The sequence below is a fragment of the Meles meles genome, chromosome 8 (assembly GCF_922984935.1).
Source record: "Meles meles chromosome 8, mMelMel3.1 paternal haplotype, whole genome shotgun sequence".
Classification (NCBI taxonomy): domain Eukaryota; kingdom Metazoa; phylum Chordata; class Mammalia; order Carnivora; family Mustelidae; genus Meles; species Meles meles.
Window position 1 is genome coordinate 39,307,121 of NC_060073.1, and position 72,089 is coordinate 39,379,209.

The 72,089-nt window shown below is 35.6% G+C and overlaps 2 pseudogenes; both read right to left on the minus strand.

Moving 5' to 3' along the window:
- Positions 1–7,314: 7,314 nt before the first annotated feature.
- On the minus strand, positions 7,315–28,305 carry LOC123948681 (annotated as a pseudogene).
- Positions 24,897–25,095, minus strand: LOC123950086 (annotated as a pseudogene).
- Positions 28,306–72,089: the final 43,784 nt, after the last annotated feature.

Below are 72,089 nucleotides of genomic sequence, written 5' to 3' on the forward strand. Positions count from 1 at the left end.
GAAAGATGAGATATATATAAATGGTTGGAAGTAGAGAACCAAAACCAAGTAAAGAGACAGAAACAATTGTCCTATATATACTAGAAGAAAATTATACAGTATATGTATTAGTCTATTTTTTGACAGAGTGAATCCAATGAATAGTGAAACAAAGATATACATAGTGAAATTATCAAATTTAAAATTTAAAAAATACAATAAGCATTAAGACAGAAGTGGGCAAGCCACTATTTCTCCTTCAAAGGAGAAAACACATACCTATGTCACTTATATATACATAAAATACTGAGGGGGAACAAAAGAGTTTGTGACACTAGAATTCTAAATATAACTCCCAAGATGTTTTCTACATTTAAAAGGCACAAAAATATTTCTTAAATTGTGATACAATTCATATAACACAGATTTTATAACCTTAACCATTTCGAGGTATACAGCTCTATGGTATTAAGTATATTCCTATTGTTATGCAAAAATGTTTTTAAAATATCTAGGGGCTCATAAATTTCAGTGCACAACTAATCTTCCTAAAAAAATCTTTTTTATTTAAATAAAGCATAAATTAGGATAAAATATTAGGTGCTTAGAACTCATTAATGGCAAGAAAATCTGGTCAACTCTATTTAAATAATCAATCTAAACAAAAAATTATATGTAAGTAAAAGATAAAAATTTAATCTTAACTCTCTAGGATTAAAAATTTTATTGCATATCAATTAAAGCTGGAGTGGAGGTGGGTAATGAGGTGGAGAAAGGGAAAAGTAGTATTTATTTTTCATCTTGATTAAGAAACAATATATTATTTCTGAATGTTCTGAATTAAAGTCTTATAACTTATTTATACTTATTTAAATATATATCATTATACTTATACTTATTTAAATATATATCATTTTATTTAATGATATATACTTATTTATTATACTTATACTTATTTAAATATATATCATTATTTATTTATACTTATTTAAATATATATCATTATATACTTATATACTTATTTAAATATATATCATTTATACTTATTTAAATATATATCATTAGAAGCACTTAAAATAGTTATAAGGTATTATAACTTATTTATACTTATTTAAATATATATCATTATATATATTTATATACTTATACTTATTTATACTTATTTAAATATATACTTATATTTATACTTATTTAATAGTATATTAAATACTTATTTATTTAAGGTTATACTTATTTAAATATATATCATTAGAAGCACTTAAAATAGTTATAAGGTATTAATCAGGGGATCCTAGGTGTTTCATTTGTTAAGAGTCTGCCTTTGGCTCAGGTCATGATTCCAGGGTCCTGGGATTTAGTCCCACATGGGCTCCCTGTTCAGTGGGATGTCCGCTTCATCCTCTCCCTCTCTGCCTGCTTGTGTTCTCTAGCTGTCTCTTTCTCTGTCAAATAAATAAATAAATAAATCTTAAAAAGAAAAAAAAAGGTATCAATCATATAGATTGAAGACCCAAAGAAAAAATACATGTATAACAGCATATACATACATAGAAACATACATAGGAAATAAAGTAGTAAAAACTATAACATGTAAAATAAAATAACATCAACCAATCTGTTATGACATGAAGTAAAATGAGATAAATCTACCTATAAGATTTAACTAAAAAATATGCACTTTATGAGAGATATGCCAGATATAACATCACTGAAATAAAAAGATTGAGGTTTCTACTGCAGGGTAAAAGGCCTACCTTCACTCATAAGAACAATGGCAATGTGAAAAGAACCAAGATGTCCTTCAACAGACGGATGGATAAAGAAGATATGGTCCATATATACAATGGAGTATTATGCCTCCATCAGAAAGGATGAATACCCAACTTTTGTATCAGCATGGACAGGACTGGAAGAGATTATGCTGAGTGAAATAAGTCAAGCAGAGAGAGTCAATTATATGGTTTCACTTACTTGTGGGGCATAAGGAATAACACAGAAGACATTGAGAGACGGAGAAGAGAAGTGAGTTGGGGGAAATCGGAGGGGTAGACAAACCATGACGGACTGTGGACTCTGAGAAACAAACTGAGGGTTTTAGGGGTGGGGTAGGGGGTGGTGAGCCTGGTGGTGGGTATTATGGAGAGCACATATTGCATGGAGCACTGGGTGTGGTGCATAAACAATGAATTTTGGGTTCCCCTTTCTCCACATCCTCTCCAATACATGTTGTTTACTGTCTTGTTGATTTTGGCCATTCTAACTGGTGTAAGGTGGTATCTCAATGTGGTTGTGGGAATGCAAATTGGTGCAACCACTTTGGAAAACAGTGTGGAGACTCCTTAAGAAATTAAAAATAGAGTTTCCCTATGACCCTGCAATTGCAGTACTGGGTATTTACCCTGAAGATACAGATGTAATGAAAAGAAGGGCCATCTGTACCCCAATGTTCATAGCAGCAATGGCCACAGTAGCCAAACTGGAAAGAACCAAGATGCCCGTCAACAGACGAATGCATAAAGAAGATGTGGTCCATATACACAATGGAATATTACTCAGCCATCAGATAGGATGAATACCCAACTTTTGTATCAACATGAACAGGACTGGAGGAGATTTTGCTGAGTGAAATAAGTCAAGCAGAGAGAGTCAAGTATCATATGGTTTCACTTATTTGTGGAGCATAACGAATAACATGGAGGACAATGGGAGATGGAGCAGAGAAGTGAGTTGGGGGAAATTAGAAGGGGAGACAAACCATGAGAGATTGTGGACTCTGAGAAACAAACTGAGGGTTTTGGAGGGGATGGGGGTGGGAGGTTGGGTGAGCCTGGTGGTGGGTATTATGGAAGGCATGCATTGCATGGAGCATTGGGTGTGATGCGTAAACCGTGAATGCTGGAACACTAAAAAGAAATAAAATTTAAAAAAAAATGGAAAAGAAAAGACCAATGAATTTTGAAACACTGAAAAAAATAAAATTTAATTAAAAAAAAAGAACACTGGCAATGACAATAAAGGGAACTACAAAAGGAAATAGATTGATGACTGATGGAGAAAGTGTTCCACAGTTTCTTAAAGATAGAACCAACTGTGTTCATACTCGTGGATAAATCCAGACTGAGTGATCTAGAGTTTAGGATACCCCAAAGTGTAGAAGGCAGAAGACATAGGAGCAATTTTGTCACAACTGGATACCAGTGAGGTGGAAGATACAATATATAATAGTGATAAGCTGTTATCTATTTTACGGAAAATAATTTTAAGGCTGGAAAAATCTGCAGGATAAATGTAAATCAAACAAGAAGAAAGCAGATACAAATATTAATGCCTGACAAGTAGATTTCAAAATAAAATTAATTAAAAGGATTGTGTAGGGGCACCTGAGTGCCTCAGTGGGTTAAACCTCTGCCTTCGGCTCAGGTCATGATCTCAGGGTTCTGAGATCGAGCCCCACATGGGGCTCTCTGCTCAGCAGGGAGCCTGCTTCCCCCTCTCTCTCTGTCTGCCTCTCTGCCTACTTGTGATCTGTCAAATAAATAAATAAAATCTTCAAAAATAAAAAAAGGAATTGTGTGACCTTTATTGGTTAAGCTATTTTGCCCTTATAGTATAAGCCCCATATCATTCCATAATAAATAAAAATCATTTTGTAGATGCATATATATGTATAAGATAGACTTTAAGTAGATATAGATAGAAAGATAAGGGAGGGATGGATAGATAGATAGATAACAGAAATAACTGAAAGGAGATAATAATGATTTTTCCCTTATGAATGTTTACAACATACCTAATATAGATTTATATAACCATTTATTTATCTATCTTGCATAGGGTTTTTAAAGTGTCCTCTAGAAGCTCTATTTATAAGGAAAATACAGAAAGAATTCATATTCCTCTCTGCGTAGTTAAGGTATGGCATAAGTGCAGTTAAAGTTATGCACAGCAGTGAGTTCCAGTGTAAATATAAGTCCACTTTAAGCTCAAACTTTTCTTGCTTAGTAAGTGGCTCATTAATGGTAAGTGGCTCATTTAAAAAATTGTCCTGAAGAAAACCCCCAGAAAATCATCTTCCATTTCATTAATGCTGGGTGTTTCCTTTTGCCTGTTTCCCTGAGCTGACAGTGCCTGGCGTTAATCACTCTGTCAAGCTGAGATTGTACCTGCAATCCTAGATGGAAAGCCAGTCAAGTATTCAGTCTTGTTCCACATCACCCCCTTGACAGTCTCACTCTCTCTTTGAAAGTTAATTAATTTGAGAACTGTTTCTGCTCTGAGTTTTTTCTTTTCCTTAGGATTAATCTAAACATAGACTTGCTTTCTTTTTATCTGCTCAGCCAAATCATGAAAGTTGGAGTATCTCTTGTTGGTGTGTTGTAAGACTTCTATTCCCCACAATTAAACACATTACTTACTGGTGGAAAACATGACATTTGGAAACTCAAAGACAAAATTAAATTTGCCTTTCCCCTATCTTTGTGTGTACAATCATTAAATTTTTATATAAAGTATATCTGGAAGTTAGAAGTAAGAACTATCAGGGGTTTTGTTTTTAAATACGTGTACAGAGGGTAAAGAAATCTTCCAAGCCCCTTTACAATATGTGGCTCTCCATTTCCACAGCAGCTCTATGAGGCAGGTAGTAACATTCAGACTTTTCAGATGAAAAAATACAGAATCTATGATATGAAATAACTTGTACAAGGTCCCAAAACTTGTGATCAAGGAACTTGAGTTTTAAACCCAGGCTTTCTGTCTTGGAAACCTATTTTTTTTCTGATTGCACTCTATTTTTGTTTCATCTTAAATACACATTGCAACAAGAATGAAAAATTAAAGACCGGCTCCTCTTCAAACCCGATTGTTCATGGCAGAGTGTGCTGAGAAAAGCTTTCATAAATGCTAAGCCTGACGATTCGGAGAGGTGCATCTTACTTGCCAGGCAAAGGTAAGTGCTTTGAGTCACCTCTGGTGTTTTGTTTTGTTCTTTAATGTCATTATTATGGACTACAAAGCTTTGAAGTTGGAACACTTAACCCCTAACCACCATGCTTCTATGGATTTGATGAAGTAATACTACTTGTTTCTCTCTCCATGCTGGAAGCAGTGACTTAACCCTGATTGGTGAATTTTCAAAACTAAAATCTTCCTCTTTCCCCTTCATCCTGCTGCGTTCTACCTGACTGTAGTTAAAATGCATTTTAGTCGTTCTCTGCTGTGTGTTAGAAGAGGTCTGCCCCAGCTCTGGAGAACTAACTCAGCACTAAGGTGAGTTATCAAGCCCATTTTGCTACAAGGCTTATTCCACCCGTCTTCCATTTACTAGTACAAAAGTTGATACATTTTCCCCCATCTGTATAACTCTTGTGTCTACTCTTTTTTTGTTTTTGTTTTTCCTATCTAGGGAAATTATTGATTGAATCCTTTAATGACCTGATCTATGCTACTTCCTAGACGTAACAATTAACCCATCTTGCCTCAGTTACTCATCCTGCTGTACCTGTTTCCTGGTGTTCTTAGAAGACAATCTCTTCTTCCTCAGAATTTTTTACTTGATATGCTCATTTCTCTTTCCTTTATATGGTTATCTAAATTCAGATCCCCCCTCAAATGTCACTGACAAATGAATACTGTGTCTGATTTTTTAACGTAAAAATAGAAAAACACCTATAATTACTATATTTCATTACCTTTCGTGCTTGACAAAATTGAAATTGCATTATATTTGTTTATTTGTTTGCTTGTTTGTCTCTGCCACTAGTATAGAAACTTAATGAGGGCAAAAACTTAAGAAAACTTAGGACTTTTTTCTTTCTTGCTAGATATCCCAATGCTTGTGTGTGTGTGTGTGTGTGTGTGTGTGTATACATATATATATATGTGTGTGCATACTCAAAACATCTCTCTTCCTCTTGTTTCAGCCAATTCAAACCTAATTCATTCAATTTTGGCTATTCTTTTCCTATTTATTTTGCCAGTAATAAACTCTATTTTACATCCATTGGCAATGCATAAATTCCCGAGATAGAAGAGAATGCTAGGGCCCATATGAAACAGATACCCTGTTACTTTATATGACTATATCATTATTTACTTAACTATTTCTTCAGTACCGTGTGGGGATATATATGTATATATGTATGTATTTTTCAGTTATAAATATCCTGCAATAAGTATTTGTATGAATTTATGTTTGCCCATATTTCTGATTATTTGTTTGGAAGAATTGCTGTGAAAAAAAAAATCAACATCTGACAGTTCTTTGTCAACTTGATTTCTTTAGGATTATAACAGTTTGCATATCTACTGATAAGAATGTGCCTCTGGGGGCGCCTGGGTGCAGTGGGTTGAAGCCTCTGCCTTCAGCTTGGGTCATGATCTCAGGGTCCCGGGCGTGGGGCTCTCTGCTCAGCGGGGAGCCTGCTTCCCCCTCTCTCTCTGCATGCCTCTGTGCCTACTTGTGATCTCTGTCTGTAAATAAATAAACAAAATATTTAACAACAACAACAAAAAAGAATATGCCTCTGTGTGCACATCTTATAATTTTACCTTGCCATTCATTTAGTCTGTTAGCTCATAGATGAAAAATGATATTTCAATATAATTTAATTACCGAAGAGGTGAAATATGTGTGTGTATGTATGTGTGTATTCATTGGTCACTTCCATTTGTTCCCTGGAAAATTGCCTGTCCATGTCCATTTAAAAGCAATCAATACACCAGACAGGTAAATAACTAGGTATGTGTGTGTGAGATTGTGAATAAGAGCTCTTCCAGTTACTAAAATATTTACTTTGACTCCTGTGCCTCAGGCACTATGACTGCTTTTGAAAATAACTCTACATTTAGATTTTTATAAATATAGTTCAGACTCATGCCTCCATAGACAAAATTCTCCCTGCCAATCATTCTTACCCTGATACTTCATTTGTATTCTTTGGAATATGAGATAAAAGTCTACACATTTCTTTGTTCTGTTGCAACATACTCCTGACTGCATTTTCATAGTTTGTGGAAGTCCTTAGAGAATAATATGTCCTTCTTATAATCTCCCTCTATGGAGGTCATAAATTTATCTGCCTAAAAATAAAAAACAAAAGCAAAATAATTAAAAACATTACCAAACCTTATAAATGGTGAAGATTAGTTCTGTTCATTGACATTTATTCACTTATGAGAAAAATCTAAGGTGATTAAGGTGACAACATGTGATTTTATGTTTTTGTTTTTGTTTTATTTTTGCTCTCAATTCCCTTTTTTTTTTTTTTAAGAAACTATTTTCCACCAACCTAATTTCCATTTTGTTTGCCTTTGTGGAAGAGCAGCTTAAGGCCACTAAGTGGTTGTTCCTACCCATTCAGTGGCCTGAGCAATGGGAAATACGGACCAGTGGGCCGGCTGAGCACTCCAGGCTTTAGTAGGGAACTGCTGACTAGGCACAGAGGGCCCCTGCTCATCTTCAGACCAGTCTGTGACCTCAGGCTGAGTAACAGCAAACTCAGGAGCCGGAGTCATCGAATCACCCTGAAATTCCTTCTTGGTCACAGCCTTTTCATCAGTGGCCTGCTTTTCCTTTTCAGTCTTTTCAGGATCTCTGGAGAAGTAGAGATCAGGCATGACCTCCCATGAGTGTTCATGGGAAATGGTGCCAGGCAAGCTCAGAACTTCCTGGGCCGGCATCTACCACTTTAGACCCACTGAGTGAGTTCATTTGTTGTTGCAAGGGATGGCGTTGTCCACGTGCACAGAGGAGAGTCTGTGTTACATAGAATAATAAGGTTAATATAAGACGCTTCTCTGAGAGCCTTTGTTAGAGGATGAGAGCCATGCAGAGGCTGGTGGTCAGCCCTGGGATCAGCAACCACCAGAAATCTTGGCTCCTGGAAGGCTGTCTAGATCTGATTAGTGAAGGTTCCAGGAGTGAAGCAGCCAGGAACAGGAGTGGTTCCAGTAGCATCAGCAAATGTCAGCACAGCTTGCTGGCCAGTATTCCTGGAGGATACTACATTGATATCATCAGAGTTTTATATGGCAGCAATAGCATGAGCTATTAGGTTATTATTAATTAGCTATTAGCGTTCCCAGGTTTTCTTCTGACTTATGATGTAGATACCATCACTTTTCCTTTGGGAAAGGATGTACTGTTCCATTGGGAAGTCAAGGTTGGTACCACCTAAATGGGGTCCTGCTGCAAGGAATTTGAAGACATCCTCCTCCTGATCATTTGCAGGCTGTCAAGGTCTTTGAACATTGTGAAAGTTTCCTTTTAAGTTATGATAGGAACACAGAACAATGCTGTATGGATTTTCCCTGGGTTGTGCAGAAAGACTTTACTCTTACCTTTTTAAATCAGGCCGTGACTACTGCAGTCTTGACGTTATCACCCCAAGTCTCAGACCTAGGTTCTCTTTTTATCACTCTGTGTCAAGGATACATCTTATCAAACATTGTCTTGTACTTGATTTTCTAGAACTAGTAATGTTTTCTAGTCCTGCCAATACCGTGTCCCTCATATTTCCCCCCGGGATTTTATTTCTGTCCCTTATTTCCAAATCACTGTCTTCCTATGTACTGACTGCTGACAATTATCTGTGATTCTACTCTTTGTTTTCCTCTTTTAGGATTAAGCTGACTTCAGTCTGCCTGGTGTCTGGTCTTTTTCCAGCCATGTCATCAAGAGTTTCTTTCAGTACTCCAATTGGGTGTGTTCCTGCTAGGACCTACTCCACCACAGAGTGGGGTTCCAGTACGAATTATGACCTTGTAATTCAGCCCAGTTCTACTGTAGTTATGCAACATTTTTGAGGAGTAAAGAAGCATACTGAATCTGCCAGGGCTAAGTTAAGTTTTTATTAGAGATATACTTATTTCTCTTTTAAGTGACTATTGTCATATGTGTTATATATTTTAAGTCACCTCTCTCTTGACATTGACAAATCCAAGATTATCAAAAACTGTTCATCCTTTACTAATTGATAAATACATTTTGATCCCAGAAGTGCATGGTCATTGAAATGAAATGCATGGCAGCCCTGCAGAGCCAACAGCCCACTAAATGGTGATAATTATTTGTCCATAGGACTTAGATTAAGTCAAAGTCATTTGGAATACCTATTCCTTCTCCTGTGTTTTGTGGTTTCTAAGCTTTTCTTATAATGTCAGTAACAAATAACCTAGAAACTCAAACACATTTAACTGCCATTAATATAAGGAAATTATTCTTGATTTAGAAGGAACTTAGTTATGCACATGGCTTGAAGGATCTCCTTTTGTTTTGTTAAGGCACGGAGTGCCATTTAATTATATTTATAGCAACCACATAAGTTTCCAGAAAATTATTAGGTAAAAGAGGACTTTTGAAATGGAATTTAATTTATTTTATGTCCTGTATAAATATTATATTTCTTGTACTTAGTAGATTGTTTTAAAAATGCATAGAGCAAATACAAATTCTATTTCTAACTCTTAAGAGTTCTGTTGCACAGAAATTATGACTGAGTTTGAGGTGAATCAAGGAGAATTTTAAGTGGCTTATGACATTTCAATTTGAGGACTAACATGCATCAATAACGTCAGAGATCTGTTGAAAAGTGAGGACTGAGATTGGGGGAGATGGAAAAGAAGGTTAATGAAAAGGGTCAGAACTCCTTATGGAGCAAATTTTGAAGTGATTTCTTTCTCATGAATAATGGAGCGAGGTTTCAAAATATATTTGAATATATCCACCATGCTCAAAAATGGAAGTGTTTTTCTTTTCAAGTAAATTAATTTTGGTTTATTTTATGTCTTTTAAATATTTTTTTCCTCTTTGAGTCAAAGAAATTACATAGTCATTTTCACAGGCTCCCTAGAAGTCTCTTTAATCAAATGAATTATAAAATTATTTCTATTACCCTAAAAATGTAACAATTTTTTAGATGAATACTTATAAATATTTGACATCATCTGTGAATAAAAGGGTTGGTACCTTGCTCTGTTGATTAGAAATTTAATTTCACTTTATGTTAAGTTTAGCAGCACCCATTTCTTTCTGTACGTTTTTCTGAATAATTGCAAAGGATTATACATTCATCCTCTTTTATTTGCAGAGAGTTAGTTAATAGCATAGCTACTAAAGGAAATTTTAGAAGTTTTTTTAGAAAGTGAATAAAACAGATGAAAAGGAATGGAGAAAAAAGAGAAAAGATAAGTATATAGAATAAGGTAAAAAATACATGCTGACTATATTTATAATGTCTTGTATGGTTGAAAGTAGAAATAGAATTAAAATACATGATAATTAACTTGAAAGCAGCATGATAATTTGTTGTGGGCCAGTCCATTCACTGAGAATAACTAACTAAGCTGGGGGGGGGGGACAAAAATTAAATTTGAGAGCATATCACAATAAATACTTACTAAGTTATAATTTTGAGAGAGAAAGGAAGCTAAGCAAGATGAGCCAGACATTTGGAAACACTTTTCCTATTGAAGTTATTTTCCAGTTTGATATGGGAGTTGGTGGAGAGTTGGTTATTGAGCTGAGAACCTAAGCAGAAATCTGAGGCTGAACATCTGGGTGTCCAAACTGTACCTTCATTATATCAGGCAACTGGTAGAATAAATATTAGAGTTGAGTTCCTGTCATAATAGACATTCTCTATAAACATCCATGATTTTCTACTAGAATCCAAAAGAGTAAAACTAATCCAAGGAGTAAAACTAGACTGGAGATAAATCAGTTATTACTGAAAATAAATTTGAAGCACCTAATTTCTGAGAAGATTAAGGTAATCTACTCCTAACTAAGCTGCCTGATAGAAGAAACTTAAACCCTATCTGGAAGATATATATATAGATATGAATGAGCTATATAGTTTTTACCTACAAATCAGTCAAACATCTCCACAGAAACATTTCCAGGTAAGGTGCAGCAGTTTGCAACAGACTAATGCTCCCGTTACACCTAATAAAGCCAAATAAGTTACAAAATCATATTTAAAGGCATCAGAGGACTTAGGGGCAACAAGACCTGAATGAGCTAAAATTCACAGAAAAAAAGTGTGTTGTGATGACTTAAGGATGACCAGATGTTTTTGCTTTCCTTATAACACTGACTGGTTTCTGCATGTGGGCTGATGGTCAGGCTTATCACAGACAAGATACTCTCCACAGGTAGAAAGATACTCCAGTAGTTATTTTGCAGAAACTTGGGGCTAGAGTGGCATATGAACCTTTCAGTGGTCTCAGATTTGAAGCTAGTTCTGAGTTCTGAGGTTTCATACAAGGCTGGAAAACTAAGCCAAAAACATATATAAAGGAGTTCACTATCTTGCATGCTTAGGGCAAAATAGAAACTCATGGGAAGAGGTCCAGCTTCATGATAAATATAGTCTCTCTTAGACATATTTATAAAATTTGAAATTGCATGGGCTGGGAAGTTGAAGAGCTAACTTGGAAATTTCATGGAGCACTGGGTGTTGTGCAAAAACAATGAATACTGTTACGCTGAAAAAATAAATAAATTTTAAAATTACAGTAATATTTTTAAATACCATCTTTATTTGTTTTTCTGGGTTTTTTTGGGTAAAGAAATATTTTCTAGTACAGACACCATCTTTAAATGAAAATTTTTATCATTTGTATGTCTTTTAAAGATGTGGGAGGTTTTTGTTTTGTCTTGTGTTGTTTTGTTTTGTTTTACAATTGATTGGCATTGTACTATGTATTTTATTTCATGTATTAAACTTATTTTCTATAAATAATGAAGAGACAAAAAATATAATGGCTAAAACAAAATAGAAATTAGTGATCTCCCATGTATCAGTCTGGTAGTAGGTAGGTTATAAGAAGAAAAAAAAAAAAAGAATAGCTGAGATATATTATTACAAGACTGAGAGACAAGAACCCTTAGCCCTGAAAGAATCATGCAGGGAAAATAGGGATAAACTTGCTGTAGACTGAACCTTTTTAAAAATTAAAAAATACAGCATGAGATAATAAAATAGGACTAATAATAAGGGGGGAAAAGGCAGTAAAGGCAGACCTACCAAAGAACTGGATATTGGAATTCAGATGTAAACACTCAACTTGGAATATAAAAAGAAAACTGAAAAAATATAAAAGTGTAAGAGACATATAGGACACAGTCAAGTGTGTTAACATACATGCAAATCAAGTTCCATGGAGAGAATGGAGAAAATGCAGTACTTGAAAATACAATGTCTGAGCAATAAAACAAGTGAAATACATGAATACACAGACTCAAAAAGGGCAACAAACTCAGAGCAGTATAAACGCAGACACAGACACACAAATAAACACCTCCCTTCTACACATCATAGTAAAACTGCTAAAAACGGAAAGAAAGTGGAAATCTTGAAAGTATACAAGGAAGAAAAATATGTTACTATCAAAGAAAGAAATATTTGTTCATGCTGACCTCTTAGTAGAAACAATGGAAACCTGTAGCAAGAGTATGGCATATTTAAAGTACTAAGACAAATAATAGCCAATCTAATAATCTCTACTCAGGAAAAAAAAAAATCCACAAAAATAAAGGTAAGATAGAAGAAGGACACTGGAAGCAAGTAGGCTTGTGTGTAAAGAAAGGAATTTTTCAGATTATAGTTAAGAGATAGTAATGAAAATAAGGATATGTAGGAGAAAATGAAGAGAACTAAAAAGGATAAATAAATGGGCAAGTATAAGTAAATTTTGGTTAAAAATGAGCAACAATAACTGAATAAAATGAACAATATTTAATACTTCGATGAGTTTAGCCCTATATAGAACTAAAATTCATGGCAACATAGATGTGTATGGTGCATATAATTTAATAGATGTAGGGCTTTAACAGTGTTAGGGAAGATGCAAATATTGTTTTTATTAGTCTGTAATAAGATAATGGTTGATATTGCAACCCTCTGAGTAACAATTTAAAAAAGAATTAAAAAATCTGTAAACAACTTAAGCAATGTGTAAATAATTTAAAGACGAATTAAACAATGTGGAAACATGTTTAATAGAGTTAATAAAAGAGATAAATGCATAATTAAATCAAAAGAGAAGGGGAAAAAAGAAACATAAACCAAATCACACAAAAGGGAATAAATAATAGGAAGATAGAAAACAAAATTACATCGTTGATTATAATAAATGTAAATATATATTATGCTCCAGGTAATTGACCCAATTTGGGTACTACATAAAAGTACAAATTCCTCTTACATACTGCTTACATGAGATGCATTTTAAATACAAGAATGAGACCTTTTTTAAAAATGCTATATAGACAACTATATTATTATCACAAAATGTAGATTTTGATGCAAAAAAATTATTAGAGATAAAAAAGGAATTCCGTAATTTTTAAGGAATCTAAGAAGTGTCATAATTCTAAGTCTATGCTGTAAATTAAACACATATAAAGCAAGAATTAAGTGAAGAAAAAGGATAATGGGCTCATAATCATGTTGACACTGTTTTTTAATAAACATCTAAAAACTAGTAGAAAAAGCAAACAATTTCTGTAACGTTAGAAGGCTTAAACAATCTAAATAATTGATTTAACATAATTAATTTCATATAAAACTAATATAAACCGTAAATGACAAATATTATAGAATTTATTTTTTTTTATTTAAAAAAATTTTTTTAAGTATGCTCCGCACCCAGGATGGAGCACATTCCAGGGTTTAAACTCATGACCTTGAGATCAAGACCTGAACTGAAACCAAGAGTTGGCTGCTTAACTGACTGAGTCACCCAGGTGCCCCACAAATATCATAATATTAAATTTATATTGAATATTTACTAAATTAACCAGATTCTTACCATAAAGTTTCAATAAATTTTAATGGTTGGGAATATTCATCGTAATTTCTCTAACCACAGTGGATCTTTTTTTTTTTTTTAAAGATTTTATTTATTTATTTGTCAGAGAGAGACAGAGAGAGAAAGATCACAAGTAGGCAAAGAGGTAGGCAGAGGCAGAGGGAGAAGCAGGCTCCATGCCGAGCAAGGAGCCTGATATGGGACTCGATCCCAGGATGCTAGGATCATGACCTGAGCCGAAGGCAGCCGCTTAACCAACTGAGTCACCCAGGCGTCCCTAACCACAGTGGATCTAAACTAAATAAAAATCAATAAAAAATAATAAATATAAAAATATCAACTAAATGGAAATTAAACAACATATTTCTAAATAATGTGAGGCAAAGAAGATATTAACAGATATCTTAAATGAATGATATAATTAAGATACAGGTAAAAATATGTAAGTCAGCTAATATATAGACTTAAAAGCATACAGTATAAGAGAAGAAAAAGTATATGTAAGTGATGAATCACTAAATTCTACCCCTGAAACTAATATTATACCGTATGTTAACTAGCTGGAATTTAAATAGAAACTTGAAAAAAGAAAAAAAGAAAATGATTTGTATTTTTATATCAAAGCCTAGAGAAATCAGCAAGTAAAAATGAAATACATTAGAAGGAACAGGGATGCCTGGGTGGCTCAGCTGGTTAAGTGGCTGCCTTCAGCTCAGGTCATGATCCAGGGTCCTGGGATTGAGTCCTGTATCAGGCTCCCCGTTCAGCGGGGCACCCACTTCTCTCTCTCACTGCTGCTCCCCCTGCTTGTGCTCTCTCTCTCTTGTTCTCTCTCTTTCTCTGGCAAATGAATAAATAAAATCTTTTAAAAAAATTAGAAGGAACAACATAATATAAGAAATTGTGCAAAAACAATAAATACTGTTACGCTGAAAAAAAAAGAAATAAAATTTTAAAGAAATAACAGAAAATCATCAAAACAAATAATGAATTCTTTGAAAAAGTAAAAAAATAAGTATTTGAAAGAGCATTTAACAGTAATAAGAGAAAAAAATCAGTATCAAAAATTAAAAATTAAAGAATCACTAAAAATTGTATATAGATGGTCCTTGACTTACAAGGGCTTGACTTAAAATGTTTCAAATTTATAAGAGAGTAAAAGCAATATGCATTTAGCAGAAATCATATTTTGAATTTTGATCTTTTCCCAAGCTGCAGATATGATAAGATCCTCTGCATTGATTTTGGGCAGATGAAATGAGCCATAGGTCCCAGTCAGCCCCATGATCACAAGGATAAACAACTGATAGAACTGTTCTGTACCCATTCAACCATTCTGCTTTTCACTTTCAGTACAGTATTCAGTAAATTACATGAGATATTCAACAGCATATTACAAAATAGTTTTCGTGTTTTGCCCCACTGTAAGCTATTTCAGGTGTTATGAGCATGTCAAAGTTAGGCCAGGCTAAGCTTATGATATTCAGTAGGTTAGGTTCATTAAATACATTTACAACTTCATGATATTTTCAACTTACAATGGGTTTATTGGCTTGTAACTCTATCATAACGTGAAGAAAATATATAGAGAAGTAAAGTTAACAAATAGGTATTATGAATATATATTTTTAAAGATTTTATTTATTTATTTGACAGACAGAGAACACAAGTAGGCAGAGAGGCAGGCAGAGAGAGAGGAGGAAGCAGGCTCCCCGCTGAGCAGAGAGCCTGATGCGGGACTCGATCTCAGGACCCTGGGATCATGACCTGAGCCAAAGGCAGAGGCTTTAACCCACTGAGCCACCCAGGCGCCCCAGGTATTATGAATATTTATATTTCATTATATTTGACAATCTGAAGAAAGCGAACCAGTTTCTTGATAAATACAACTTTACAAAGATGAAATTAGAAAAAAATAGAAAATCTGAATTATCTGATGTCAGCTGAGTAAATTAAATCATCATTGAAAAGTTTTCCATAAAGACAGATCAGATGATTTTACCAGTTATTTATTCCGAATATTTTAACAGAGGAATATAACTCTTTAACAAACTATACTAGAAAATTCAAAAGAGCAAAATTTCAAAGTCTTTTTAATAATACCAACACAAACTTACTTCTAAAACTTGGAAAAGATACAGCAAGTAAGGAAAAATTTTCTCTTGAATATAGATGAAAAATTCCCTAATAAAATATTAGCTAATCAAATATAGTGATAAAAGCGAACATTATAACAAATAAGGTTTATAATGATGTACTATATGGTTACTAACATAACATAATAAAAAATGGAGTTTACAAGTAAGCAAAGACAATTTATCACTAGAAAAATCAAACAGTATAATTCGCCACAATTGAAGGAAAAAATCATGTGATTATTTTAATAAATATAGATAAAGCATATGGAAACATTTCTCATAAAATTCAGCAAAAAAAAAAGAGACTATCACTGTCACTTTTGCTTCCAGTCTTTTTTTTAACCATTTAGTTTTTCTTCTAAACAGTAAAAACACTAACAAAACTAAGTATCTAATAAAATAAAAAACTAATAAAAATAAAATTAATTCAGCAAAATTGAAATGAAGGGAAACATCTTTATTTTACATACATGCACACACATAAATTCTTACATAATACCAAATAAAAATTCAGTGAACTCGATGGAGAAATATTCAATGTAACCTCTAAGGCTAGAAACAACACAAATGCTCTTTAGTACCAGTTCTGTTCAGCCAGTGTTATAAAACAGAGAGGGAAAAATAGAAAGAATATGACCTGGAATAGGAATAATAAAAGAAATTCCCAGATAAAAAGTTATAAATGTTGAAGATTTTTCAGAAAAGAAATACTTAAATTAGTAAGTTAACATACAAGATCCTTCAATACAAGTTCTCTTTATAATAACCAATTTTATTTTTATGTGAATAAAAAGAATAAGCTGGAAAAAATGTAAATACTATCTATACAGTAGCAAAAAATTTAACAATTACCTGAAAACAAAGTTAACAAAAAATGAACAAGACACTATACTAAAAGTCAAAGAAATGAGAAAAATTCAAGGTTTAATAAATGAAGCAATAAACAACTATGAATTTAAAGACTAATTTTTATAATGATGAAGTACCCTTTAAATTGATCTAGAGATTGCAAGCAATCTCAATTAAAATACTAACAGATTTGTTTGTTAATTTTTGTAGCAATTAACACATTTACTTCAGGAATTTATACATAAATGCAAAGGGCAAAGTTCAGACAACATTCTGAAGCTAAATGAAATTTATTAACTCTCCGGTAACCAGTATAAAACCCATTATAAACATACAATAATAAAGGCAGTGTACTATTGGCACAAAAGCAGACAAACCTGCCAATGGAAGCATTTAGAATCATTGAAAATGATTCCATTCGCTTATGGTCATCTGTTTTATGACTACGTGATAGTGCAGTAAAGAAAGGATGATCTTTGCATAAATGGATGGATTGGACATTCATAGAGGAAAAAAGATATGTGTATTACTATTTTATACCATTCATAAAAACTAATCCCAGAATTGCTTGTCAAAAAGTAACACAGCAACTTTAGAAAATTACCTCACAGAATCTTCTTGGAGTAGACATTTTTTTTCTTGTGAAAGTAGGTTCTAATAGAAATAACCATATAGGCAAAAAATCACTTGTACTGTTTTAAGGTAAAAAAAATTTCAGATTAGGGGTGCCTCTGCCTGGGTGGCTCAGTGGGTAAAGCCTCTGTCTTCAGCTCAGGTCATGATCTCAGGGTCCTGGGATCAAGCCCTGCTTCAGGCTCTGCTCAGTGGGGAGCCTGCTTCCCTCTCACTCTCTGCCTGCCTCTCTGCCTACTTGTGATCTCTGTCAAATAAATAAATAAACTCTTAAAAAAAAATCAAATCATCAAATGGCATAATTAAATGAATGATAATCAAGCTGCAGAATTGAATAAGAAATTTGTAATGCATATACTGAACAAAGGATTTATATTCAAATCCATAAAAAACTTCTATAAATTAAAAAGAAAATGACAGACAACTAAAAGAAAAATGTACAAAAACATGAATTGGCACTTCACAAAATGGTGATATGAACATGTAATAAAAATAGAAAAATTACTTAAGCATATTAGCCTTTGGAATATGCAATTTAAAGCTCAACTGAATATCATTACACACTTACTAAAATAGTTAAATTGAAAATTTTAAAAATGCTACCAAATGTCAATAGGGCTATGGAACAATTGGAGCTTTCCTAAATTAAATGTCAAAGTATAAATTGGTACAAATATTTTGGAAAATTGTTTCCTAGTATCTACTAATGCTGAATATATGATCCACTCTTGCATACATACACAAAAGGTATGTCTGCATATGGTCTTAAATGAATGCACATGCATACATAACACACACACACAGAGATGCTCTCAGAATCATTTGTAATAGTCAAAACTGGAAATACTCTAATGCCTATCCAGAACAGAATGAATGAAAAATTGTGGCATATTCATACAATTATATAATACACATCACAAGAATAAATGAATTTCAACTATACAGAACAAAATGGAGATCTTAAAAGGATAATATTGAGCAAAAGTAGCCAGACAATTAGGTCACACTGTATGGTTCCATTTGTAAAAAATTCACATAAGGCAAAACTAATATACAAACTTATATATTTATGATAGTATTGCCCTTGGGGTGAGCAGTTGTTACTAAGAGAAGCACAGAGACTTCTGATGTGCTATTATATAATGTTTCTTTATATATTGGTGCTGTCTACATGAATGGGTTGCCTATGACCAAAATATTTTAGCCCTACCATAATGATTTCTTCATTTTTTGGCATATAAGCTTAAGTTAAATTTACTAAACAAAGCAAATGAACAAAAGCCTTATAGAATGCAGCTGACACCATCCTTAGACCGAAATTAATATAGCTATACGTGCATATTTTAGAAAAGACTAAATGTCAATGATCTAAGGAGCTATCTAAAAAGTGAGAAAAGAAATAGCAAACTAAACATTGTTTGTTTAGTTTTGAATTATTTACAATACCAGAGTTTTGTCATGTTTGGGATTAAGCAGGAAATAATGAAAATAAGAATGGAAAATAATTAAAACAGAACAGAGAAGATGTATAATATAATTTGTTTCAGAATTTTGTTTTAAAATATGCCTTTTATAAAAGATAATATGTGCTTATTTTGGAATAATTTTCAGATCCACTCTAATCAAATTAATTTAATAAAGACCTCTTCTACCTGAATTCCCTGAATTCTCTCAGTTGCACTTAGAGAAGAGACTGTTAAACATTCCTGTGTTTTCTTGTAGATAAGTGTATATACAGGTGAATATATGATACAATATATGACATAATTATTTTCAAGAATGGGATTATATTTATTATGCAATTTATTTTCTTATTTTTTGTAGATAGTATATATCTTGTCTGCATAAATAATCTATTTATGTCTATATCTATATGTCTATATCTATATCTATATGAAAATGTACTAATACATAACTAATATATAATATATAACTATATCATGGGTACACAAAAATCCACACATCATAAATGTACAAATGAATGCTGTCACAAAATAACCAAACCTTTGGGATTAATTCCGGTTCAAAAAACTTAAAACAGAAGCCACGACAAGGATATATAAAATTCGTTTTTCTTTGTTTTTGTTTTTATCTTGTAAAGAGAAGAAGAATAAGTTTTCAGGAAAACAATGTATTTGCCCAATCTGTTTTATTTACTTATCTTTAAGTTTCCTCTAGCATTTTCTCAGGGAGCCAATATTGTCTTTCTTCTCTTCCCAATAGTCTAGACATTCTGGCAGAAAATGCCAGCTCAGTTCCACATTAGGAGAGCTGAACTGTTACTGATGCTGGAAGTATTAGAATTCAAAATCCTCTGAAATATAAGGTTCAAATCTTGTCACCTTGGGCTTGAATTGCTTATTATTTCAAGAGGACTTGAAAGCACCTTGAAGCAGTTGGTGAGAATGTCTTTGATTTCAGGGTAATCTTTGAATGATTAAAAATTTCTCACCTTCCAGAGCAAGGGGAGCAGTCTAGGAAGGAGCCCTATGATTCAAGGATTAAATCAGCATAGATTGAGTCAGCTAGAGTTGAATGTTGGGCTCATCTTTTGGGGCAGCGTCAGGATAGTCTTCTGATCACAAAGAACCTTAGGTTTCAAAAACTAGAAGAGAGAAGTAATTGGCCTTGGGGACTTTCTCAGTTCATCTTTGTTAGGAGATCCAGCCCTCTTATCCCTCCATTGGAATTTCTCAGTCCCTTTTTAGTTTCCCTGGTCTCCGTTGCCACGGTAACAATTCAGAGCCCCTACTGTCTAGTTCATCACTGAAAAGGCAACATTTCAACATTTTCTAACACAAATTGGCAAGATATGTAGCTGTTGGCAGTACTGTCTCAGTGGGACTCCTGGTAATCTAGAAGGAAATGTGTGGTAAGGCAATTAGAAAACACCAGTAGGTAACTGAACAGTCCATGTATGAGAAAACGCCTTTGGGAGGTTTGTTACAGTACTTCTTGTGTTTGGAATGCACTGCAGTTTAGTAGCAGTATTCAATTCACAGAGCCTTTTGATGTGCATACAGACATCACACTGACTGCACACTGCATACAGACGAGTTGACATGATCTCTCACCTCAAGGTGCTTGCACTCTACTGGTACAAATAACATATGTCCAGTCACAAGTCTTAGTGCAAGAACACAGAGGGGGAATATCTGTTCTGAGCGAACAATTCTAGGAAGGCTTCAAATGGGCAACCTCTCTTGACCCTTTCATAGTAAGGTTATGGGGAGGGTACTGGAGACGGAAAACTACAAGAGTGAAATAAAAGCATGGGCATCCTTGGGCCAGATTTGCTAAAGAAGGGCAGAAAGTCCACTAAGAATTCAGAGTATGTGTAAATAGAATGGCAGAAGATGAAACTGGAAAGTAAATATTCACTTACATATATTTTACACCTATCTTTCAAATGACTCTGACAAAAGCTAATGTTTTTCCTAATGAATAACCACAGGACTGACAAAAAAGAAATACATTTTCCCTTATTCAAGTTGAAAAAAAAATCCAAATACTGTTAATACTACTGTTACTACTAATGATAATATTAATATAGCATCAGCTTGATGCTTTAATAAAATACAACATTAGTATGACCTTTTAAAATGACTAGTTTGGAAAAGATAAAATCTTGATGTCAAAGTTTTACATCAATTTAATACATGATACATAATACATAAGCATTTCATATGCTTGGGCATAATTAATTCACTAATTTATAATTTTGCAGAGATTTTTAACATTCAAAGACATTTACAAAATTATTTTTTCCTCTAAGTAAGTGGGTCCTGGAACCACATACATATACATTTACACATGCACTAGTTGTGTGAGGAAGTAGTTCTCAAACAGCACTGGGATATTTAATGTGTATTGTTCGTGAATATGAAGGGAGATATCTTTTGAGAGTAAGAATATCAGTTCATGCTCATCCAGGCTACACATTTTCAAATGATGGAAACAGTGGACTAGAAGACCTTGTGATTCTGAGATGGTTTCTAACTCAATAAAATTAGAAGTTCTACAAAGCATGGTTTTTCTTTACCTCTCTAAGGACATGTTTCTTGCCATATTAATAGGGCTCTAAATTAAGCTGAATCATGCTGTTGGTTTTGGTTTTGTTTGGCTTAGACCTAATATGTCAAATAATCGTTTTCCACTTTGAAGCCCAAGATAACTCGTATTACTGATTGATGCCTAGAATGAAAGTAGAAAATAACATTTCGCTCATGAAAAGGGATTTTTTTTTGGTCCTTATTTAGAGGAAAATTATTGCCCTTAGACTGATTTCCTGGTAGAATTTCAGAAATTTTGAGTTATTTAAAATCCAGAGTTTTGTCATGTTTGGGATTAAGTATGTGTACTCTTCACATTGCAAACTGTTTTACAATAAAAATGAAATTTTCCAGAGAAGAGGTGTATGTAGGTTCAAGGGATCTTTGGAATATTCACATTAATACTCAGTAATTATAGTTACTTTTCTTCTATTCCATTTGTTTTTGTAGATGAATAGAACTACAACAAATGGCAGACCTAGTGAAGGACTATTTGAAAACTACATAACTTTATAAGTAAGAAACACCCCTGAATTGTTTTCATTAATAATGTATAAAGACATTTCTAGAGGCAAACTGCAGATAAGATTTTCACCTTGAGATCAGAGATCCAGCAGAGCCTGGCAACATGGTTCTATAATGGGGGTGGTAGTAGGTGTAATATACTACATTCCCAACAGGGGATCATTTGCGGAATGTCACTCTCAGAAGTGCCTCTTAACTTTCAGATCCTTGTGCCTCCCAGGGAAACATCTGGACAGATTTCTAAACCTCAGCATAGCAGTGATTGTCTATGCAGTTAGTGGTAGCTGTGTACTAACATATCTCTTAAGTGTTCATATTATAATTTGTTAGTAGAAAATATTACTGTAATAGGAAAGATAGTGTACGTCTTTAACATCAGGAGGATTTGAGTGGTATTCTAGGCAGAATTCTAAGCTGATCCTTAATACCCATGGCCTTCTGTAATCCTCCTCCCTTGAGTAACTATGAATGTGATAGGATATTTGTCCTTTGATTATGTTACATTATATGGCACATGTGAAGTGATATGGCCATACTGATACTTTATTTCCTCATTAATAATAGAAATACAAAGAAATACTGTGTGAAATGTTCCTTGCATGGTGTCCATGACAAATAATACCGAATAATAGCTGTCATCGTTAGTATTAACATAAAAAATTCTATCATTCCATGACTCTTTGTTAAATCTTTGCATGTAAATATTACCAAGCTACCCTCTGTAAGAAGGCTTTCTTGATCTCTGAGACATATATAATTTTGAAAGCTTTTTTATGTGTTCTCAATGCAATATTTGTCATCTTCCAGTTTATATTCTGGTACTAATTCCGGTTTCTCCCTTCTTCATTGTACTCCATTGTCTACCAAATTTAGCAATTAATCAAGTACTACTGATGCCACCCCTGAAAACTATGTGTATGTATGTATGTATGTATGTATGTATGTATGTATATATATACATATATATATATATACATATATATATACATATATATATATATGTAATTTTGATCACCTTTTTTTCCTTTCATTTCTTATCTGGGTTACTATAATGGTGTAAGGACTAGAAAGAACTAATCTTTCTGTTACGAGTTGAATTTATAAAGTGAAGCATAGAAAATTAATATGTAAAACAGAAAACAAAAAAACAGGGCTTTCCACTTGAAGTGCCAATGGAGGCTCACATCACTGAATGCCCAGCTCTTCCTTGCTCTATACCATGACATTTGAGAAGTCTCTAAGTTATATCTGAGGATCTGTGGAGACTATTTTGAAAACCCCAAGTTTATAGTGTAAAGACTAAATAAACCTCTGACATCCCAGTAAATTTTGAAGTTACCTGGGGCTACTGAGGTTGAGACATAAAAAATTTCAAACATTACATCATAAGATACAATTTTACGACACATCATTAAGATACATCACTATGATACATATTTTAAAATACATCATTAGCCAGATGCGAAGACGGATAGTAACATAGTAAGTTCTGTACCATCAGAGATCTGAGGTCTCTTTGAACATTCCATAACAAAAAGATATTGACATTTTGTACTTACAACTTACCCAGATACTTGAAGAAAATTTTCAGTAGATCACAAATAAAATCGATACATAAAGTCCTTAAAACTCTGGAAAATACAGTTTTCATGTGGAACTATTTTTTTCCTTCCTAGAAATTCTCTTACACTCAAAAGCCAAGAAAGACTGAAATTTAAGAACCCCAGAGCATATATTGTTTCTCAAAATCATCAGAACTTGGGGCGCCTGGGTGGCTCAGTGGGTTGAAGCTTCTGCCTTCGGCTCAGGTCATGGTCTCATGGTCCTGGGATTGAGCCCCGCATCGGGCTCTCTGCTCAGTGGGGAGCCTGCTTCCTCCTCTCTCTCTGCCTGCCTCTCTGCCTTCTTGTGATCTCTGTCTATCAAATAAATAAATAAAATCTTAAAAAAAAAAGAAAGAAAAAAATCATCGGAACTTAATGATGAACTTCAGATTCTAAAAACGTAAGTGGCAGTTTTGCTTTTTCTTTTGGTAAAATTGTGGATTGAACAGAGGAAAAATGAAAATGGAGATGTAATATATCCATAAATAGTAATACTGAATTTAAGTAATACATTTCTCGTATGTGCCAAGCATTATGCCTGGTGGCAGAGATTCAGTGGAGACTAACATAGATGTGGCTTCCACCCACTCCACGTTTATTAAAAAGCCAAAATACTCTTCTGTGTGTACTTGCTTCAAACTACCAGTTGGTTCTTACTGTTGGTGTTTGTTTTTACTTTTCCTACTTGATTTGATGTACACTGTGTTCACTGGGCTCCAGGTATAAACTGCATTGCTTTAGAGCCCAATATCAATACTGTTTTTTATTCTGGAATGTTTATTCCCAAATAATGAGTCTTCATTGAGCTGCAGAGATATGCGATAAAATCATCTGCACAGGATTAAGATATATTTTTAGTATGGTTTTTCAAATAAGCTAGAATATTGTATGAGTTTAGAGTCAAATATTATATTAAGTATATTTTAATTTACTTTTTGAAAATATTTATTTTATCTCAGCCTCCTTGTTTTTAATTTGTATTTCTTACTACCAGTATCCTATGCAAATTTATTATAGAGAAGATCCTGGAATCAATCTATCCTCTCAAATACAGTACTGTTTCATGCGAATTAATAACTCTGAAACTGCAGTAGCTGTATTCTGACCTCACTTTCATATTGTGATGATTAGGTTGTTATTTAATTTATAGTATCAGGTTCCATCCTATACACCATTTTCAGGAACAGGAGACTTACTCCTTGTTTTCATGTTGCTCTCCAGATAGCCTCCAAGTAACAGGATTTTTGAAAATAAGTTTTATTATAAAGCAAACTCCGTGAGGACACAGATTTTGTTTCAATTATTATGATAGACAATGCCAACAAGTGTTTCTCAAATGTGTGTGCACACTGAAATGTATTTGGTCAATGGAGGTGGCATGAATTCCTTCTAGAGTAGGTTCTATCATTCTCAGTCTTCCCAGTTTTGGAATTTTTCAATTAGCAATAATCGTGCCTCGGATAAACCTCATTGGCTACAATACTGCCACTGCACAAAGCTCAGTTTTGGAATTTTTAAAGCAACCTATTGACAGACCTTCCGGATGCCATCTATTCTGAAAGGGCAGGACTATGAACTCGATTGATTTTATAAATATTTACTATATTAAAGTTCTTGACATGAACTTCCCTGGGAATAATCTTCCCATAGGCAGGAATACCATCTTGTCAACCTGTTAATTTAACTCTATATTTTCACCTCATGCTTTCCTGTTTACACATCTTTCCATTCATGGCAACTATATGGCCTTTTGAGAATTTATTTCAGTATAACAGGTAATTTTATTTTCTATGTTCCAGTCTCTCTTACTAATGCTAATAAAGGCCTTTGCTTCCTGTGCCTCTGTTTTCAGCTTCCTAAATGGTGTGGGTATAACTGTCTACCTTGCTTATCAATACCCTTTGGTTACTGTGCCCTGGGGCATCAGGTTAGATGCCCTGATAGATACATGGACCTGTTAGGCCCATGAAGGAGAAGCTGTATCTGTTTCTATCTTTGCAATGTGGATTAGAAATCAGGGCTTTGGGGTATTTCTTCTAATTTCCTTTCCATAAAGCAGAGTTTGTCTTTTCTCGCCATCTTTTGATGTATACTTAAATAACTTCCAGTTTTGTAAATTTTACTTTGGTAAAGCTAGAAAATATTCTACCACTATACTGTTGGCCCTCAACCAATGTTGAAATACATTTCCAGTGAATTTGGTTAGTTTACAGTTTGGGCTAATATAAATTCTATTGCTATTATCAATTGTGTATATGTCATGTGGTGTACATATGTGGACACGTAGAGGTGGAAGTACTGGGTGCTAAAGCAACATACTCTTACTTTGGTAGCTATTACTACTGGCTGTATCAATTTAAACTCCCACTAGCCATGTGAATGTTCCTGTTGCTGAACAGTTTGCAAACACTTGGTGTTATTGTTTTTTGGGTTTTTTTGGGGGGGTTCAGTTAATTTTAGCCATTCTTTAGGAATTGAGGTAGTATCTCACTGATAGCTAAATACACTGAACATCTTTTTATATAAGATGTTTTCTTATTCAGATGTTTTTATCAATTTGAACGTTTATGCTTTTATTTTTCTCGACATTTTATTACAGATTTTTCAAAAATAGATTAATGTTTTATTTTCATGATGATTTTCATGATTTTCATGGTGAAAAGAAGTATAAATATCTACCCCCTAGATACAACCATCAATATTTTACTGTATTTGCTTTATCACGTTATCTCGCAATTCATTTAACCTCTATCCAGTCATTAATCCATTCTATTTTGGTGTATTTCAAAGTACACTAGAGTAAATTTCAAAGTAAATTAAAGAGATCAGTATCATTTTCACTTTTGAAGGTTATTTTTGAAGATTGTACAATTTTATATTAGAAGTTTACTCTTTTACCATTTGACAAATGCTTTCTGTTTTCAGTCATTTCTTTTGATCATTCACTTATCAATCTTATGTTGCTCTTTGAAGGTAATGTGTCTTTTTTTTTAGCTGCATTGAAAATTTTATCTTTGGGGTTTATCTTTAACAGATTTATTATAGTGGATCTGAATAATGATTTATTTTAATATGTATCACTTGAGTTTGTTGTAGCTTTATAAATACCTAGCTTAATGTATTACAGATGTTTTGGAAAATTACTGTTCTGCATCTCTTCAACTATTGCTTCTTCTTCATTTTTTCCTTCCTCTATGGCACTATAACTACACTTGGTCAGGCCTTTTGCCCAAAAGATCATAGACCTTTTATGAATTTTTCCCATTTCCCATTTCATATATTGACCTGGATATGTTCTTCTGACCCTGTCCTCTGCTGTGTCTAGTTTATGTGTAAACTCACCCATTTTAAGTCTTTTATTTCAACTATTATGTTCAGGTTTTTTTTTTATAAAAACTTAATTTAGAAAATAACTGCTCTTCTTTGGAAATATACTCAACTGTTATCTGTTTTCTTGAAACAGGTAACCATAGATTTTTTTTTTTTTAAACTGCAATACCTAGCTCATCTGGGTGTGTATTGTTTTTGTTTTTCTCTCTCTTGGTTCAACTTGTTGTGATATGTGGAAGATGTTTATAAAGATCGTGGAGGTCTGTATGATAATATACTCTTTCTGCAGAGGTCTGTCCTATTCTCTGGTAAGTTGCATAAGTGAAGTCATGTCACTCTACGCCAATTAAAAAACAGAAACAAAAATAATCTGTGGTTGGCCACAGTTATTATAAAGTCAGTGATCATCTCCAGCTGAGAACTCATTTTACTTAGTAGGGACTCTCATTCTTGGTGAACCGTCTATCTCTCCTCCCTCTGCAATATTAAAATTCACTCTGTTTTTTTAGCAGTCTTTTGCTGAATATCTTGGCCTCTTCCTAGTGCAGCTTAAGTCTTCAGCAAATGCTTCAATTAGAAGAATATACAGCATTCAGCTTATTTACTTGCACTTCTCTTGGGCATCTTGGTCCTTCAGATCTGCTCTCTTGATAGCTTCTCACTCTAATTTTTCTTTTGCCAATCTGTGAGATAGCCCAAAGCTATGCTAGCTTCTCTGCTTCTTAGCTGAAATTCTTCCACTGAAATCTTATCATCCCTCCTCTTCCTAAGTTTGGGCCAAATTCTGAGCTTTTAAAATGTCATTTTCATCTCCCCCAGGTGCCTTTTCTCTGTGATCTTCTATCCTCAATTCTTATTGTCTCCAAAGCCCCTGTTACCTTAAAACATGGTGTTTCTGTTTTGTTTTCTTTTGTATTCAGCTTTTTCTTCTCAGAAATATTGTCTTTCTGCAAGGATATCTATCATAGTTAGAAATGGAAGACCCAAGGATTTAATTTATGTAAAAAATATTGATTCAAGACTGAATGGAGTTTTTCTTGATCTCGGGCTGATTCTTGATCTGTATTAGAATGGACTGAACAACATGGTATCTGTGTTGGGTCCTTCTCTTACTAGCCAGGTACAAATGTTGAATGAGATATTTTCCTTCCGTTTTCAACAACTGGAAATGTTTAGGAGTTAGAAAAGAGGAGAAGTTTTATACCATCGTAAAGGAAAAAAACTATAAGGCCTTGGAACTAAGAGGTCTCAGTAGAAGACAACTTCACTTTAACTACTTTTTGTTTGTTTGTTTGTTTGTTTGTTTTAGCTTAGATACTCCTGGGAACCAACATCCTCAGCAATGGCATCAGGGTTGTCCTGCAGGATATCAACAACCATGGTAGCATCATAACTCAGAATTCAAGTGGCTTTTTGGACAGAAGGCATCCAAGAGGATGCTGAGAACAAATGTATAATAAGAATATTGATTAGTACCTGAGAGATGCAATCTGGGATGCCAGCAGGTTAGTGGGAAATGAAGTAGCATGGGAGGTAGAAAGGTTTAGTGAAATTTGGTGAGATGAAGAGGTATTCTGTTTATGCATTTTTAATTTTAATTTTTAAAATTCTAACAAAGTCTATCTCATTTATATAGTATAGTACAAAAGACCTTGATGATCTCTGACCACATACATTCTTTTCTTTTTCCCTTTACCTACATTAAAATTAAGTTTATCATTCTTATAGGTTGTAATTTTTATCTATATGATTAAAGAGAAACATAAATGGTGACACAGTGTGCATTATTTAATTTTTTTTTTTTTTTTTGAGAGAGAGAGAGAGTGAGCGAGCAGGGGGTAGGGACAGAGGGAGAGAGAAAATCTCAAGCAGACTCCCAACTGGGTGCAGGGCCAGACCTCGGGCAGGGAAAGGGGTTGCTGGTGGGGCTCAATCCAAGGACCTGAACTGAAATCAAGAGTGGATGCTTAACTGACTGAGGAGCCCAGGCCCCCTAAGGTGTGCATTATTATCCTATTGTTGCTGTAGCAAATTGCCACAAACTTAATAGCTTGAAACAATGAAAATTTATTATCTTGTGGAGTTATAGGTCAGAGTATCACTGGCCTAAAGTGAAAGTATCAGTGGAACTCTGGATGCTCTAAATGGAACTCTTTCCTTGTCTTTTCCACCTTTGAGAGGCCAACTTCATTCCTTGGTTCATGACCCTGTGTTTCACTCTGTCCTCTATTTCCATTGTCCTAAGTCTTTCTCTGATTCTCTTTCATGACCTCCCACTTATAAGGACATTTATGATTACACTGAGTTCACTCAGACAATTAAGAATGAACTCATTTCAAGATCCTTAATTACATCTGCAAAATTCCTTTTTCTATTTTCAGTAACACATTCACACTTTCGGGAGATTGGGGCATGGATGTACCTGAAGGCCATTGATCTACCTACCATATCAAGTACATAATTTCTTTTATATTCCCCCTAAATCAATTAATAAACTATTCTAAAAAGAATAAGGTGGGCAGAATATATATGTTTTCTCATTGAAATAATCCTTAATGTCTAGTGGGTACTTGGAAACTGCTTGGAAAATATGCACTGATGGTTGGCACATCTTAAGCACCAAAATCCCTGAATAAAATGAGTAGGAATCAATGGTCTATTTAATATAGGAATATTTTGATCATATTTGACATACTGAGGAATGCTATCTCTAGAAGGGTCTGTAAAAAATGAACATAAAATATATTCAAAGAATGAAGATTTCCAATTGGGCATAATAAGATTTTATTCCTTGTCCCTATAGATCTATACTCTGAGCTAAATTGTTCTGAGCTCTAGGCTTGGGAACTACATAGTTTGTACATCTACAGAGATGTACATAGTTTGGATGATCCTTATTATATTTCCTGCATGATTCTTTCCAGTGAATTGTTCACTTAGAAATATTGTGGAAGTTCATTACTGTGCAATTGTATGTACATTGGGGCCACACACATTGGATCCAATCTTATGTTTAAATATATTTTATACTTTTAAAATTCAATTACCTTTCCCACTCATCAACTGGCTTCTTGAAAGAGGTTGTTCACAGCAAAAAGCTACCTCATAACACTGGGACCATTAATTTAACACCACATTTTCATGGATTGTTTTTTGTTTAATGAATTAGACTATTAACTTTGGAACTGTGAACTTTGCAAATAGCAGGTGGCTATATAGAAACTTCTGATTTTCCTTAACATTTATACAATTTGATATTCTGTGTTCCCCAGTACTAAAAAATATAATTATAAGGAAAATAGTGATTATGTATTAAAACATAAAATTACCGATTAGAATGAAAATACTTATTTAAATGTGAAAAATTGTCCATAACATCAGATTTTAATGTTATTGAAGCAGGTCAAAACTTTTTTCAGGGATGCCTGGGTGGCTCAGTCAGTTAAGCATCTGCCTTTGACTCAGGTCATGATCCCAGGATCCTGGGATCCAGGCCTGTGTCTGGCTCATTGCTCAGCAGGGAGCCTGCTTCTCTCTCCCTCTGCCTGCTGGTCTCCCTACTGATGTTCTCTCTCTCTCTCTCTTTCTCTGTGTGAAATAAATAAATAAAATCTTAAAAAAAAAAAAGTTTTTTCAGACCAAAACCTCAACTGTGTGGGTGATTCGTCAGTAAGAAGATAATAGCTGTGTTACTTTTAATGCCAAAACACTCAGTTGAGTGTTTTTTTCATTTTGTTCTAAAATATCTATAGAGTCACATTTCAGAGTGATAGGTCAATTTATGGGACAAATAAAATTGTACTGTGGAGTAAAAACAAAGACAGTAATAAAGTAACAACTACTATGTTGAGGGACAACTAATCCTCCAGGCAGCGAATTACGTGTTTTCCCTACATTATTTCCTTAAACCTTCACAATTAATCTAACATATCAGGTAATAAAATCTCCATTCCACAGATGATAGTGCTGATGTAAGTAAGATTAAGTAATGTGCCCAAGATGATACTTTGTTGTCATTTCAATAATCTGACATTCAAGTTAAATCTGACATTCAAGTTGACAGAGACGGCCTACCATTCCCCTCAGCTTGATTAAACTTTGGGCAGTTGTCTTCTTGACTCTAGGCCTCGAATCTCCCTTTTCTTAAAACATTTACTTTAGGGAAACCTTTCATTATAAATTATTTCTTTGCCCCTTTGATATATAAATCTTTTAAAGTCTTTTGTCGTTTTACAAGCCAAGGCTGTTTTCCTCTAGGCCCTGGAAGTTATCTCACTGAAATGTAATTATCCAGAATGACAGTGCCCCTGTCCCCAGTCTCTGTGAGAGGGTCGGAGCCTAACTTGGGTGGGTGCCTTGCTCCAACTTGTAAAACTACTGCCTGTCATGAAGATGCAAGAAAGTTTAATTTTTCTCTGCTTAAGGCTAATTAGCAAACACAAGTGGCCGGCAGTGCCTCTGACACTAATTCTTAGAAACCCTTCTACTCTACTGTTTCAGTGAAGATGAGTTCAGAGTGTGTCTAGTCTCTCTCCCCCACTGCAATTGCCTTGAGTAGAGGCGTCCTTCCCCATTCACATTTGTCTAGTGCAATTGTTGTCTCGTTTCTGAATCACTTAACCCCTACTTTGTCACCAGTATAATCTTGCTTCCTGGAAAAGAAAATAAATGTGTGTATATCTCATTGTTTTAAAGGTAAACATCAAAAATGTTTAAACTGAGTTATGGAGTTCTGGTTCCCTCTTTTTTTTTTTTTCCAAAGCCATACATCTGCATACACAACATTGTACATATGTATATCTGTATGTATGTTTTCTGATCCCCAAACACACTGTAAAATTCTGTTGATTTTCATGAGTGAGAACTTTGCTTCCATTCACAACTTACCACCATGCTTTTTGTGGGTCTGTGCATCGACAGACACAAATGGAATAACTATAAGGAAATAGGCTTGGCATCCACACTAAAAATAGAACAGGTATTTTATATATACATATAGATATATATGTGTATATATATGTATATATACATACACACATATATATATATTCACATGTATTCACATATATGTGTGTGTATATAGATAGATAGATAGATAGTCACGTGATGTGACAAGCAATTTCTAAGCACTTTTTAGGTGTTTATTCATTTACTTTTCCAATCAAAACTAAACCTAAGGGGCGCCTGGGTGGCTCAGTGGATTAAGCCACTGCCTTCGGCTCAGGTCATGATCTCAGGGTCCTGGGATCGAGCCCCGCATCGGGCTCTCTGCTCTGCAGGGAGCCTGCTTCCTCCTCTCTCTCTGCCTGCCTCTCTGCCTGCTTGTGATCTCTCTCTCTGTCAAATAAATAAATAATATCTTTAAAAAAAAAAAAAAACTAAACCTAACCCACAATGTGAACATTAACCACATTGTGCATCGTGGATGAGAAAACTGAGACACAGTGAGGTTTCTAAACCATTTCAAAGGTAAAGATACCAAGGCACCATGAGTTTAGTGAATTCCTCAAGATCAGAAATTTGATCAAATCAGGATTTGAAATCCTGGTCAGTTTACCCATAGGATCTGAGGACTTAATCTTTCTGTCACACTGCCTCTCTTTGCTCCATATACCAAGCACCATGCAGAAACCACAAAACTTACCAAAAAGTCATCTGATTCTTGAATTCATATGATCATGCAACTCTGACTGTCCATGATTATCTTAGAAGCCCAAATAACTCAAGGTAAATTGCAGACTGCTCTGAAAAATAGATTCTGAACTGAATTTCATATACAGAGGAAATTAAACCTCTAGTCATTAGGCAGGAACATGGTGAGCAGAGTGACCAAGAACAAGGATCTAAAAGATTTAACCACTGCTAGATTTCCATTATGGAGCAGAGACTGAGCACAGAACGGTTGCTAAGACTAAGCTGTTTCAGGGAATTATCCCAAAATTGGTTGTTGTAATATTCCAGCCCAGCAATTATAAGGAATACAACTCAAATAGCATAAAAACACTCCTGAATTAGGATTATCTCAGTGGTTTACCTTTGTATGGCCTGTTAAGACCATAGGTAATTGACACACCAGAATTGACACTGTGAATAATTTTCAAAAGCATAGTCAGAAATATAATTTCTTGGGCACCTGGATGGCTCAGTGGGTTAAGCCGCTGCCTTCGGCTCAGGTCATGATCTCAGGGTCCTGGGATCGAGTCCCGCATCGGGCTCTCTGCTCAGCGGGGAGCCTGCTTTCCCCTCTCTCTCTGCCTGCCTCTCTGTCTACTTGTGATCTCTCTCTGTCAAATAAATAAATAAAATCTTAAAAAAAAAAGAAATATAATTTCTCTCATCACATTATGGTTAAGTAAACTGAATGAGGAAAGATGAGGTGCCCCACTTGATCTAAGTGCTGTGTAACTATAGGATGCAGAAGACAGGGTTCACATGAGTCCCTTCAGGAAGTGGGAACATTTAGGGGCTTCGGCTGGCAATAAATGCAATATCTGTCAATGGTATGGTGTGCCAGTCTTGCCCAGTTGATGAAGTTTTAGAATATAAGTGAGGTTCAGTGGGGGTGGGGTCTGGAGCCAATGACCAACAAAGAATTCTTGAGACATCTTTGATGCAAAATGGTGGTTTACTTAAGCATGGGGACAGGACAGGTAGGCAGAAAGAGCTGCTGCCCTGGGGTTTTGGCAGGCAGCTGATTATAGACTATGGGGTTGGGAGAGCTAAGGAGAAAGAAGGTTTCAATAGAACTTTCATATGCTAAAGAGGACCTACAAGATACCAGAGGACTTGCCACTGTCAGGTTAAGATTGCTTTTCCCCTCTAGCAAGGTATTGACATTAACATGATTGGGCATTTCCTGGAAGAATGTCACACTGGTCCCACCCAGGAGTAGGGGGTGAGGGGAGGTCACAGGGTGTCAGCTTCTGCTTTGTCCTCAGCTTGCCTTCTGTTCCCTCATCACACTCACCTAAATAATGATGCCAGCATATGTGATGGGAGTGTTACATAAAAATAGGTACAGCTTGGGGCACAGCATGGGGGTGGTGGTCCCTGACGGGCTCAGTCATTAGTGCATGTAACTCTTGATCTCACGATTGTGAGTTCAAGCCCCATATTGGGTGTAGAGCTTATTTACTTAATAGACAAAAAAATTTCTTAAATAGGTACCACTCTACTTTGTATCTATTATCAGAATATCCTCAAGATAACATAATTATTAGAGAGAACTATTCTTTATAAGAACCATTTAAATGAAATAAAATGTATTCAAAAGCAACCAGCTAGGGGCGCCTGGGTGGCTCAGTGGGTTAAGCCTCTGCCTTTGGCTCAGGTCATGGTCCCAGAGTTCTGGGATCGAGCCCCGCATCGGGCTCTCTGCTCGGCAGGGAGCCTGCTTCCCCCTCTCTCTCTGTCTGCCTCTCTGCCTACTTGTGATCTTTCTCCCTCTGTCAAATAAATAGGTAAAATGCTTAAAAAAAAAAAATTAAAAAAAAAAAAAAAGCAACCAGCTAGGCTGGAGATGTGTCAAAAAACTATTTAAGGAACAGATTAAAAACCAGGGCAAAGTTCAGCCTGGAGAAGTACCTTTGCAGAAAAATGTTTAACATTCTATATAATTTATGTCATGACTTGATAACAGATGTCGGAAACTCTAGAGATACACAATTTTGCAATCAGACCTTTGGATGGGATTAGCTACCCCAGTGTCTCATTAATAGGCTCTTCAAGGTTCAGACCTCACTTTTTTGTACAATTTTGAAGAAATTGTACAAGATTAAATATTCAGGTGGAAAGTTAAATTAGATAGCTGTACTGTCCCCCTAACTTTTGGTTCTATGGTTTTGTTAAGCGAATTTTTGGAACGTTACAGTGATTGGTAACATGTTAGAGGTAAGCTCTCAGATGATGAGGGGAATGTGGTAAATTACACTTTGGAAGCATGGTTAGTGTCTTTAGTGAATTTCAGTCCATTTGTAATATCACATGCATGTCTTGGATTCTAGGAGGGGGCAATAATGATTATCACTGTATGTAGATAGTTACTAATTTTTATGTCTTGAAAGAAAAAGAAGCAAATATATGGGATACAGTCACATACTCTTTTAAGAATAGAAATCAAAGGAACAACTGATGTCGGTAAAGGAGACCAGCAGTGATAAATTAGAGGGGGTGCTTCCACCAACAAAACATCAGCTCAAAGATGAACTTTAACTTGAGGAATTTACCAAGGCTCAGTTGACCTTTTTCTTGTATTGGAATAAGATGACCTCCTCTTCACATATTTTGGGGGACGAGTCAAGATGGTGGAGAAGTAGCAGGCTGAGACTACATCAGGTAGCAGGAGATCAGCTAGACAGCTTATCTAAACATAGCAAACACCTACAAATACAATAGGAGATCGAAGAGAAGAAGAACAGCAACTCTAGAAACAGAAAATCAACCACTTTCTGAAAGGTAGGACTGGCAGAGAAGTGAATCCAAAACGATGGGAAGATAGACCGCGGATGGCAGGGCCAGCTCCCGGCAAGTGGTGGCGCAACAAAGCACAAAATTGGGACTTTTAAAAGTCTGTTCCACTGAGGAACATTGCTCCAGAGGCTAAACCTAGGTGAAGCCCACGCAGGGTCAGCGTGGCCCCAGGTCCCGCACAGTCACAAGGACCGGGGACGTCGGAGTGTCACAGAGCTCGCAAGTATTAGAACGGGGAAGCTGGCTACAGAGACAGAGTGGAAGACTGAACTCTCAGCTCGGGGTTACCTTGAACTGGTCGCAGGCTGGGTGAGCTTGGAGTGTGGCTGGAGGCCGGGGATACGGGAGTGATTGGGCGCTGTTCTCTGGGGGCGCACTGAGGAGTGGGGCCCCGGACTCTCGGCTCCTCCAGGCCGGAGACTGGGAGGCCACCATTTTCATTCCCGTCCTCCAGAACACTACAGAAAGTGTTCAGGGAGCAAAAACTCCCGAAACCGAACCTGACCAGATTACTTAGTCCAGCTCCCGGTAAAGGTGGTGAAATTCCACCTTGGGCAAAGACACTTGAGAGTCACTACAACAGGCCCCTCCCCCAGAAGGTCAACAAAAAATCCAGCCAGGACGAAGTTCATCCACCAAGGAAAGCAGGTTCAATACCTAGGACAGCAGCGAAATTCCAGAGGAAGAGAAAGCAAAGCACGGAACTCACAGCTTTCTCCCCATGATTCTTTAGTCTTGCAGTTAATTTAATTTTTTTTTCAATTTTTTTCTTTCTTTTTTCTTCTTCTGCTGAATTTTTTAAACTTTTACCCTTTTCTTTTTTAACGTTTTTTAACTAGTTTATCTAATATATTTTTTTCTTTCTTTTTTATATTTTTTCTTTATTTCTTTTTTTTTTTTAATTTTTTTCTTTTTTTTTCTGAACCTCTTTTTATCCTCCCCCCCCACACAATTTGGGGTCTCTTCTGATTTTGTTAAAGCGCATTTTCTGGGGTCTTTGCCACCCTTTTAGTGTCTTACTTGCTCCTTCATATACTCTTATCTGGACAAAATGACAAGGCGGAAAAATTCACTACAAAAAAAAGAACAGGAGACAGTACCAAAGGCTAGGGACCTAATCAATACAGACATTGGTAATATGTAGATCTAGAGTTCAGAATGATGATTCTGAAGGTTCGAGCCGGGCTCGAAAAAGGCATGGAAGATATTAGAGAAACCCTCTCTGGAGATATAAAAGCCCTTTCTGGAGAAATAAAAGAACTAAAATCTAACCAAGTTGAAATCAAAAAAGCTATTAATGAGGTGCAATCAAAAATGGAGGCTCTCACTGCTAGGATAAATGAGGCAGAAGAAAGAATTAGTGATATAGAAGACCAAATGACAGAGAATAAAGAAGCTGAGCAAAAGAGGGACAAACAGCTACTGGACCACAAGGGGAGAATTCAAGAGATAAGTGACACCATAAGATGAAACAACATTAGAATAATTGGGATTCCAGAAGAAGAAGAAACAGAGAGGGGAGCAGAAGTTCTATTGGAGAGAATTATTGGAGAGAATTTCCCTAATATGGCAAAGTTTGGAAAAAGCATCAAAATCCAGAAGGTGCAGAGAACTCCCCTCAAAATCAACAAGTCTAGGTCCACACCCCATCACCTAATAGTAAAATTTACAAGTCTTGGTGACAAAGAGAAAATCCTGAAAGCAGCCCGGGAAAAGAAGTCTGTAACATACAATGGTAAAAATATTAGATTGGCAGCAGACTTATCCACAGAGACCTGGCAGGGCAGAAAGAGCTGGCATGATATATTCAGAGCAATAAATGAGAAAAACATGCAGCCAAGAATACTCTATCCAGCTAGGCTATCATTGAAAATAGAAGGAGAGTTAAAAAGCTTCCAGGACAAACAAAAGCAGAAAGAATTTGCAAACACCAAACCAGCTCTACAGGAAATATTGAAAGGGGTCCTCTAAGCAAAGAGAGAGCCTAAAAGTAGTAGATCAGAAAGGTACAGAGACAATATACAGTAACAGTCACCTTACAGGCAATATAATGGCACTAAATTCATATCTCTCAATAGTTACCCTGAATGTTAATGGGTTAAATGCCCCAATCAAAAGACACAGGGTATCAGAATGGATAACAAAACAAAACCCACCAATATGTTGCCTACAAGAAACTCATTTTAGACACGAAGACACCTCCAGATTTAAAGTGAGGAGGTGGAAAACAATTTACCATGGTAATGGGCATCAGAAGAAAGCTGGGGTGGCAATCCTTATATCAGATCAATTAGATTTTAAGCCAAAGACTATAATAAGAGATGAGGAAGGACACTATATGCTACTCAAAGGTTCTGTCCAACAAGAAGATCTAACAATTTTAAATATCTATGCCCCTAATGTGGGAGCAGCCAACGATATAAACCAATTAAAACAAAATCAAAGAAACACATCAATAATAATAAATAATAGTAGGGGACTTTAACACTCCCCTCACTGAAATGGACAGATCATCCAAGCAAAAGATCAACAAGGAAATAAAGGCCTTAAATGACACACTGGACCAGATGGACATCACAGATATATTCAGAACATTTCATCCCAAAGCAACAGAATACACATTCTTCTCTAGTGCACATGGAACCTTCTCCAGAATAGATCATATCCTGGGTCACAAATCAGGTCTCAACCGGTATCAAAAGATTAGGTTCATTCCCTGCATGTTTTCAGACCACAATGCTCTGAAGCTAGAACTCAATCATAAGAGGAAAGCTGGAAAGAACCCAAATACATGGAGACTAAACAGCATCCCTCTAAAGAATGAATGGGTCAACTAAAGAAGAATTTAAAAAAATTCATGGAAACAAATGATAATGAAAACACAATGGTTCAAAATCTGTGGGATTCAACAAAGGCAGTCCTGAGAGGAACATATATATAGCAGTACAAGCCTTTCTCAAGAAACAAGAAAGGTCTCAAGTGCATAACCTATCCCTACACCTAAAGGAGCTGGAGAAAGAATAAGAAAGAAACCCTAAACCCAGCAGGAGAAGAGAAATCATAAAGATCAGAGCCGAAATCAATGAAATAGAAACCAAAAAACAATAGAACAAATCAACGAAACTAGGAGCTGGTTCGTTGAAAGAATTAATAAGATTGATAAACCCCTGGCCAGACTTATCAAAAAGAAAAGAGAAAGGACCCAAATAAATAAAATCATGAATGAAAGAGGAGAGATCACAACTAACACCAAAGAAATACAAGCAAGTAAAAGAACATACTATGAGCAACTCTACGCCAACAAATTTGACAATCTGGAAGAAATGGATGCATTCCTAGAGACATAAAAACTACCACAACGGACTCAGGAAGAAATAGAAAACCTGAACAGGCCCATAACCAGTAAGGAGATTGAAATAGTCATCAAAAATCTCCAAACAAACAAAAGCCCAGGGCCAGATGGCTTCCCAGGGGAATTCTACCAAACATTTAAAGAAGAAATAATTCCTATTCTCCTGATACTGTTCCAAAAAATAGAAATGGAAGGAAAACTTCCAAACTCATTTTATGAGGCCAGTGTCACCTTGATCCCAATACCAGACAAGGATCCCACCAAAAAAGAGAACTACAGACCAATATCCTTGATGAACACAGATGCAAAAATTCTCACCAAAATACTAGCCAATAGGATTCAACAGTACATTAAAAGGATTACTCACCACGACCAAGTGGGATTTATTCCAGGGCTGCAAGTTTGGTTCAACATCCACAAATCGATCAATGTGATAGAACACATTAATAAAAGAAAGAACAAGAACCATATGATACTCTCCATAGATGCTGAAAAAGCATTTGACAAAGTACAGCATCCCTTCCTGATTAAAACTCTTCAAAGTGTAGAGATAGAGGGCACATACCTCAATATTATCAAAGCCATCTATGAAAAACCCACTGCAAATATCATTCTCAATGGAGAAAAACTGATAGCTTTTCCGTTAAGGTCAGGAACATGGCAGGGATGTCCATTATCACCACTGCTATTCAAAATACTACTAGAAGTCCTAGTCTCAGCAATCAGACAACAAAAAAATTAAAGGCATCCAAATCGGCAAAGAAGAAGTCAAACTATCACTCTTTGCAGATGATATGATACTATATGTGGAAAACCCAAAAGACTCCACTCCAAATCTGCTAGAACTTGTACAGGAATTCAGTAAAGTGTCAGGATATAAAATCAATGCACAGAAGTCAGTTGCATTTCTGTACACCAACAACAAGACAGAAGAAAGAGAAATTAAGGAGTCAATCCCATTTACAATTGCACCCCAAACTGTAAGATACCTAGGAATAAACCTAACCAAAGAGGCTAAGAATCTTTATGCAGAAAACTATAAAGTACTCATGAAAGAAATTGAGGAAGACACAAAGAAATGGAAAAATGTTCCATGCTCTTGGATTGGAAGAATAAATATTGTGAAAATGTCTATGCTACCTAAAGCAATCTACACATTTAATGCAATCCCTATCAAAATACCATCCATTTTTTTTTTCAAAGAAATGGAACAAATAATCCTAAAATTTATATGGAACCAGAAAAGTCCTCGAATAGCCAAAGGAATATTGAAAAAGAAACGCAAAGTGGGTGGCATCACAATTCCGGACTTCAAGCTCTATTACAAAGCTCTCATCATCAAGACAGCATGGTACTGGCATAAAACAGACACATAGATCAATGGAACAGAATAGAGAGCCCAGAAATAGACCCTTACCTCTATGGTCAACTAATCTTCAACAAAGCAGGAAAGAATGTCCAATGGAAAAAAGACAGCCTCTTCAATAAATGGTGCTGGGAAAATTGGACAGCCACATGCAGAAAAATGAAATTGGACCCATTTCCTTACACCACACACTAAAAGAGACTCAAAATCGATGAAGGACCTCAATGTGAGAAAGGAATCCATCAAAATCCTTGGAGGAGAACACAGGCAGCAACGTCTTCGACCTCAGCCACAGCAACATCTTCCTAGGAACATCGGCAAAGGCAAGGGAAGCAAGGGCAAAAATGAACTATTGGGATTTCATCAAGATCAAAAGCTTTTGCACAGCAAAGGAAACAGTTAACAAAACCAAAAGACAACTGACAGAATGGGAGAAGATATTTGCAAACGACATGTCAGATAAAGGGCTCGTGTCCAAAATCTATAAGGAACTTAGCAAACTCAACACCCAAAGAACAAACAATCCAATCAAGAAATGGGCAGAGGACATGAACACACATTTCTGCAAAGATGACATCCAGATGGCCAACAGACACATGAAAAAGTGCTCCGCGTCAATCGGCATCAGGGAAATACAAATCAAAACCACAATGAGAAATCACCTCACACCAGTCAGAATGGCTAAAATTAACAAGTCAGGAAATGACAGATGCTGGCGAGGATGCGGAGAAAGGGGAACCCTCCTACACTGTTGGTGGGAATGCAATCTGGTGCAACCACTCTGGAAAACCGTATGGAGGTTCTCAAAATGTTGAAAATAGAACTACCCTATCACCCAGCAATTGCACTACTGGGTATTTACCCTAAAGATTCAAACGTGAATTAGTGATCCAAAGGGGCACATGCACCCAAATGTTTATAGCAGCAATGTCTACAATAGCCAAACTATGGAAAGAACCTAGATGTCCATCAACAGATGAATGGATAAAGAAGATGTGGTATATATACATAATGGAATACTATGCAGCTATCAAAAGAAATGATATCTTGCCATTTGTGACGACATGGATGGAACTAGAGGGTATCATGCTTAGTGAAATAAGTCAATCGGAGAAGGACAACTATCATATGATCTCCCTGATATGATTACGTGGAGATGAAACATGGGGGGTTAGGGGAATAGGAGAAGAATAAATGAAACAAGATGGGATTGGGAGGGAGACAAACCATAAGTGATAAGTTAATCTCACAAAACAAACTGAGGGTTGCTGGGGGGAGGGGGTGTGGGGAGAGGGTGAGGGGGGTTTGGACATTGGGATGGTATGTGCTATGGTGAGTGCTGTGAAGTGTGTAAACCTGGTGATTCACAGACCTGTACCCCTGGGGATAAAAATACATTATATGTTTATAAAAAAATAAGAAATAAATAAAAAATTTTAAAAAAAGATGACCTCCTCTCTTCTCCACCCACACACTCACATACATCGATTTCATTTTATTGGAGTCCTTGGGAAGGCAGAATAGCAAGGAGATGCAGTTGTGGCAGTAAAGGATTCCAAATAATTCAGGGATGGGTGATGGTCTAAACTCAGTTTTCTAAGTTGTTCATTTTCCTCTTCTAAGACTATGTTTCTTCTGTTATAATCATCTGGTTAGTAGTTCCAGTGGGTTTAGTGAACTTTCTAACTCATCCCATTGTCTGCAGTTCTGATTAGTTTAAATCTCAGAGGCCAACTCTATTTTTTTTTATCCACAAGATCCTGTGAACATCTCACTATTCCTTATGTTTACAAAGAACAACATAAAATATGGAGCCATATACCAGAAACCCATTGGAAAGACTGTAGTAAGCCAAATGATTACTTCCATCACTTTTCGCCTGAAATCTCTCCAATAAACATTTATTATATAGAGAATGAAGAAAATGAAACATTTTCATCACTCTCAGCTCTGTAATATATTTTTAATCAAGCTACAGTAAGAATCTCAAACGGATCGTAGACCCTCAGGCACCTCTGCTAAGATAAGTTAACCAAGGTGACTGAACTGCAGTCTTGGCTAATATTTTTAAAGAAATGAAAAACCTTTCCATTTTTTAGCCAGAAATTGCTTCAGTGGATAAACCCATGTCCTCATCTCCTTGCTAAATCCCTGCATTTCTATGTTATGAAGGATAGGATAAGAATCTCTTTCTTGGTGCTTGATGCAGGATTTATTTTTTCTAGTTTGTTTCAAAATTCATATTATGTTTTGTATTAGGTGATTTGATGAACTACAGAATATAATGCAGAGTTTATAAGATCAAATTATCTTTTACTATTTCCCTTTTCATTTAACATTCTCAGATGGTTTACAGAAGGCCTCCAGTATGCTGGATAGGGCTAGCAGAGGGACAGAGTGTGATTAAATATAACGCTTGTATGGCCATTGCATTAGTATTCTCTAAACACACAGAGGAAGACATAACCCTATCAACGTGAGTAGGGGCAGAACAAGGAAGGCTCCGAGAAAGAAGAAACTTTTTTTTTTTTTTTTTTTTTTTTTTGAGATGAGGCTTCAACCAAAGGGAGAGAATCAGAGGTAAAGGGCTCTAGGCAGATGCACCAGCAAACATGAAGGCCCAGTGAAAATGAATAGCGCACTTAGAAAATAACTGGAATCGAAAACTTCCTTAAACAGGAGATTTTATATTTTCAAATTAAACCCAGGCTAATGCCATGGATTGTTCACTTAATACTAGGCTATCTAATATGCATTTTTGATCCAACAGGGAAGAAGGAACAAGAGAACATAGGGCAAAAAATTACTTGGAGGTAATTTTCATGCTCTTTTCTTTAGCCCATCTGTTGAGACTAAGGTGAAAGGTCAAGATCAGAGTAAGCACTTCTAGCCCAGGGTTTTGTCTGGTCTTTTTCCTCCTCCTGCTGGGTAACTGAGTCAGAAATCCATTACCCAGGAGCAAACCTCAGGCGTTTCAAATAATTTATCAGCTATGGCCACTAAATCTTTATATGAAGTTGGCTTAATTATGTTATGGTATCAATTAAAAATTAGGTTTTTACAGTTGTTTATATTAGCTATCTCTGTTTGTGAGGTCTCAGAATTGCCAAGTGGCTTAGCCTTCCTAAATATTAGCTTCTCTATCAACAAAATAGGAATATAATATTTTATCTATTCTGAAACACTTTTGATTGTAGGGAACTCCATTCTTTAAGGAAAAAATTGGCCAATTCAACTTTATTTTTAGTAATTTTTACTTAATACTGATTGGGATAATTCCTTTAGTCTTTATTAGATAGAAGTTTTATTAATATAACACTAGTGTATATATAAAAGAAAAATATAAGCAAGATATTGAGTAGGACTTTTCTAAGTCCTGCTCAGAGTAAGACCTATTCAGAGTTTAGTGATTCCAACTCAATTTTCAACTCAAGTTGAGTTTAATGATTCCAACTCAATATTCAATTCAAATTGATTGATCTTCTGGTTTGTACATACAGTGCCATCTTTTGTGCCATAAATAGCATTGGTGATAAACATCTCAAGATAATTCGTAAAATATTTAAAAACAAAATGGTACCGAGCTCTTAAACTGACTTTGAAATGAACTACCTATTTTTTACTTCAATTTTAGCAATGTTTATTTCCACAACTGTTTGGTCCCTCAAGGTTAAAATAATGAGTAAGTGTTACTTCTTGGATTTTCTTCCAAGCTTTTGTCACCCAGTCTGCAAATTTTGATATTGCTATTCTTGATGGTTATTAATGCTTAGGCATCAACAACTACATCATAGCTAGCCTCTGGCCAACATTGATTATAAGATATCATTGCTTATAAGATATCATTACTTGTAAGATAAACTTTGATTTCAGGGATCTTAAAATATGATCTTTGATGTCTGTGAAACAGTATTAGTGGTACCTACCTCCCATATGAATGATAATCAAAATAATTTAATATACAAGAATTTATTGAGCACTTATCAAACTGTTCAGTGCAGAATAAGTACTTGATATTGACCAGTTTGAAAGCTAGTCAGCACTTTTCTTAGGATTACTTTTCTTTGGAAATCAAGATATCATGTTACCTCAGAGAATAGAGAACTATAAAGTCATTCTTTTCCCGTTTAATATTGAGTCTAACTCAGCATGTAAGTATCATATTTGGCAGCAGTGTTGTTACTTTCAGTAATAAAAGAATGTTTCTGATCAAATACAGTTTAATGTTTATCTTTTCTCCTCAGAAGTACATTCTAGAATTTCCTGCAAGAAGACACAAGGACTAATATTGGTAACATTTCAGTTATGAAGCTGTCACCTCTTTTCTTTGCTTTTGCACACATTTTGTTCCTCCAGTGTGTGTTATACATATAATAGTGTGGGACACATGTGGAAAACTAACAGAGAAGGAAACTATAGTGCATTTTAGACACATAATTTTATAACAACACATGGAGATAAAATGAAGTCAAACATAATTATGCCTTTACATCATAACTGGATATACTTTATTATAAAACTTTGCCCATAGTTTAATTTATTCCTTTGTATGCATTTTTATAATAGTTAGACCATTGAATCTATCTGCATTTGCTATTTTTATTTTTAAATGAGTACCTAGTGACTACAGCCATAGGAAGAATACCTCTTAGTTTTCATGTTTTCTAAAATCAAACATAATATATGTCACAATATCATGCTGAAATTATGGAAGGGAGAGCCTAAGAATTATCTAACATGTAATGTGTGACATATAGATGTATTTTACTGGTGTGTTATATGAAAACTTTCATTGTCATTTTCATTATTCTTTAGTTTTTTTATAATTTCAATTGTAATAAATGTACTAACAAATTAATAAGGGCACTTCATAATTTTGCCAGGGACTTTGTCTTACTAGCTTTTCTATCTGTAGGTATTATTCTACATTTAGGGAAGTAGGTAGTAGAAAGAAAATGAATATCATCAGTCCCAAGATCTAGTATCTCTCTTTGCCAAGAAAGCAAAGAAGAAAGTTCTGGTCCCCCCCCCCCCTTTTTAAAAATATTTTATTTATTTATTTGACAGAGAGAGAGATCACAAGCAGGCAGAGAGGCAGGCAGAGAGAGAGGCGGAAGCAGGCTCACTGCTGAGCAGAGAGAGCCCGAGGTGGGTCTGGATTCCAGGACCCTGGAATCAGGACCTGAGCCTAAGGCAAAGGCTTTAACCCACTGAGCCACCAGGTGCCCCAGATCTGGTTCCTCTTAAACATGTTAGTGAGAGGGGCACGTGGGTGGCTCAGGGAGTTGAAGCCTCTGCCTTCGGCTCAGGTCATATCTCAGGGTTGGGATCAAGCCCCACATCTGGCTCTCTGTTCAGCAGGGAGCCAGCTTCCCCCTCCCCCCGCCTGTCTCTCTGCCTACTTGTGTTCTCTCCGTGTTAAATAAATAAATAAAATCTTTAAACATGTTATTGGGAGGGGCGCTTGGGTGGCTCAGTGGTTTAAGCCTCTGCCTTCGGCTCAGGCCATGATCTCAGGGTCCTGGGATCGAGCCCCGCATCCGGCTCTCTGCTCGGTGGGGAGCCTGTTTCTCCCTCTCTCTCTGCCTGCCTCTCTGCCTACTTGTGACCTCTCTCTCTGTCAAATAAATAACTAAAATATTAAAAAAAAAAACCAACATGTTAGTGGGAGATCACAAACTAATAATATTTACTAGCTAGAGAGTTTTTGTCTAAGGAATGCTTTTATGAGGTTGCACATGATCTAAGTTGCCTATTATAAAGAATGTATGGTTTCTGACTCCCCACCGGAGTTCCATAAGATATAGAATCAGTGGGATATATAAGATATAACATCAACAAAATGGTGAGGGAAGTAGGGCCTTACATGAATCTTTAGTGAGGTCCTAGCTGAACCAGAATGCATCTGTATGCAAGAAAAAAGGACCGGAAGAGCTACACTGGCTTTAGAATGGTCTCAAAATTTTCTTGACATTTTCTCTGGTCTTTGGATTACTAAAAAATTTGGCTCTAGGTAAGAACTGTGATTCTTCTAAGTCTGATCTGAAAATCTCAGCCTTTCTTTCTTTCTTTTTTTAAGATTTTATTTATTTATTTGAGAGAGAGAGAGAGAGATCACAAGTAGGCAGAGAGAGAGGGAGGAAGCAGGCTCCCTGCTGAGCAGGGAGCCTGATGTGGGGCTTGATCCCAGGATCCTGAGATCATGAACTAAGCCAAAGGCAGAGGATTAACCCACTGAGCCACCCAGGCGCCCCAAATCTCAGCCTTTCTAATGTCTCAAATAATAAATAGCATAAAGTCTATGACACTCTCAGATCATTATTTTCATTTTTAAAATAATATTCTCAGCAATATAATACGTCTTGTGATTGGAAAAGAAATTATGTGAAAGGAACTTTGATATCAGTTTTTCAGTATGAGTGTCTGGGTGTTTCAGTAAGTTACATTTATGTCTGAATTTTATTCTTTTTTTATTCTATCAGAAGCTAAGTTTATCATCTTAATAACTGCTAGTGATTTGTGCGTCTGAAGAATGTTAGCTATATTTCCTCTGTTCAATTTTATTTTTACATAATTTTAAAACTTCAAGTATGGTTATTTTGTTTTTGTGTATAATATATAACCAAATTTGGGAGAGTAAATTTGGATTAAAATTATTGTATATAAATATTTTTCAAAGGCATAAAATCTACTATGGTCATGTTTCCCCTGAATATGAGCATGTATTATGAACAGCTCATGGATAAGGAAGCAGTCAAAAATTGACTGGCAGAAGGGATGTCACTTGAATTCAGGACAACGCAATACCATATATCATTTTACTTTCTGTAAAATAAAGGATCCATTGAAAGGAAATGGTTAGAAGAGGAATAGAAAAATACATGTTCCATTTCAAGACTTTATAATTAGAAAAGGCACAAGACATGTTTATTTCAGTTTTACCTTGAGCATTCACCTGAGATCCTAAGAACTTCCTGGGAATGGTTTTGAATCAGTGAAATTAAATATATAAAAGTTTTGTGGGAAATGACAGAAATAGTTGTACAAATTCTGGTGAGTTAGTGGATTATGAATTTTAGGATCTACAATTTCTATACCTGTGATCCTTTAAAACTGTGAGGTGATTTAAAAGAAGATATGGCTCATTGAACCTCGCAGAATTTATTAACTTATGTCACCAGTCTAAACACTGGTGTATGGGAGTATGGCAATGGACATGCTTTGGTTTGGATATAATTTCACAAAGATTCTTAATAAAAATCACCTAAAAATTGTAAAACATTTTTCCTTTTTTGACTTCTACCTCTCACTACTATTCTCAACCCCAGGAAATGTCCAGGAGGAGTTACATTTCCGTCTTGATCAATGTATCAGTATTTTTGCTTTTTCAGGTCCTCACTTATTTTTCTTGTGGTATCTCAGTGACTGTGACATTCAACCCAATATGTTATTATTTTTTAATTTTTTAAAGATTTAGTTATTTATTCCAGAGAGAGAGAGAATGAGAGAGTGTGTGTGTGTGTGTGTGTGTGTGAGAGAGAGAGCGAGAGCGAGAGAGAGTCAGGGGAGAGCCAGAGGAATAAGGGAAAAAGGATCTTCAAGCAGATCCCCACTGAGCACAGAGCTTAATGTGGGGCTGGATCCCAGGATCCTGAGATGATGACCTGAGCTGGAATTAAGAGTGGGCTGCTTAACACCTGAGTCATTCAGGCACCCCACAACCCAATATTTTAGAGTTTGAGTTCTTTACCCATTCTCAAAATTGTTAGATGGTAAATACCTAGAATTACAAAAAATTAGCATGCCATCTAGGGGAAAGAAAGACATACAGCTGTTGTTTAACAAATAAGGAAATGTAACAATTCAGATTTGGAGCAGTTTGGATTCCATTCCCACAGCATTACAGGGATCCCACAATCTTAGGAACTGTCTCACTGTCCCTCAAACATAATTGTGATTATTGACATACAGTTCTAAAACACAAATTCTCTTACCCCCTATATGCATGCAACCAACAAAGCAAAATAAAACATTTAAATGAAAACTTAAAAACAAATTAAAAATACAGAAATGAAAGAAATAAGCCAAGACACAGTAAAATCTCTGGCTAATAAATTCCATAAACTCAATTATATAATAAATTTAAGCCAATATTATTTTATATATATTTCAGTAACATGATGAAAATTATTTCTAATAATCAGAATTTAAATATATGGAACTAAATGGATTTTGATTATTAATTCTAAGATGAGATTAGAAACTAGAGTTTCAGTGCAATATACACTGGAGTGACAATCTATCATTTATATAGTTTGATATGTAATGTTTCATGTGTTTCCATTTCCTGCAACCCGAGATTGCTTCCTATCAGAAGTGCTAAATGTCAGAATTAAAATGGATGTTTGGCATGGAATGTGCAAAAGAAACACACATTCAGACCTCTTATGTGAGTTTCACTAGCTTCAGCCAGTGCATTTTAAAACAGTAAGCATAAAGACCAAATTCTAAAACATCAATATTTTGTGAAAAAGCCTTTGGGAGAAATATTCACCTTGTCAGAGTCTTCAACACATTCTAATTGCTTAATTTTGCAATGATTGCAGCTCCAGTTTTGAAGCATAGCGGAAATTTTATCTGTAAGTGAAGATGAATATATATATATAATATTGTATAGTGAAAGATTTCTAATAATAAATTCTGTACAAACATACTTGAATCTCTCCCTAAATGACAGAAAATAATGGCAGCAAAGGAAGTAGCCAAAAATGTTAAGCAGTAAATGAGGATTTGGCCAGAGAAAGGATGATAATATAAAATCCTTCAATGAACCCAGAGGAGAAAAAAAAAATGGAGGTTATAACAGGGAAAAGAGGATGGTGGTGGCTTCAACAGCTGAATTCAAGAAAATTCGTGTGACAGAGTTTTACCCAGAAGAATGGTGGTGAAAGACAAAGAATAACAAACACAAAATAGAACTCACTGACTTCTGAATCACTCACCAGTCTTTGAGCCACTTAAATCTGTTCCCATCTGCTGGTGTACACCTGGGCAAGAATATTGATGATTCATCAATGAGGAATGAATCACTGGAAAGGACATAATCCTCCCCTTCCATTTTCTTTCTCTTTCTCTTCTCATCATTAGTATAAATGTAGGTGGGAAGATGAGAATCAAAAAATATATTTTAGGGCACCTGGGTGGCTCAGTGGGTTAAAGCCTCTGCCTTCGGCTCAGGTCATGATCCCAGGGTCCTGGGATCGAGCTCCACATCGGGCTTTCTGCAGCAGGGAGTCTGCTTCCTCCACTCTCTCTACCTGCCTCTCTGCCTACTTGTGATCTCTGTCTGTCAAATAAATAAATAAAATCTTAAAAAGAATATATATATATATATTTTAAAGATAACACATACTTCTGGATTTTTTGTTGTTGTTGTTCTCTTATGTAAAAAACCATAAAGCAAGTCTGTCTCTAAAGGAGAATAAGGTTAAAGAATGTAATTCTTAAATGCAAACAGAGCTCACCATATATCAGGGCATTTGAGACCAAATGGACTAATAGTATGTTTCGTGATAATGGACATTGTGGTTATGTATATTATGAGCATAATTGGGAGGTAGAATCAATGACTTTTGTATTAGAGGATCAAGTTTCATACAAAAATATAGAATGGGAAATTCATACTGAAGTAAAACATTTAAACGAACTTAACAACTAACTTGGAGCTTAAAACACAGGCATTATAAAATATTTTATGGAGGGAAAAGATAAAGCAGAATTAGAACCTTAGAAAATTCATGTTAAAGTTAGAGATTAACCGTTCTATGGATTTGGTTTTTCAAGGGATGAAATAACATCTAACAATCGTTGATCACTCATTCTGGGCCAAGCTTTGTTCTTAGTACTACAGTGCTGCACTTCAACTTTCAAACAATTTTCTGAGGTCAGGACGATAGTTATCACTCTTTCAAAGATAGGCAAACTGACACGCAAAGTAGTTAAGTGTCTTGGTTAAGGCTCTATATCTGATAAGTTATTAACCAAGACCCTACTCTAAGTAGTATGATTCCAGACAATTCTGGAAGTGAGGCTGCTTGGTGACTGGTTCAAACTCACAAAATGACTCCAATGCATTGTGTACCCAAACACACAGGAGAATAAAGCATCTTACAATTCCTGAATATTTAAATGAATAATAAAAATGCCTTCTTTAGCTCTAAATCCTATTGTTCTAATAATAACTGTATGTGCCAAGAACGTACAAAACATACTGTCAAAAGAAATAAAGCAATTCCAGTCATTTCTATTCCTTTCTATTCCAGTCATTTAAAAGTCTTACTTTATTGAGGGGTAACTGGTTCCCATTTAAGATTATAGCCCTCAGGAAAGTGCAGCACAGTACAGCATTCATCTTTGGGGAGAGCAGAGAGAAAATCATGCACAATTTAACCAATTTCACATTAGGCTTTACGTAAGTTTGTTTTGCTAAATGTCCAAAACACTGGTACCCAGCATTTTATAACCAAAAATTGTATTCTTATTTTCTGTCTCACCTCCCCCTTTTTGCCTTGATTTTTGTCATGATTTCGTGTTAGTACGAGGTGTCCTGAATTATCAGATAAAGTTTGAGGACAGCAATTAACTTTGATTCTGCTGTTGCCATGTGCCTGGGACTTTGCAGACAGCATCTTCTTTACCCCTCTCCACACCCAAATCAGGATCAATATCCCTGTTAATACACAAACTGCTAAAGAGTAACGAAAGCAGAAATTAAACCAATGTCTTTCTGGTTCCAAAGTCCACGCCCATCCATGGTGCCAAATGACTCAACGTGGGATTAATCTCTTGATTATAGTAACATAGTAGTTTTAGGGGCGCCTAGGTGGCTCAGTGGGTTAAAGCCTCTGCCTTCGGCTCAGGTCATGATCCTAGGGTCCTGGGATCGAGCCCCACATTGGGCTTTCTGCCCCGCAGGGAGCATGCTTCCTCCTCTCTCTCTGCCTGCCTCTCTGCCTAGTTGTGATTTCTCTCTGTCAAATAAATAAAATATTAAAAAAATAGTAGTTTTAAAATTATCTTCCACAAATGTTTAAGGCTAGCTATTTTATAGGTTTATTACTTCAAAAATTTGATCCATATTAATATGAAAATGTCATAATTCTTTAATTAGGAGACTGATGTGCTACCTACTGCGCTAACGAGGCACCTATAATTCTTTAATTAAAATATCTATTTTCTGGGGGCCCCTGGGTGGCTTAGTCGATGAAGTGCCTGACTCTTGATTTCCACTCGGGTCATGATCTTAGGGTCAGGGGAATGAGCCTTGTGTTGGGGTCTGCACTGGGCGTGGAGCCTGCTTGGAATTCTCTCTCCACTTTCCTGCCCACTGCCCCATTTGCATGATCTCTTTCTCTCTCTCTCCCTCCCTGCCTTTCTCTCACTCAAAATTTTTACTTTTTAACTTTTTAACTTTTACTATATATATATATATAGTGTGTGTGTGTGTGTAATGAAATATTACTCAACCACCAGAAGGAATGAAATCTTGCCATTTGCAATGTTGTGAATGGAGCTAGAGAGTATTATTCTAGCAAAGTAAGTCAGTCAGAGAAAGACAGGTACCATATGATTTCACTCATATTGTAGAATTTAAGAAATAAAACAGATGAACATGGGAGGAAAATGGGGGGCATATCAGAAAACAGACTCTTAACTATAGAGAACAAAGTGAGGGTTACTGGATGGCAGTGGCCGTGGGATGGGCTTAAATGGGTGATTGGTAGTAAAGAGGGCACTTGTGATGAGCACTGGATGTTGTATGTAATCACTAAATTCCACACTGAAATTATTATTACAATTAGTGTGCTCACTAACTGGAATTTAAATAAAAACTTTTGTTTAAATTATTGTTTTAAGATATCCATTAAGTCACCCATTACACATTGAGCTATAACTTGCAGAATTAAATTTTTGGAGGTAATCATGAAAACTAATTGAGTTGATTATTCAAAAATATGCAACAAATAAAAGGCATATTACAATTGATATTACTTCATGGATGTCACAAATCTATGAACCATATATAATTTAGAATGACTATAAAAATTGTATGTGATACTTTTTTCCAATGACATATTAATAATTATAGTGAAACATGATTATTTGTTAACAGAGAAGGTTTAAAATGCAAATAAGCATTAATACTGATTTTTATTTTATTTGGGGCTATATCTATTCCATGCCTCTCTTATCGTCTAGTGTTGATTTTTTTTAGATTCATATTTCTTACTGTTGAATTCATATTCATGTTTTAAGATAATATGAGTTTTAAGACTTAATATCGCAAGAAGACTGAAAAATTCCAAGGACTGTACTGGAGACAAGTGCTCTAGTCTTTTTTAGTTGTTGTTACTAATTAGATATGAAACTTTATACTAAGTTCCTTCTTTCTGTCCCTTAGTTTCAACATTTGAATTATAAGTGTCTGTATATCTCTGTCATTCCTAGTTGAGTGCCTTTAATACAGTGTTGTAAAGGATTGTCGTGACTATAGAAGGTGCATGATATTATTTGTTTCTTTTTTCCCCCCCCTCAATTCATGGCCAGTTCTATGTAGATATGAAGATCTAGGTAATTGTGTGGTAACAGTTTCTAGTCCATAAATACCTTTCCTTGGACTGATAGAAACTTGAAATCCATTTTCAGAGGTATTCTCCTTTAGCTTCAGGCTTTCGATCTGCTTTCACGCACACAAAACTAAACCAGTCATTGACATGTAGGTAAAAAAAATTCCAAGATCAGCTTATGTTATGGAGAGGTGATAGAAAGGCAAAGGTCATCAATAGCAGGAAAACCATGGGATATTTATTTAAGAAGAGAACCCCTCATTTGCTCTATGTATAGATTTATGTTGGGGTATTTTGTTAGGTCTGATATGGTAATCATGTCAACTAAACCATACAGGAATAATGGAAATATCTAAAGAGATAGACAAATCTAATTTCACTTCAGGAGGAAAAATCTTATTAAAACCAGAATTAGGGGCACCTGGGTGGCTCAGTGGGTTAAGCCTCTGCTTTTGGCTCAGGTCATGATCCGGGGTCCTGGAATTGAGCTCCGCATAGGGCTCTCTGCTCAGCGGGGAGCCTGCTTCCTCCTCTTGCTCTGCCTGCCTCTCTGCCTACTTTTGATCTCTCTCTCTCTCTCTGTGTCAAATAAAGGAGCCAAGAGTGCCACAATGAATGAAAGAAGAAGCCCCTCCTCCCAGGAGACTAATATTCCAGGTCACCTTTGCCCCTATAATGTTCGGAATGGAAATATAGAACTTGAAACTCTGAGCAAAGCTTGGCCTGGTGAAAATATGGGCTTCAGTATCATACAGATGTTCACAAAGACAACCTATTTGGTGACATCGAGAGTAACCCCCCAATGGAAGTATCCTGTTTCACCGTGGAGGTGATCATCATGGCATCTAGTCAGTGCTGGCTCTGCACCTGGGCTGACTGTCTTCTTTCTTATACTGTTTGCACCTTTATGAGCTGAGTAAGAAAGCTAATCATTATTTTAGTAAAAATATAAGAAAATTGCCTCAAATTTTTGAAATTTAGTGAAGCTTCATTGTGTATATGGTTCTTATAAAGGTCCTGTGTGGTGGTGCCATTCACATCTTCCTTCCTTAGGTTATTTGCTGTATGTAATATAAACCAGATTTTGCTGTGAGTAAAATTAAGACAGTTGACAAAAAGATTACTAAAGCTGTCGAGATCACAGTATGTGTCCAGAAAGCTCAAAAAGCTAAACTGATATTCTGTGCAATAGCTTCTTTACAACACCAGCTACTGAAGTCGCAATCAGTGGCAGGAGAATGATTCTAGAATCAATGTCTCAATTGACCCGCTGTAGCCTCCTTTTTGTCTACTGTCTTGATTGCATCCACAGGTGTTTTGCTCATTATACCTGCAAGGGATTTGTATATTCAGATCGTCTGCCCTGCATGATTTTTTTCTCCTCTTCAAATATTAATAATCAGTGCCTTTGTATATCAGCTCAAATTTTCCATTCCTTCCATTACCCCTCCTCTATCTCTCTGAATGAATCAAAGTTCCCTGCTACTATATGAACTATGCATCCTACCTTTTTCAAACACAATTCTAATTTTACAATTTAAGTGTGGCTATTATTTTGAAGTTTAGCTCCCTTTTTGGAATATAATATCCATGTGTAGGGAATATCTGTTTTGCTCTAACTAGCATGATGCATGACTAAAATGTAGCCACCCAAATGTTCTTTTTTCTTTTTAAATAAATGAATGAATCATCCAGAGAGTTTGCATAATAGCAGCTTTGAATGTTCCAAATGTAGCAAATTCACAAAATTGATGAGGTAATCTCTGTTTTTATTCTCAGGATAAGTCTTATTACCGTATCTTCATGTATATATTTTATCCCATATACTGTTCATTGACTAATCATATTTTTCCATAAAAAGAAAGAGACTCTTTACATAAACAGACTGGAAGACCACTTATAAATTCATTATGATACTTCCCCTTATAATATTTGGATCTTATTCACTGAAATCTATTACACCCTCAGAATTCTGCAGAATGTTTATTAGAAATGATCTGAACACTTGGGTCTTTCTAGACCTCAAGAAAACTTTATATTTTCCTTTTTAAAGATTTTATTTATTTATTTGACAGAGAGAGATCACAAGTAGGCAGAGAGGCAGGCAGAGTGAGGGGGGGAAGCAGGCTTGCCGCTGAGCAGAGAGTCTGATGTGGGGCTCGATCCCAGGATCCTGGGATCATGACCTGAACTGAAGGCAGAGGCTTTAATCCACTGAGCCACCCAGGTGCCCCTATATTTTCCTTTTATTGCAAAGCCCAAGTTATTAAAAAAAATAATCCAAACCTACTAAGTGATAAATTGACATCTTTTTTTCCAATAATCTGTCTAAATTTTATTTCCCCTGAGGAATATTTTTGCCCAAAATAAGTGTGCAAAAGACATGAGCAGGAACCAAATATTGTGTGATAGATGAGCTAGGACCCAGGGAATAAATAGTCTGCAGGGAAAGCAGGAGTATGTGGGTAATATGAATGTTCATGGTCTGCATCTTCAACCTGCTGGTAAGGTTAGAGCACATTAACATTTGGCTCTCAGCTGCACAGGCTGGGCCTCAGCCTTTCCACCCCACCAAAATCCTTAGTCTTCCTTGGTTATTCCAGGGAGATCTATGAAGTCAGAAACACACAAGCCAAAATAAGTCAGCTCCCATTTCCCCCTTTGGTCCATCCATCTGCCATGCCAGTGACTACAACTTCTGCCATAAGTGTCATGTAGAAATGTCACTCTGCAGGGTAAATCCATTCTAAATTGGTAGCATAACTTGTAGTGAGCCTCAAAAACCTTTCCATTAGTTCATATTGGTTAGCCACCAGCCATGACCTTCCTCTTTGATATGTCTTGAAACCAATCCTGTAGGCTAAGCGGGGGAATATGTAACTCATCATTTGCCTTCTTCATTCTTTCTTTTTCTTGTGTTGATGGAAAAGTTACCAACTTCTCCCTTCATCCTCTAAATCCCAAATCTATCATGATGTCAGTTTTTCAAGTGGAATTGTAGTGGGTACAGTCATGCAAACAGAATTTGAATTAGTTTTGAATACCTGGGAAGTCTATGATTTCAGTTACTGGGTTTCAAATAATTACCTAATTTTAGAGTCTGGGAAACAAAGAAGCAGAAGCCTCATTAAAGATGTGACCAATTACTGCTGGTAATATGGATTAGGAGAGCAAGGCATCATCAGTATCAAAGTCAGATTTTCTGAGATCTGGTGGCCAGACTTGCATATTTGAAAGTTCTCCTTTGTGCTTTAAACATATTTTTGATTCTTTATGTTTTGAGATACTGAAGACCAGTAGCCGTAATGTATGCATTTAATTCAAATAAATTTAGTTGAATTTAATTAGGTATAACAACAACAACAACGACAAGAAACTGTTGTACCAGATACTAAGCATCAGGCACAAGGTTAGATACCAAAGGCAGAAATAAAAGGCAGTTTATTTTTAGATTTGGACATGTACTGTTGGTCAACTCGATAATTGGCATAGTGTAGCACATCTAGTCAGTAAATAATTAGAAATGAATACTTGAATTTCTGAATGAGTATCAACCCATTTGTTTCACTTTGACAGATCTATACCAAAGCTAGCTTAATGTTCATATGTACACCTCTATCTTTCTTTATATTGCTTTTGCTAGGGCATATTATTTATAGCTGACTTGAAAGGGGATATAAGTTCATAAGTAAATTAAGAGGTACTATTTTGAGAAAAAAATCTAGCATTCTATCTGTGACATAAGTAAAATATGATTTTTTAAATATAAATGACTGTACTCAAACTTTTTTAAAGTTGCTCTACTGTATTCTGTGGCTTTGAAGCTAAGGAATGAACATCCAGAGATAAAGGGGATTTTTTTTTTTTTGTCAGATCCTGTATTTCTTATTTCCCTGAGTTCTAATAAGCTGGTAATTATAAAGTGAGATCATCATTTTTTTAAAAAAATACAGTTAAAATGTTCCTACCCTTAATTAAATATGCTCTGTTAATTCATGTAATTCTTGAGGATACTGTTCTCCCCGTGAGCAAAGTGGTAATGATGGACTAAAATTCTAATCTTTGGGGTCAAAGAGAACTGAACCTAGATTTGAGCACTACTGTTCAAAAGGACAGGATATTTTGGCAGGCAAAAAGTATGCCTGGGATTTACATAACATTCCTCACTTAGACATCAAGAGCTTGCTGCTGGGTTATTTGAGCTTGACTTATATTGAACAGGAATATAAGTAAATCTCTATTTTTAAGTCATCACTATGACAGCATGAAGCAGTATTTTCTTTTAAAACTATGTATTTATTATAAAATAATACATTTTCCACTGTAAATAGTTGAAACAATATAAAAATGTGCTGTTTAAATTCTGTAGCTTACTTCCCTGAAACAACCACTGCTAACATTATAATAAATGTTCTATTAGACAATTTTCTAGACACACTCACACATACACATACACCCTTCCATTTGCTATTTTTATTTTTAAAAGCTTATATTATATGTACTGCTCTTCAAAATGCATTTTCATTTGATATGCTAGAGACAGTTTTCCATATTAGAACATGTAAATTCATTGTATTTATTTTAATTGGAGCTGGATTGTTTCCAAAAATGCATTTATGTTTTTTCTTTCTGTGACCTACTTGGTGAGAAGAAAGTGTAAAAGGGTAAAATTTAGGATCCTCACTATTACTTTAATAGGAGACTCTACTTACAGTTATTTTATACACTGGGGAGTCTCATATAATTTTATTAAATAGAGTTCTTTTTCTAAAAACTAATATAAATCTAGGATTTCTAAAACAATATTACTTTTAGAACAGTGATATATAGAGAAATACAGTGATTTAAGATTTCTTGGTATACATGTTTAAGACCTTCTCCCATAATTTTTACAAGTTTCTTCAAGTTTGAAATTCACTTCACAGAAAGTGAGAGGAGATGTTCTCTGGAGACCCAACCCATTTATTTTCCTTTGTGAAGAGTCTGATGCTAAAATTAACTCTCTGCTGTAATTTTGATATTTCTGCTGTGTTTTCTGAGAATGATGTATGAGAATGCACACACATATATGGAATTGTTGATAAAATTAAGCTTTCTTCATTTCACTTCCTTTATACAAAAATTTTTGATAAAGTTAGGCTTTCTTCAATATTACTTCCTTTATAGAGTATTTTTAAATCAATTCCATTTAATTTTCATTTTACTATAAAGTCTTTTTCTGTGTTTCAGCATAATAAATTATCAGTATAGTGTAATTGGCTGGATTTTTTTGAGTACTATTGAGAATTTACCATGGATAATCTATTGAAACCTGTGTGATTTTTTTTCTTTTGTCAAAGTTTGGATTTTGAAAACTTTGCTGAGATTTCTATAGTGACTCTTCTCTTTAGAAATTGCTTCTAATCCTTTTTCTTCAGTTGTCATCATATTCAGGTTTCATTTTTTTTTTAAGATTTTTTATTTTTTTGTCAGAGAGAGAGAGCACAAGCAGGGAGAGAAGTAGGCAGAGGGAGAAGCAGGCTCCCTACTGAGCAAGGAGCCTGCTGCAAGACTTGATCCCAGGACCATGACCTGAGCTGAAGGCAGATGCTTAACCAACTAAGGCCCCAGGCATCCTTCAAGTTTCTTTAGTAATAATTATTAGAATTTTTTAAGTTCCCACTCAACAGAGTTTCTCATGTCAGCTCACCATCATGAATAAAGACTGTAAGCTTGCATGTGAAATCCAGCTCTATTACTCACTCTCTAATTTCAGCTACTTCAACTGTCCTGTACCTTATGTCCATCACTGGTAAAATAGAAAAGACAGTAGCAATTATTGCAGAGGCATCATATGAGTTAAATGAATTAATAAACACAAAGAACTTAAGATGATACCTGAGATCTAGAAGACACTCTTTATGCATTAGATATAATTTTTATTCTGAGATTTCATGCTTTCCCCACCATGTCAATTAATTCCTTCCCCTGCCATTATGACCATTGTTTGTTTGTTTTTTAAGTTTTTTTTTTGTTTTTTTTTTTAAAGATTTTATTTATTTATTTGACAGATAGAGATCACAAGTAGGGAGAGAGGCAGGCAGAGAGAGAGAGAGAGAGGAGGAAGCAGGCTCCCTGCCAAGCAGAGAGCCCGATGCGGGGCTCGATCCCAGGACTCTGGGATCACGACCTGAGCGAAAGGCAGAGGCTTTAACCCACTGAGCCACCGAGGCGCCCCTGTTTTTTAAGATTTTTTTATTATTTATTTGAGAGAGAGAGAGAGTGCGCCCGCGCGCACAAACGGGGGAGGGGCAAGGAGAAGAGGGAGAGAATCTCCAACAAACCCCGTGTTGAATATGGAGCCAGTCTGGGACTCGATCTCACCACCCTGAGATAATGACCTGAGGTGAAATCAAGAGTCTTGTGCTTAACTGACTAAGCCACCCTTAGGACCATTACTTCTAATCATGATCATTTGTTGTCATCCCTAGCATTTATCCAATATTTGCCATGTCTTAAACATTCTGCTAATTGCTTTAAGTGTATTAACCCATTTAATCTGCACAGCTAGGGCGCCTGGGTGGTTCAGTGGGTTAAGCCACTGCCTTTGGCTCAGGTCATGATCCCAGGGTCCTGGGATCGAGTCCCGCATCGGGCTCTCTGCTCAGCAGGGAGCCTGCTTCTCTCTCTCTCTCTCTCTCTCTCTCTCTGCCTGCCTCTCTGCCTACTTGTGATCTCTCTCTGTCAAATGAATAAATAAAAAATCTTAAAAAAATAATCTGCACAGTTATATTTGCAATTTATGCTATTAATATGTTGGTTTTATAGTTTAATACACCAAATTTTGAGGTTCGAGAGATTGAACAAAATATGATGGATGATCCCGCAATATGTATGTGGAAAAATAGGAATTTGAATCCAGATCACATCCACGCTCTTAACCAGTTACAGGGCTTTCTACCATGAGATATGTATTTACCCCATGCTATCACCTCTTTTTCTATTCTTAATGTCTCTTTGCCCAGATATTGTTCTCTCTATTGATTGGTGAAGCTGAGCCTGTGGCACTTGGTTGATTGTCTGGTGCTGCAGTCAGCTTTCAATCCCCTGAGAGCTCCTTACTCCACTTCTTTGCAGACATCATTCCTCTTTCTGCACTGGTTTCCGGTCTTCCCACCCTGACTTAGGTTTTGCCCATGATCCCCTCTAGTATTTCCAGCTCAACTGGCCTGTTGACCTGGTCAATGGTAGATTATTTCCATGATCCTGAATATTAGCCAGGTTCCTTCTGTATTCAGTTCCTCTGAAACAATTTTATAGGCATTCCCAGGGGCTGAAGCAGGGGATTTATGTGTTATGAAAGCCTCATTCACCTATAATGAATGTTTCTCCCAACCGTGGATTTTCCACCCTTTGCCTTGCACACACGCATTTGTTTGGCTTCCTCATCCATCTGGATAGGTTATTAACTTTCCGTGTCTATACCACTCCAGCTCTTTCATCCAGCCGTAATCTCAGGACAGGCTTTTTCTGCCATCTTTGCGCAAAAAAGTCAATCCCAGGATTTTCAGTTACCCATCCCTCAGCCCCTACATTACTATTTCTCCAGATGGTTTAGGAAGCAGTGTAATCAGTGGGGAGAACAAGAACTGGGACTTCTGTCTATATATATATTTTTCAGCTTCATAAAATATTGTTAGGGATTTTGTGAATATTAAATACAATAATAATATTTTAAAAATGTAAAAATCTGGAAAAATGGAAAAACAGAACCAGAGTAATAATAATGTCTGTACTATGTTTTGTAAACCTAAAAGCATGTAAAAAATTTCACTCAGTATGAATCCCACTTCATGGGTATGCGTGGGTGTGTAACGTGTGTGTTTTGAATGTATGTGATATATGAGCCTATGACTTATTTCTTAGAATGAGATAGAAGTGGATCCATTTATGTATATCCTACAGAGAGAACCTGGAAGAAGGGCTTTTTGCTTAATTGATGTGTGGAAATAATGCACATCCTGAAAAGAGTATACAAATTACTGACATCTGGAAAACACGACTCATGGGGTGAGGTCCAAGCCTAGTGGTACAGGTTATGAGGACATTCATAACCTTGTCTCATCACTTGACCCCTTTACCTACTTCAGTTCCTATCATTTGTCATCTTGCTGCCTTTACTTACTACTCCTCTATTATTCCCATCCTATGTATGTATAAATGCTTTATAAACGCTATCATAATACATTGCAATCGGACTGTATTTCTCTCTCTTGCTAGAAGAGACTGTGATTTATTGAATGACTAGGACTTTATCTTATTCATCTTTGTTCTTTCAAGGTCTCACAAATAATAAGAGCTCAGTAACATTTTTAAATATGAGTATACAATTAAGATTTACTCAGTACCCCCTGAAATCCATCTTGTAATAACACATTAGCTGGAAATGTACACTACAATATGTATCTCTTAAATTTGGCACCTTACTTTTCAAATAATTTTTAATATCATTGTAATAGGCTAATAAAAAGCAAGATAAATCTTTAAATAAGTCATACTAACTCATGTTTAAAATGCCTAAACTGTAGTGCTCTATACATTGCTGAGGATAAGTTTGAATTTGGACTGAGATACTGATTTAATGTTGAGTGAATACACATAGGAAATAAAATGGTATATACAGCATTGTGTTCACTGTCCTACTTTTCAAGGTGGTTATGCTTAAAGACCATAATCAATTTCTCAGCAAGAAGTTGCCTAAAATGCCATGAACAAAAGCTGCACACAGGCATTACATGTTCTATCATTTTATTTCCCCTTACCTAGGGGTATTATAATTTTATATCATTGTCATTGCCTGGGAAATAATTCAGCTAGGAGTATTGTCTTAGATTTTTATTGCTTCCGTAACAAATTACCACAAACTTAGTGGCTTAAAATAACACAGATTTATTATCTTACAGTTCTGTAAATCAGAAGTCTGACATGATTCTCCCTGGATCAAATCCATCTGCCAGCAGGGCTGAGTTCCTGTTTTGTATGCTCAAAGGAAGAATCTATTTACTTGCCTCTACCATTTTCTAAAAGATGCCCACATTCCGTGGCTAGTGACCTTCTGCTTTTATCTGAAAGCCAGCAATATTACATCTCTCTCACCATGACCAAGTGAGATTTATCTCAGGAATACAAGGAGGTTTGATGTCTGAACATCAATTAATATAAAACACAATTTGAATGGAATAAGGGAGAGAAACCACATAATAATTTCAATCAACACAAGGAAAAATCTTAATATTTTCCAGACAGGTTTTAAGAAAAACTTTCATACATGATATTCTTTAGTCCAGGAATTTTTATTGCATTAAAGTTGCTCTCACTTCTTAAACGAGCCCAAAGCATCAAAATGAGACACAGGTTTATCAAAAGAAAGGTTAGGGAAAAAAAACAAGTTATTAAAGAAATGATGTTTCTGAACCTCAAAATATGCTGTAATTTAGAATCACATTACTGTTTTGATAGTCATTTAGTGTATATAAGAATAATGTATCTAACAGGAAAAGATATTCAAACAAGTCATAAGAACAAAGATAACAATTATTTGGTCAGCCTAGCTAAGATATCAGACAATAAATCTTTAACAGCTTTTAGAATTTCAGCCTTTTGGAATTTCAACTTCTAAAATTAAATGAAATTGAAAGAAAACTTTCAGCTAGTGATCAGTGGTTATATGTTTACAGAATTTAGGCACACAATTAACTTAAACATAATGCCTCCTCTTTCATAGAATAACATTTGTGACAGTCTTGTTTTTCTCAAATTTTAGAATTTGATGTGCTAGTGCTTACACTCACTGGTAATGTTCATATTTATTCCTTTTTTTTTTTTTTTTTAGATTTATTTATTTGAGAGCGAGGAGGCAGTGAAGGGGGAAGGGCAGAGAGAAACTCAAGCAGACTCCTTGCTGAGCACAGCCTGCCCCCATCCTGGCCCCCAGGCAAACGGCGCTGGATCCCACAACTCTGAGATCACACCTGAGCCTAAATTAAGAGTTGGACACTTAACCAACTGTGCCACCCAGGAGGCCCTTTTCTTTATAGTATTTTAAAGCATAATTTAATGGACATTAAACATTTAAATATGAAGAAAATCTTATGAAATTCCTGCCCCACATCTTACCCTATCACATTTCTATTTCATTTTTTTTAATCCATTTCTATTTCTTAAAACAACCATCCTTTTGCAGTTCTTAAAAATTTCCTCTGGTAAATCCATGATAACAATGTTATTTCTGAAATGATTGATTTTGGATTTTTAAATATTCTTTGTTGACTACCTACCATGATATATGAGAATTCATCTCCCTTGTACCAACACCCAACCTACTCTGATGAAGAGAGCCAAGTCATACATCACTATTATTATTTACTGAGATTTTTATTTTGCTGGAGATTTCTATTTTTAGTGTTTTTGTATCTTAATTGTAGAATAGTGTGACTACTAAAAATGTATATAAAACTTCTTTAGTGTTTAAAAAATCTTTGCCCTTCATCAAGCTTCATGAATTAACACCATCATACTTTTAACATCCTCCGTAAGCCTCCCTCTGATTGTATCCACCTTCCTGACAGGTAACTACTATCTTTGATTTTGTGTTAATGATTTTCTTGCTTTTGTGATTTTTACCATCAATAAATACATGCACTGTACATATAAATTTTATTTTGATATTTTTAAATGTTACTATGTGATTTTTACCATACATATTTGACTTAACAAAAATAAGTGGATAATTAATACTTTCATTCCACTTTTTTTTTAATATTTTATTTATTTGACAGAGAGAAATCACAACTAGGCAGAGAGGCAGGCAGAGAGAGAGGAGGAAGCAGGCTCCCTGCGGAGCAGAGAGCCCAATGCGGGGCTCAATCCCAGGACCCTGGGATCATGACCCAAGCCGAAGGCAGAGGCTTTAACCCACTGAGCCACCCAGGCGCCCCACTTTCATTCCACTTTTAAACCAGAGAGGGATTCATGCTTTAACTCTGTTCTAGTTATCCATTGTTGAATAATGCCATTAAAAAACTTACGTGTATTGGGGCGCCTGGATGGCTCAGCGGGTTAAAGCCTCTGCATTCGGCTCAGGTCATGATCCCAGGCTGGGATCGAGCCCCGCATCGGGCTCTCCGCTTGGCTGGGAGCCTGCTTCCTCCTCTCTCTCTCTGCCTACTTGTAATCTCTATCTGTCAAAAATAAATAAATCTTTAAAAAAAAAAACAAACTTACGTGTATTAAAAAAAAAAAAATTTTGGAAGGGGAGGCGAACCATAAGAGACTATGGACTCTGAAAAACAACCTGAGGGTTTTGAAGGGTCAGGGGTGGGAGGTTGGGGGAACAGGTGGTGGGTAATAGGGAGGGCACGTATTGCATGGAGCACTGGGTGTTGTGCAAAAACAATGAATACTGTTACGCTGAAAAAATAAATAAAATGGAAAAAAAAAACTTAGTGGCTTAAAAAACAGTATTTTGTTATCACTTGGCTTAAAAAACAGTATTTTGTTATCACTTAGCCAGCTAGGTTTCTTTCATTTATTTGTTTGATTTTTGTTTTGTTTTGTTTTTGTGATCTCTGTTCCACGTACTATTCCAGACAGCCTGGGTCTGAGATCGTTTGAAAGCTCAATTACGTATCTGGTACCTTGGAAGGGAAAACTTAAAAGACCTTCGAGCTGAAGGAACTCTATTTTGATCTCCATGTGATATCTCCACGCGTCCTCTCTGGCATGTCAACATCAAGAGATCCAGATTTCCTTCATGATGTCCCAGACTCCAAAGAAATCTGTCCCTAAAGAGACAATGTCACATCAGAACCATTTTGTGTTTTATGATTAAGTCTTGGAAATCAAACAATGTCAATTCTACTACATTTTATTCATTGAGGCAGTCACAAAGGTCCATCCAGCTTCAAGAGGAGAAGTAGGTCCTACCTATTTATGGTGAGCAGAAAGGAGACCATGAGAACCCAAATATATCACCTCAGCTACTTTTGGAAAATGTGATCTACCACAATTTGTCCTCTGGTAAAAATAATTTACATCCCTCTTACCAGCAAAATGAAATCAATCCTTCCCCAGGATATCTCATCTCTTTACAATATCAGACTGAAGGCTTAAGGTCCAGGATTTCATAATATAGGTAAGTTTTATGTGTAGATGAGACTTCTCTGTTGCAGTTAATTTTAAGTCAGCTAGTTGATAAAGAAGACATACAAATGGCTAACAGACACATGAAAAAATGTTCATCATGATTAGCCATCAGGGAGATTCAAATGAAAACCACATTGAGATACCACCTTACACCAGTTAGAATGGCCAAAATTAACAAGACAGTAAACAACAAGTGTTGGAGAGGATGTGGAGAAAGGGGAACCTTCTTACACTGTTGGTGGGAATGCAAGTGGGTGCAACCACTTTGGAAAACAATGTGGAGATTCCTTAAGAAATTAAAAATAGAGCTTCTCTATGACTCTCCAATTGCACTACTGGGTATTTACCCCAAAGATACAGATGTAGTGAAATGAAGGGCTACCTGTACCTCAATGTTCATAGCAACAGTGGCCATAGTCACCAAACTGTGGAAAGAACCAAGATGCCCTTCAACAGATGGATGGATAAAGAAGATATGGTCCATATATAAAATGGAGTATTATGCATCCATCAGAAAGGATGAATACCCAACTTTTGTATCAGCATGGACAGGACTGGAAGAAATTATGCTGAGTGAAATAAGTCAAGCAAGTGATAATTGAGTCAATTATCATATGGTTTCACTTACTTGTGGAGCATAAGGAATAACATGGAAGACACTGGGAGATGGAGAAAAGAAGTGAGCTGGGGGAAATTGGAGGGGGAGACAAACCATGAGAGAGGGACTCTGAGAAACAAACTGAGGGTTTTGGAGGGGATGAGGGGGTGGGGGTGAGCCTGGTGGTGGGTATTTGGAGGGCATGTATTGCATGGAGCACTGAGTGTGGTGCATAAACAATGAATTTTGGAACATTGAAAAAAATTAAATTCTTAAAAAAGACCTGTGTAAACTAAAGATGTAATTTATCTGCACACTCTCACTCCCCTACACACACACACACAACCAACATTCAATAGTGTGACCATCATATAATAGCAATTATAGACCATTCCACTCAAAATTGTGAAAAATACAAGGTACCATAAGTCATTGATCTATGGTAATTCCAAAATGATTCATTTTGATTCAGACTAAGTCCTACTATTTGGGAACTATTTGCTATGGCTTTTAACTTCAACCTCTGGATTCTTGGTTCTTTCCTTTGAGTCATCCTTTCTTTTCCATAAAAACAAACAAACAAACAAACAAACAAAACAATATTTAATGCTGGGTCAGTTTTGTCAACAATAGTTCTAGGATCCAAAGACCTTTTTCTGATTTTGTATAGTCTCTGTCCATTTTAAACCTAGTTAGTGGTGTTTTGCTAACATAACTCTTTTTAAAGCATTGATGATTCCTATAATTCTTATTATGATTCACTTTGGTATACTAAAAGCACACCCAAAAATCTCTTCAATATATGCCTTTTCTGTCTTGGATTTCCTACAAGGTCACTAAGGGATAATGTTCTTAAGGCTTTTAGAAATTCTATTACTTAACAGAAAGGATTTTTAAGACACGTTAAGATCCTTAAATGGAATTGTTTATGGCACCTCCTTAAATGTTTCTGAGGTGTCAACAAAAGGTTGTAAGTCACATCTTGCCACATACCTTTTTTTTAAGCTTGAGTATAGTTGACCCACAGTGTTACATTAGTTTCATGTATACAATCTAGTGATTTAACAATTCTATAAATTATTCTATGCTCACCTCAAATGTAGCTCCTATCTATCACAGGTAACACCATTACAATATCAATGACTATATTCCTTTTGCTGTGCCTTTCATTCCCATGACTTATTCATTCCATAACTGGAATATGGAATTCCATTTTCTTTGACAGCACCCTGGATTTTATTTCTTCCCAGAAGCCATTTCTCAATTTTAACATTGAGAATCTGATAGTCAGAATAAGAATCAGTTTTATTTTAGGTCCCTCCAGATCCTGGTTCCTTTCTGTCTACCAGTTGGTTATCTCACTGGTTTATCTCACTTGTCTTATATTTTATTAGCCAGTCATAAGAAGACAACCTGCACCTTCAACTGTCTGCCTAGTTTAATAGGTACTTTTTCTGTTTGCCATGTCACTGCAGGTGATAGTGTTGTTAAACTTCCTGCCACCACAGGACAAGTGCCCATTTCCTACAGGTCCTAAGAACCCTGCCCTTACTTTCAGCTTCCTATTGACAGCCTCCTTGAGACCCATCAGACTTTTGCTAAGTTCCTTTAAGGCAATTCTATTTTTTTTCCTGCTACCTGGCTTGAAAGCCACTTCCACGTGTTTTAACATTACTCCCCTGACAGGTACCAAAGAGCTTCCAGTTATTATTGCCGTGTGGCCTGCCAGCGCAAATCTTAGCCAGTCAAAATACCACGTATTTAATTATCTGTCATGATATGGAACATTGGCTGGGTTAAGCTGGGTGGTTTTTATTTAGATTCTCTTGGGATGTTTCAGAGTGTGGCTGGGGCTGGAGTTTTCTGAAATCTCTCTCAGTTACACATCAGTTGCCTGTGCTAGGAAACCGGAAACAGGTTTGAGGACAGGAATAATTGATACTGCTCTAGCATTTCTGTCTTCTTGTGACCTTTCCATGGTTTCTTCAAAACTAGAGAGAAGCCACATCACCTTTTACAACCTAGTATCAGAAGACATTAAATGTAACTCCCATGACATTCTATTTGTCAATGCCATCAGAAGGCTTGCTCAAGTTAGAAAGGAGGAGAAATAAGTACCATCTCCGGATAAAGGAGTGACAAAATTTTAGAAGAGCGTAGGAGATTATAAATATTCTGGACCTTTTAAAAAAATACTGTATGTCACAGACCCAGTCCGCTTCCAAAGTAACTCTTATTTTCAATATTTCACCTAAAACAACTTCTTGTGTCATTCTCTTCCTTCTCAATACTATCTTTAGAAATATCTTGAGTAAAGTACAGCCTGTTGACAGTGGACTCTCAGATTTTCTTTGGTTGAAAATGTTTATGTAATTCTCATACCTTAGAGAAAATGAAGACATAAAATTCCAGAATGACCGTTGTTTTTCCTCAGGGCTTTGAAGATACGATTCTACTGCATATTGCTCTTGTTATTAGTTTCTCTATTGGTTTCTACTGCTGATCTTGAATATCTCTCTTTGGTTGCTCCTAGTAAATCTCAACTCATACATCTTTCTCTTCGTCTTTGCTGTCCTAGAAATTACGTTGTGAAGTCTTTAAATGTCAGTGTCTTTTCTCTTTTTTTATCCTGCTTGGAATTTATTGAGCTTCCTCAATGTAGGAATTGGTAGATTTCATTAATTCTGGGAAGTCTTTGGTCATTATGTTTTCTCATATGTCCCTTTCCACATTTTCTTTCATTTCTACTTCTAATTCTCACTAGATTCATGTTCAGTGTTCTCACTGTATCCTCCATATTGTTCATTCTTCACTGCAAATATTTTTATTTTTGTGTCTATGAAATTTATTCTGAGTTATTTCTTGCAACATATATTAGATATTTCTTTTGATAGTCTATATTTATATAAATAAATAAATATTTATGTATATGTACATAATATATATATATATATATTTATACCACAAATTTTTCTGCAGCTGTAGACTATGGCCCTCATTTTTCATTTCTATTTTGTACCAGCACAAGTAATCAGCTTTCTTTAGTTTGCAAAATGTAGCCTTCTTTTTATGCTGTCTTCTTTCACTTTTCTTTTTTTGTGCAGTATTGTCACTGTTGATTAGATGAGAGCAGTGTGCTGTCATTTATTTTACATTCTGTTTGTGTGCTTGCTTTAAGGCCAAGCTATTTGTTCTGATTGTGTACTTCTCTGTATTTGGATTTATGGATATCCTCTAAAGCAAGAAAAATGAAGTAAATGACAGTTCATCTGTTCTAATACATTTGGCTCACCTCCATCTCCCTAAGCAGATAATCCCACTTGGGAAGTATCCCCATGCATTCCCATTCTTCTCAAGACGCTCTTTCATATAGCTTATCTTTTCTGAAGAGATTCAATCTGATAGCTGTGCTGGGATTGAATGTCATGTAGTTGCCTTACTTACTTGCACATCAGCAGAAATAACTATCACCTTGAATCTCATCTGTTAAAGCTTGGTATGTTTTCATTTAATCATCCCTTTTAAATTTCTCAAGGTTTTATGTAACAGTAGAACATTTCTGTTCCAGATTTCTCAAGTATTTCTATTAACTCTTTGTTACAGCTTTGAGAGCCAAACTTTCAAAATCTTCCTTCTTCTGATTTCTCCTCAAGGGGAAAGTACTCAATTTGCTTTTTAAAGCCTCCTTATTTTCTTCCATTTAATTACTTTGGCTCCCACTAACTCTCATGACCATTGGATTACCTTCTGTATTCTCAGTTCCATCTTGAATAGTAAATGGTTTTGAATCTCTCATTCTCCTCTTTGTTTTTGACTCTCTTAACCTCGTAGATACTTGTATTTTACGCTTAATTTTGATGAGCACTGAGTAATATACGGAATTGTTGAATCACTATCTTGTACACCTGAAACTAATATAGCACTGTAGGTTAACCACACTAGAATTAAAATTTAAAAAATAATAAAACAAATAAAATAAAATGGAAAAAATGTTTTTTGTTTCTCTAGATCAATTGGCCTCTTTCTTCCTTTCTCTCTCCCTCTCTCTCTTTCCATCTTTCCTTCCTTCTCCTTTTTTTAATAATAGTTGTCTATTCTCTAACTTTCAATTCTGAGACTAAAACATCTTTTAAGACTAATTTAGTTACTCTTTGAATTCATGAGGACATCTGATTCCTAGAGAGAAACAAATTTTAAATTGCTCTTTTTTTTTTTAGATTTTTGTGTTTATAATTTCACTCAGTTTGGATTTTTTTCCTCAATCAAAGAAAATTACTCCTACTCTGTAAAATAAGGACACATGGTTGTTTTTTATCTGTTTACTGACATAGTTTATCACTTTTATATCATGAAAATAATAATCAAAATCCTACAATCTTGGCCAGGGCTTAGGGAATCTTATTCTTTCTTCCTTTATTTGTACCTTCAATGAAAAAAAAAAAAAAAAAGAAATTTGCATTCTTTAGGCAATATTGAGAAAAGAGCTTCTAACTTTTTACCTCTTGACCTCCCATTCATATTTATCTGATTGTTAAACCTGAGGGGGAAATGGCCATTACATGTACAAAGGAAGTAGAGCTTCCTTTTGGGTCTATCTTTTGGTACCTTCCTGTTTTTTAACATGAAATCCTTCTCCAGTGACCCATGGAGTGAGCCCACTTGGGCCTCCCTGCACCAGATGCCGGCAATCCTTCCTCCCGATTTGTGTATGTATGTGTGGATCATTTTCATTCATTGGCGAGGCTACCAAAAGTCTATTTGCCCCTTACATTCTCCAGTGCAATTACAGCAAAAAGCATTTTGATGCCTGTGTCCTTTCCTCCGTTTCTCAACTTGACTTCCCTGAGAACTCTCATGGAGCTCTTTTAGGAACAGCAAAATACTTCAGATGATTAAATGTCTATAGGTTACGTTTAGAGTCTGCAGTCTTTATGGATTTTTATAATAAATAAGTGCCAAAGGCGTTCAAGTTGTTAAATTGTGCGAGAAAAAAAAAAAAAAAGGAACTGAGACCTGAGAGATAAAATCACCCACTGAGTTTTATATGGATGCTAAATGGCAGAGCTGAGGCAAGAACTAAGATCTGTCAATATCAAATTATACTCCAGGAACATCGCACACCCTTAAAAATACATTTAGGTAATTGAGCTGAAGAGTATGGTGCATTAGTCCTGGAAATCTGAATAATCACAGTCAAATCCTCAGGTGGTAGATGTCAAGACGTTTGACATTTTTGCCATTACGAGCTCTCTTGCCGCTAGCGATCCTGGGGCTCTGTGTCTCTCTAGACCAAGGAGACTCACGCAAATGATCCACTTAATGTAAGGAAGGAAACTTTTGACCATTGTGTTCATAGGAAATGTAAAGAAGTAGAGTAGAGAAGTGTGAGCTAATCATCGTTTTAGCTGTCTGAGAAGCTAAGAGTCTTTCACAGTATTAATGAGGTTTTAACGCTCTTCCTTCTTTGTTATTTGTCTTGCTTGTTCTACATTAGTAACCCTTTTTACCACATTAGAGAGGCTTGGAAATTGCTTGATGAAACACCTATCCACTCTGGCGAAAGTGCTTTCATGATTAGATTTCTGGCTGTGTAATTTTGCTTTCATGGTACTCCATCCAGCTCAATAATCAGAAAGGTCAAAGCATAGCTATTTGTAGGCTGGGCAGTGTTACAAAGCTGACACAATGCTGGAAATGGATGGCATTCTGTGTCACTGATGTGAAAGACTCAGCAATGCTAATCATTTTAGGAAAGATGATTGGTATAAGTTTATTTAAAAGAGGCACATATGATAATTAATGGCCAGGAGATGGCCAGAAATGAGCACAGAGATGAGAGTTGATGATGATCAATCAATTGACTGAAGCTAAATTTATTACACTTAGTGTAGCAATTTTTGTTCATTTTCTCAAAATTACATGGCCATTTATGTGTTTGAGTCTATTTCTGGACTTCCTCTTCTGTTTCATTGTTCTCCATGGCTATGTTTGCATCACTTCCAGACTATCTTGATTACTATAGCTCTACAGCAAGACGTAGAATCGATTAATACAAATCCTCCAACTTTATTCTCCTTTTTCAAGGTATTTTGACCATTCTAGTTTCTTTCTCTTGTGATGAATTTTTAAATTAACTTGTTGATTTATGAAAAATACTGGTAGAATTTTACAGTGAATTTATAGGTCAGTTTGGGAAGATTTGATGTCTTAAGATTTATACTTGCCATGTTATCTCTCATTTTTAACATCTTAATTCCTCCGTAAGTGTCTTTTAGTTTTTAACCATGAAAATCCTCTAGATATTTTGTTAGATTTCTATCCAGTGATTTGTGGGTTTTTTGGTACTATTATTAATAGTATTTTTTTAAATTTCCAGTTGAAATGTAATTCGAATAGTAACAGTGAGTTAGTATCTAGAAGTAAAATCAACTTGAGTATATGATCTTTCATCTTGTGATCTCACATAACAGTTACTAGTTTTAAGAGCTTTTTTATAGATTCCTTGGGATGTTCTGTGTAGACAATCATGACATCTACCAAAGAAGACAGTTTATTTATTCCTTTCTAATC